General features: G+C 45.6%; 4 protein-coding genes across 8 annotated transcripts; 3 read left to right on the forward strand and 1 right to left on the reverse strand.

Annotated features, from left to right (window-relative positions):
• Window positions 1–5,159: 5,159 nt before the first annotated feature.
• On the reverse strand, window positions 5,160–20,914 carry LOC123407691 (protein DECREASED SIZE EXCLUSION LIMIT 1-like). Of its 5 annotated transcripts, XM_045100878.1 has the most exons (14): window positions 20,690–20,914; window positions 20,520–20,582; window positions 20,366–20,434; window positions 19,937–19,993; window positions 18,919–19,118; window positions 18,550–18,605; window positions 18,275–18,368; window positions 17,396–17,462; window positions 16,845–16,927; window positions 16,633–16,724; window positions 8,211–8,317; window positions 7,948–8,013; window positions 5,836–5,899; window positions 5,160–5,611 (listed from the first exon to the last, which is right to left on the reverse strand). In XM_045100878.1, exons 1-14 carry the CDS (start codon window positions 20,812–20,814, stop codon window positions 5,474–5,476), a joined length of 1,281 nt encoding a protein of 426 aa, XP_044956813.1. In that variant the 5' UTR covers window positions 20,815–20,914; the 3' UTR covers window positions 5,160–5,473. The 5 variants fall into 5 exon arrangements, with proteins under 5 accessions (XP_044956813.1, XP_044956814.1, XP_044956817.1 ...); XM_045100879.1 differs by lacking the exon at window positions 7,948–8,013; XM_045100882.1 differs by lacking the exon at window positions 7,948–8,013 and having other exon boundaries at window positions 5,575–5,611; window positions 5,836–5,919.
• A 262-nt stretch (window positions 20,915–21,176) lies between these two features.
• LOC123413076 (histone H3.3) lies at window positions 21,177–21,980 on the forward strand. The gene is made up of 2 exons (XM_045106021.1): window positions 21,177–21,333; window positions 21,460–21,980. The coding sequence occupies exons 1-2, from the start codon at window positions 21,262–21,264 to the stop codon at window positions 21,796–21,798; spliced, it is 411 nt and encodes a 136-aa protein (XP_044961956.1). The 5' UTR covers window positions 21,177–21,261; the 3' UTR covers window positions 21,799–21,980.
• A 23,881-nt stretch (window positions 21,981–45,861) lies between these two features.
• LOC123413075 (histone H3.3) lies at window positions 45,862–46,756 on the forward strand. Its single transcript, XM_045106020.1, has 2 exons — window positions 45,862–46,028; window positions 46,153–46,756. The coding sequence occupies exons 1-2, from the start codon at window positions 45,957–45,959 to the stop codon at window positions 46,489–46,491; spliced, it is 411 nt and encodes a 136-aa protein (XP_044961955.1). The 5' UTR covers window positions 45,862–45,956; the 3' UTR covers window positions 46,492–46,756.
• Window positions 46,757–48,259: 1,503 nt separating this feature from the next.
• LOC123407706 (histone H1-like) lies at window positions 48,260–49,448 on the forward strand. Its single transcript, XM_045100894.1, has 2 exons — window positions 48,260–48,707; window positions 48,795–49,448. The coding sequence occupies exons 1-2, from the start codon at window positions 48,375–48,377 to the stop codon at window positions 49,191–49,193; spliced, it is 732 nt and encodes a 243-aa protein (XP_044956829.1). The 5' UTR covers window positions 48,260–48,374; the 3' UTR covers window positions 49,194–49,448.
• Window positions 49,449–70,983: the final 21,535 nt, after the last annotated feature.

The raw sequence follows: 70,983 nt of genomic DNA on the forward strand, positions 1-70,983 counted from the left end.
AAGCCTAAGTAGGATAGCCTCGAGATAGTGCCACTCCACACGATCATAAGCTTTCATCATGTCCAGCTTTAATGCACAAGCAGTATTTCTCCCCTTCTTCCTTCGTCGCAAAGTGTGGACACTTTCGAAAGCAACCAGAACATTGTTAGTGATTAAACGGCCAGGAACAAAGGCCCTTTGTTCCTTGCTGATAATATCGTCCATGTAGCATCTCAAGCGGTTTGCAATTGCCTTAGCCGCTATTTTATACAACACTGGGCATAATGCAATGGGACGAAATTGAGATATCATCTGGGGATGTCGTACCTTTGGGATAAGAGTTATAGACGTGTCATTTAAGCCCATAGGAAGATCTCCACCATTCAAAAAACCCAACACTGCAGCTATCACGTCATTCTTCAGAAGCTGCCAATGTCGTTTAAAGAATCCCGCGGTGTATCCGTCAACTCCAGGTGCTTTGGATGGAGCCATTTGAAACAGCGCTTCATGAACATCCTTTGCATCAAAAGGACTATCGAACACCTGGTTCATCCCCGGAGTGACTTTCACTGGGACGTGATCCAACAGCTCATCCATATCAAAAACCCCTTGCGAGGTGTACAAGTTTTGGTAGAATGACTGTATTTCCGCTTTGTCTTCCTCGGGGTCAGCACAAACCGAACCGTCAGCTCGTCGAAGCCCACAAATTCTGTTCAATCGCTGACGTTGTTTAGCTTGCGCTTGAAAATACTTTGTGTTGCGATCTCCTTCGCGGAGCCAACTTACTCTGGACCGTTGTCGTAGCCAGATTTCTTCCTGTTTAAGCGCTTCTCGAAGCTTTGCAGCAGTCCTTTTCTCCTCCTCAGAGGGACCTCGTCCAATGGACTGTTCTCGGATCTTTTCCAACTTCTTCTGAAGCTGTCTCACATTGCGTGTAAGGCAGCCAAATTCCCGCGCCCCCCATGGCTCCAGCGTGCGCTGGAGTACCCCCAACGAATCCGCAATGCCTTGCAGGCCCGGGGTGCGAGTTTGTTTCAACCAAGTGTCTGTGACAAGATCCTCATAATCCCTATGGGTCTGCCAAACATTTTCATATCTGAATTGTTTCTGTCGACGTGCACCACGATCGTGCGGCTTGTCTCTGATTTCAGCAACCACGAAGCAATGATCAGACTCAACCGCACTGATATGACGCACTTGAATTGAGTCGTACCGCTGCCGGAATACTTCGTTTGCGAAAGCCCGATCCAGCCTTGCCTTAACGTTGTTATCTCCGGCTTGTCTGTTGTCCCAAGTGTAGGGTAGACCGGACCAGCCCAGGTCTTGGAAACCTACTTCTTCGACAACGTCTCTGAATGCGCGCATTTGCCAGTCTGGTCTGGCCGCCCGACTGAAATGCTCATCACCATACAGAGTCTCGTCAAAATCACCCATGCACAGCCAATCAGAATGTGGCAATGCATATAAGGTTTTGAGGAACCGCCAGCTGTGATGTCTATTCTCCGCTCTAGGCGCTCCATAGAATCCTGTAAATCTCCATTCCATGGAGTTAGTGTCTTTCATCCGCACTACCGCATCGATATGGCCGGAACTATAGTTTGTCAATTGCACATCATAATCCTTGGACCAAAAGAGGCCAATACCTCCTCTTAGTACTTCACTATCCACTACGAAGCATCCCACGAAACCCAGCTGGTGCCGCAGATCTTCCACTCGCTTCCCCTGATTTTGGTTTCCATTACGAACAACAGGGCAGGAACTTCCTGCTTCACAATGCTGCGAAGCTCGCGAACTGCCTCGGGGTTCCCAAGCCCCCGACAGTTCCAGCTCATGCAGTTCATTGAGAACGGCAGGGCTGCACCGCAGCCTCTGCCGAATTCTCAGGAGTGGGTCGATTTTTCTTTGCATCTCTTTCACTGTCATCATCAGACTCTTCTTGGCTTCCTCTTCCCATGGATGTGCCATCATGTAAGGCGCTGTTGGATCGGTTATTTCCATCGGTGAGAAGAAGTTGACGATTTACAACTGGCCGATAAACCTGTCGTGGTACCTCCTTCCGTTTTTTGGTATGAGACTTATCTTTTAAGGGAGATGTCACCTCGACATGTTCCTTGCCAGCATTGGAAGAGTTCCTGGATTCCCTCTGACTGCTCGTGCGTGTAGGATGTTCTTTAGACGAGCTCTCGCCGGAGACCGGTTTCTTCTTCTCTTCCGCGCTCTCAGTTTGGGGCCGAACTGCAACTCCCCGTTCTCGTCTCTCGGTCCCAGGTTGAGGCAGAACAACTCCGAGTGCCCTAATCGGCCACAAGAGAAGCAAAAGTGTGGCACTTGTTCATATTGTATGTCATATAGATCAGTTTTCTTTCTCTTGGCCGAGGTTATCAAGATCCACCTCCTCAGTGGCTTGTTGACCTCGATTGAAACCCTAGCACGCAGATATCCACCGACATGATCAAACTGAACAGAGGTTGCATCCTTCTCGATTTGATGCGCGATAAGTTTCCCCCATGTCGCATTGCGAAGATTATATGGAAGGTTTGGAACCCTAGCCATAGACTGAGACGATCGAACTGTACCTCATCGGGCCGCATGCAGTCCCTGAACTCTGCTAAGATCACCGCGTTTTTGTTGATATGCCACGGGGATCCATCCCACCCCCTATCCCGATCTCGACGGGATTCTCATTCTGCAACAAAGGTGTTCTCTCCCATAGATCGGAATTGGAGTCCTCTTGGGTTTCCCCAAGCCGGCCGAAGTGCATTGGTGATGGTCTGGATGTGAAGGAGATGTCGATGTAGAACCCTACCCGCCAATGGCCACTTCTCCGGATTGCCTTCATCCGTGTCATCGATCACCAACGGAGTCGCTTCCTCGTCGGTGATCCCAAGCTTCCCTAGCTGTTCTTCGAGCTGAGCCCTAGCCGTCCGAGGGGAGGCTGGGTCTGGCCCCCGACCAGCGCCGCTTGCAGATGTCGCCATCTCCTGGCGGAGTCTCCGGTGCGCTCCGCCGGAATATTCCCGCGAGCGTCGTCTATGTCGCCGAAACCCTAATCGCCAGAGCTAGTTAGGTCCGCAAAAAAAGATATCGAGAAAATTGTGATCTGACGAAGACCGATGAGGAGCCAAGCCTCGGGCAAGTATACTACGATGTTTTTGACATAGTTTTCGAGCAATGTGTGGCTGATCTGGAAGCCCACCTACAGGCTTCGGAAGAGCAAGCCCAGGCCACCCGGACTGATGCGCAGAAAGCAACTGAATTGCTCCAAAAGGAGAAAGATGCGTGCCACATAGCCCGGGGTCATTGGTTGTCATCCAGGACAACCTCAGCACGCGTACACAACAATATGCATACACTTGCTAGCTTTCGACTTTAACTTCCTTGGCCGAAAGGCAAAACAAGGAGTGCTCTATAGGACAATCCCAGCTGAGCCAATGGAACTTGGGAGGCAAACAGAGAAAAGTAGATATGTGTTTATTATCATTAAAAAAATATGTATCATTTATTAAAAAAAATATAGCCATCAAAAAAATATCCAACGTGCATTTGAATTTTTTTTACAATGAATTCGAAAAAACTCATAGCATGTTTTAAGGATAAAATGTACATCTTGTATTTTAGAAATGTAGAAAGTTTATCAAAAAAAGGTTTCACATTTACATTATAAATATACACTGTGCACTAAAAAAAAGTAGACATTTTTAAGAAAAGAACATGTATGATGATAACCAACAAGGAAACATAAAACTGAATAAAAACAGAGAAAAAAAACCGAAGTGCCAAAAAGAAAAGAAAACAGGCAAGCAATCAAAGAAGAGCAAAGGAATTTTTTTTGCTAAAACCATTGCAAAAAATAAAAATAAACAAACAAAAGAAGAATACCGAAGAAAATTTCTCAACATGTATTAAGAAAGATTCGTCATAAATAAATAAGTAATTGTACACAAAATAATTGTTTAGTGTGTATTTTTTTAAAAGGTGTCATCTTCTATAAAAATTGTCTGTGTGCATTTCAAAATCTTTCACGGTAATATTAAAAAATCATATGAAAGAAAATTTCATCGTGTATTAAATAATTGTTCAGTGTATATTTTGTAGAAACGTTCACCTTATTTAGAAAACTGTTCACTTTTTCGAAAAGTTGCTTCGAAATTTTGAATCTGTGAATATTTACTCGAATTCAAAACCTTTTGTTTTGTATTCACGAATTTTCTCAACATCAACATATAAATTAAATTAGCCGAAAAACAACATGAGAAAAACCAATAAAAAAGGGCCAGCCCCATCTTCGCGAGGGAAGTTGGCGTCGTCCTCTGATGGGGCCGGCCCACGGAGGGGAGCGCGTGAGCGATGAGCCACGATGATATCGCTCGCAAAAAATTAAGCAGCGCCGCTCCGGCTTCGTCACACTTCGCTTTCCCGCTTATTAATAACATCCGAGTCGGAGACGGCCAGGAGCCACGGCTGTGTTAGCAGGCCTATAAATACCTACGCTCACCCTGCATCCAATTCCAACCAACATCAGAAGCATTTGCCTTCGATCGATCTCGAGTTCAATCTCTCGCTGCATCAAACTAAGCCAAGCCAGAGCTAGCGCAACAGGAGCCCAACCAAGCTAAGGAGATCAGATGGCGGCCGCCGGGATGGACATGTTCGTGGCCACGATGGTCTTCTGCGAGGTGCCCTTCGACGGCACCATGGCCCCCGTCAGCCACGACGACAAGCCGGCTGACGGCGCCACAGCGGCAGAGGTGGCGTCCGCGTTGTTGGAGGCAGCGAAGGATTACTTCTCCTCCGGCCCCGCGTCGGAGCAGCAGCAGCAACATCAGGGCAGGGACAGCGTGTCGGACTTCTTCGACGCCGTCGCCCTGGAGTAGTAGCAATAGCATGCACACGAATTGGCTAGGAGGTTCTCTGTTCTGGAGTGCTAAGTTAGGCCTGTAGAAAGGTACTTATTGGATATGTCCTAATACCTGAGGCATTATGAACTTGTAATTTGCCGCTGGATTTTATGATGCAGTATTCTGCTTGAGTCGCTGGATTTTATGTCCTAATATCAAGGAATCGCAATCTTTTACTTTTCACTGGAACGAAGAGGAAACAAAATAAATAAATATACTGGCAACATAATTTTTATTCACTTCTTTAGATGATCATCCACTTTGAACTGACATTGCACCTCATTCAAACCAAAAATTATCTTGCCAGGCAATGATCATCTTATAACAGTTTAGTTCTACAAACTTGGATTTCGTGAAAAATATATGAGCAATTCGGAGGCTGGGATATAAGTTTTTGAGCAAAGCAACACTATATTACAATAACTAGGTTAAGTTACAGATGACCGATGAACGTTCCCTTTCTTCCCACACACATTTCACTGTTTACTATGTCCTCAACATGTATGGAAATTTCTTTATCAATCCATTTGAAGCCAACATATATGATTTTTCACCAAGTTACAAACATCATGACCATATGACACCATGATCACATTCTATTTCTCAGCCTCCTCGGTTGTGATGTCAATTTTGCTGGGTGTTTTCGGGGGATACAGCTCCCATAACGCAACCGTGGTGTCCGCCGAGCAAGAGGCCAACAATTTGCAGTCATGTGAGAAAGCCACCGCGGCACACTGCCAGCAAAAAAAGGAAGCATAACTTAAACTACATGTTGAGTGCAATTTGGTCAAGTGTATGTAAAGAAGTAATTGAGTCGATTATTGATATCATGGCACATATTCCAATCAAAGTAAACAAGAGAACTGAAATGGACATTACTGAATTTCGGGACTAGTCGAGGGAGGACTGATGCAAAAAGAAAAATGTGGAGATCAACTAGATGAAAGAAGCCACATACCGTAGCGCTGTGATACTTTAGAATGGCCAGAGCATTTCCTTTATTGTAGTTATACACTCGAAGCCTGCAAATGATGCAAACCACCTGAAAGATTACACAAATGCAACAATTGCAAACTCAGGTAAACAACTAGAAGCATGCTTGTCAGGTGGACATCGCCTACTCCTTGTCCAAGTTTGCTTAACTCCTCTTCTGCGCACATAATGCTACCTATTTTCTGTTCTGCGCCTATCCTATTGTCATGTGCAGGATGTGACATCTTTTCTCTGTCTTGCACTTGTGCAGTTCTGCTCTATTTTTCTTAGTTGTTTTGCCTTCTAAAAACCTAATCAAGCAGCACTAAATCAGTTTGGAAACCTGCGATGACTGGTGTTCCCGTGACATAATCAGCTTTGCCAATCAGCGGTGGTCTACATGGAGGTTGCACTCGCAGCACAGTGCCTCATCCAGCAGGATACCCTTCACAAAGCCGCTGAGTTTGGATAAGGCACTATATTTATTTATTTATTTTGTAAATTTAATAAATATATTCCATCTCATACATGTCTTTCTACTTCGCAAGATGGCTTGCACATAGACAATAAATGAAGACATTGTTTTTGCTTTGCTGTTCGTGGTGTGAAATAACCCTCCATCTAAACTAGCTTCATGGGTGATACGATATCAGGGTCAAACTAGCTTCGTGGGTGATACTACAATATCAAGGTGAAACTAGCTTCGTGGGTGATAATACGATATCACGGTGAAACTAGCTTCGTGGGTGATACTACGGTATCAGGGTGAACCTAGCTTCGTGGGTGATACTACGATTTCCAGGTAAAATCAGACAGGAGCACTCCAAATCCACGGTGTCAACAGATCTGCCATGGAATATAGGCAGGTAAAAGAAAAGATAGGCTGGTCCATGTCGTCATAGCCATGGAGGTAGGCCTAGGCATAGCATGCGGAAACAGGTGCGGCATTCCCACACCCGCATCCACACTACCCGATGGGTACATACTTTTTCCCCTTTGATAGTTGACCTTGCCTCCAAAAATCTGCATGTACCGGTCAAGATCAAGAACACACAGTAGTAGAAGAAGAGAGCCCAAGAACACAACTGATTCATCCCAACCTCAACTTGGCCTCTTCACAGCCACCAGCACCAGCCACCGGGTGTGAGTTGCTCCCATGGATCCAGAGTCCCTCAACTACATAACGTGGTATAACCCAGGTATAGAAAGGCAGTGCACGTACCTCCCGCTTGCATAGGGTTCGGTATGTAACCCTGTAATATAGACCTATGTAACCCTGTTAGTACACTATGTAACCCAGCTCGACCTATGTAACCCTGTTAGTACACTATGTAACCCAGCTCGAAACTTACGTAACCCTGTTAGTACACTATGTAACCCAGCTCGAAACTTACGTAACCCAGTGTCGGCACTATGTAACCCAGTATTGGCACTGCGAGGCTTGTTGGTTTGGTGCTAATATTTGACATGCCAATTGTTGGCTAGTCTAAAAAAATGGATACCGGTTGGTTGGCTACCAATTGATTTTCGCTCGTCTCTAAATAATTGCCAACTTTTTGTACCTTTTGGTTTTGTCCAATGTTGGCTTGCCAAATATTGGAAATGCCAAATGTTCGCACCAAACCACATTTGGCCTGTCAAATGCCTCTACGTAAGTAATTATGGAAACTACATAACCAATGGCCTGTCAAATTTACAACTAAGACCCATTTCAGCCAACGTAAGATTCGTCGACGAATCTTATAATCATATATACGAATCTTATGGCGGCTTTCATTTATCTTTTTAGAAGATACGTATATCACAGTAAGATTCATATATATGTTTATAAGATTCGTCAATGGATCTTACGACGGCTTTCATTTATCTTCAAGGATCTCGAGATATATGCCTTGACCATGGTAGCACATATTTCATCATCAAGTCATTTTCTGACATCGTAACCAAATTTCATGTTTTTTTTTGTAAGTTTAATAATTTATTGTATATCATACATGTCTTTCAACTTTGCGACATGGCTTGCATGTGTAATGTAGTATCACACGCAAAATGTAGTATCACCCATGAAGTTAGTATCACCAGGATGAAAAAAATTCACTTAGCCTCTGGCTCCATCCCCTTCCTCTCAAAGCTTGCCGGCTCCCCAGATAAAAGTTGTGATCGCCTAGTCCACCATGGAAATCATGAGACATCTATTTGATTAATTTACCTTCGATTGCATTCAAGTATATTTAGCCTACCAACAAAAGTACTATATTCAAATCAGATGCAGTTATTGACTCTGGCAATCTGATCTACTAAGCCACTAAAAATGTTATATTTCCCTGGTCAGCGATAAAAGCTAAGAGTGGGGAAACAAACCTGTGATCCCAACCAGCAGTTGCTGCAATCTTGTTGTCTGGCCGAATCGCTGTACCCGCTATACCAGGTCTCTCACTTTCTATTTCATTCCTGAGAGAAAACATGCCCTGTAATCAGAATAACTACATTTCAGTTATGAATTTCAAAAGTATTGATTCCTAAACTGAAATTGTAAGCACTCCAGCGCAAGTGATGCTTGTGATGAAACAGATGCAAAAATCACACAAGTAGTTGACATGTCAAGCTATCAAGTCTGAATTAGTATGAAGCGGATCATAAAGGGATGCTCGATTTCCCTACTGTGTAAACCAGTTAGCACTACATGTATGAATTATCACACGGACATATTGCTCCAAATCTGGGGCAATATCCAAGTATGAAAAGCTGATAAACTGACATCTCAGCGCAGCTGTCAATTTGGATATGCAAGCACTCATCAACCTTATGAAAAGAGGATATAATACATAACACCGCACCATCAATTTTTACATAGAATTGATGAATGCAAAGTCCCTAGTTGATAGTGCATTGCCCACTACTACTTCCCAGTTCCCATAGTAAGCACATATCAGTTCTTACATGTCTCCAGTGTTATTATTCATTGTCAGAAGCACTTTCTGGATGTATGATTGTGTCAGGATATACCTGTGAATATTACTAAAACTGTACTAAGAGTGACATAACATAGTGTCGTAGGTATAAGTCTGACAGTAGAAGTATGGGGTACGAAAGTATATGGGCAGAGCCTTAGCTACGACGAGGATGTATGAGTTCAGGCCCCTCTACGGTGGAGGTAAAAGCCCTACGTCTCAGTGCTCTGGGGAGCTTTGTGTCGAGTGAATTAAAGGATTACAGCAAGTGCCAACCCTTGTACCAGCGGTGAAGGGCGGCTTATATAGAGTGCGCTGCCCTTCATAATGGCCCGGTGGACAGGGGTGGAATAGTGGCGAGTAAAGGCTGGCGTTACTGGTAACGTAAGCCTTAAATGCTAGTTATGGTGTATGAAAACGTGTGACCGTTGCCCTCCTGGGAGGTTACGACGTACAGAGTGGATTCCAGTCGGTACGTTATATATGCTCCGAGTGGATCGTCGGCGACTGGATGATAGGGGCGTCCTTAGTTCAGTCGGAACTGTCTAAGGGTCTTGTCCTCTATGAAGGGTAGTCCTTGGGTAGGACCTATAGGGCAGACCTGTGACCCTACCCTAGGACTAAAACCCCATCATTAGTCCCCGAATGGATCGGGGTTGGAACGATGAAGAGAAGTCCGGAGTTTGGAGCCGACTGGTATTGAGGTGATCTTAGCGTTGTCTGCCTCGATCTATTTTATCTTTGCGGCAAGTGATCCGAGTGAAAATGCAAGCGAAACGAACCGTGAAGGACCGATTGCTTCCGCGAAATCTTTCGACGTGACCGGTCATACTGACAGCGCCGGATTTTCCGGGATCCTCAAATTTCGGTTGCCGCGCGCTCAGCGGGGATGACGACATCGCCATCGAGTAGATTTCGCCTCCTCGATTACCGCGCCGCGATCTTCTCCACTAATCTTGCAGCGGCCGGTTGGGAGGATAAGATACTGGGCCCACCTGTAGGTGACTCAGTCGGAGGCCTATTAAAGCTTTCCCGGCGGTCCTTCCTGTTGTGCTGCCCGTCTTCCTCCCATCGATCTCGCCTCCTCGCAACTCCCTGCACACCTCTAGCCACCTCCTTCCTCTCCTCCTCTGCGGATCCGTCGCCCTCGCCATGACGAAGGGGCAGACCAGCAAGCTCGAGGCGATGAAGAAAAAGAAGGGGGCGGCCTCCACTCAGTGGCGGCAGCGGGCGTTGCCGGCGGGCTGGATCCAGGGGACTTCCTCCCCTCCACGGTGACGGAGAACGACGTGCTGGAGCTGGTGGAGCACGGCATGGTCGTCAACAAGTCTTGGAGGTTGCCGGAAGGCGAGACGGAGTCGGCGCCGAAGGAGGGGGAGCGCGTTCTGCTGCTCAGCCACGTGGCCAGAGGTTTCTCCTTGCCTCCCCATCCTTTCTTCCGAGGTATCATGAATTACTTCGGGGTGCAGCTCCATCACTTTCCGCCGATGCGATAGCCCATCTTTCCGCATTCATCACCCTCTGCGAGTGCTTCATAGGATGTCCTCCCCACTGGGGGCTCTTCAAATATGTTTTCTCCGCTAGATCTCAAACTGTTAAGAAGCTTAGCCAGTCCGATGATAAGACACACATCCTCCAGCTCTGCGGGGGTTTAGGATTTCAGAAGAAAACGAAAAGTAGTTATCCCTCCCTTCAGCTATCCGAGTCGGTTAGGAACTGGCAATTGTCCTGGCTCTATTGCCAGGACATTGTCTGCCCGAATGCTTCGAGTGGGTTACCACCCTTCAGTTTAGACCGTCCGGGCCCTCCCAGGAAGCTAGCGCTCTCTAAGGGAGAAAGAACTCAGATCCAGCCTTTGGTCGACGCGCTGATAGCCGTCGTTCGGAAGGGAGTCACCGGCATGGACCTGTTGGAGACTTTTCTAGGTCGACGCATCCAGCCGCTCCAGGCCCGAGACCACGCAATGTGGCATTACACGGGGCCTTCGGATACCACTCGGTCCCATCCTGAAGACGTGAGCGAGGAGACCATGAGTGCATGGGTCCGCAGCATCACGGGCACATGTGATAACCCCGTGGGAGCTTGGCGGGTGAAGGCCTTCCGCGCCGAAAATCCTCCTCCGAATGAGGTGAGTACATGTCGTCAAGTGCTTTTAACCTTCTCAATTTTATTGCTTTTCTTGTCTCGCTGACTGACGTTGCCGACTGTGTTTTGTGCAGGAGTGGACGAACTGGCATTCTGCAGTCTCAAATGGGAATCCGGTCGAGGAAGAAGAAGGCAACATGGAGGGTAGCGCGGATAGTGCCGAGTACGTCTCTGACAGTAGGGAGACGGAGGAGGAAACAGAAGAGGAGGAGGAGGAGAGTGAAGAGCAGAGCTCGTCACCCTCACCACCAGAACACCGAACCAAGCACCGTCATGACCCCACTGTTCCGCCGGCTCCTCCCGTGGCCCCGAGTGCTCGGAGTGTGAAGAGAACCAGGGGTGCTTCTGCCGAGCCCGTGAATCAGCCGTCCAAGGTGGCTAAACCCAGCGGGTCTAAACCTCGGAAAGCTTTGCCCCGGATGAGGATCGTTGTTCCGGTCGCCTCAGCGTAAGTATCTTTGCTCTTCCATCTTCCTTCGGTATCCGATTGGACTCTTCTTTTTGGGAATTCATGTTTACCCGTCGAATGGATTTCACTCAACAGAGCTGCTACCTCCGCCACCTCTCTGCCGCGTCAGGGTGACGATCCCATGGACACTGATAACGCCGCCACGTCCCAGCAAGGTACGTTGTCATGACTCCGAGAGCTGTATTGCCGTTTCGCGAGTGCTGTCTTTGATCTTGATCTTTTTCTGTATTTTTATTTCGTTCAGTCGGGCTTCCTTCGGAGGTGATCCATCTGGACGACGACGACCAAAGGAGGTCGGAACCAGCTTTGGCGCCTGTCCCTGGGGTTATCCAACCTGCTGCCGATCCCGCCATGAACGTGCCGCCGACTGAGACGGTGGCCCTCACAACGGAACCGACTGGAGCAGAGCTCGGGATGCCCAGGGAGCTCGGGATACCTAGGGCGCCTTCTGCCACGCCGGGTCCGTCGGCTGTTCAATATGATGCCCGACGCCTCCCGGAAGATCAAGTAGGAGCCGCCAAGGACGCCATGGTACGAGTGGAGCTGATGGTGGGCGACGCCAAGGGAGCATATGACTCCATTGCGTCCCTGTACAAGAAGAGCTTGGAGCTTCGGGATGATATCCGAGTAAGTGCGCTAGTAAGTGTTTACATTCCTCTTGGTGCCCACTGGGGGTTTCAACGAGATACTCGGATACAGTAGGTTGATTTTCCAGTGGGTTCACTCCGAGTGAACCCAGTGGGTGTAGTCCCCAAGACTTCTGTCGAGTGCTTGCACCGACAGTTGTCTTTATATGTATTTTCCATAATCTCTACAGATCAGAGCTGATCTGCCTGAATGGTACCAGTGGGGGCACGCCGAGTGCACCCACTGGGTGTAGTCCCCAAGAGTAGTGTTACTCGGGTCGAGTAATAGTAATCTCATAGTGTTGTTGGTTTGCTATGGAGCTCAATGGGACCGACCTGTTCGAGCTTCATACCAGTGGGCTCACTCTCAGTGAACACACTGGGTGTAGTCCCCGAGACCGCTGTCGATTGCTTGCATCGGCAGGGGTCTGGAGAATTTTGAGTTTTGATTGTTTTGTCATATCTGTCGAGATTTTTTCCTTGTTGAATCTGGCTGATCCTCCATTTGTGTCTCTTTGACAGAAGACTTGTGAAATGGGATCGGCCTATAATGCTCTGAAGGCTGAGAAGACTCAACTTGCTACCGACTTGGAGGTAGCTGTGAATGATCTGGCTGGCATGAAGAAGGCTCTCGCTGAACGAGAAAAATCTTTGAAGGAATCTCGGGAGACTAACAAGGCACTGCTAGCCGAGGTAGAAAAAATGAAGGAGAGATCTGAATGGATGGGCCAACTGAAGTTAATGAACACTCGGTGCAGAGCGCAGGAGAACTACGTCGGCGACTGGGCGAAGAAGATGGTCGCACTGCTTGGTGGTAAGTTGCTTGCCGAGTGCTCTTTGACTTTGGAGTTCACTCCGCGCTTATTTTCTCCCTGTCTTTTCTTTGCAGATTTCTGTCGGGACGTTGAAGCCGAAACTGCCGAAATTGAACGGTCGCTTGGCAACCGAATGTTCCACTCGGTGATGAAGCTAACCGGGACATGTTCCGAGTGAATTCCCGCCTTAACAAGGTGGGTCCTTTCATTGGTCGCCTGAGAGGAGTTGTCGGCCGAATTGACAAAGAGCTGTGGCCTGAAGATGACTCCCGGAATGAGATAGAGGGGTTGATGACTCGACTGGAGGATGTTCCAAGCAGAGTGCAGGCATGGAAGAAGTCTGCCGCTCGGTGTGGCGCGGACGTGGCGCTGTCTCTGGTCCGAGTGCATTGTAAGGAAGCCCGCGAAGACAAGCTGAAGACGTTGCAGGTCGCCAACACCAAGAAGCTTCGATTTGAAGACTTTATGGAGACCTTCCTCGACACGGCCACTCGGATTGCAGATGGGATCGACCTCGACACCTTCGTGGAGCCTGCCAGCCCCGGCTATGCTTGATTGACTTTATGCTGAACGCGCATTTACCTCGGTATGCCGAGTGGAGTTTGTATTAAACTTTGGCCACTGTTGTTGGCCGGTACATTCGTGGCTCAGTGTGGATAAACTTGATTCACACCGAGCCGACTGATCGTTGAACTCAATTTGAATTCGAACCGGATCTTTTGCTCTTCTTTCGCTGAGTTTTTTTTTTGACACGATTTTGGCTCGTGGTTTTTGTTTAGGCGACTCAGCTAAGCCTCCGAGAGTAACTTGTGTGCCCACTCGGAGGAATCTTTTTACTTAGGCAACTCTGGTTCGCAGCTAAGTCCCCGAGTGTGACTTGAAATGCACACTCAGAGCAAGTTGTTTACTTAGGCGACTCTGAGTCACAGCTAAGTCTCTGAGTGTGACTTTAGGTGCACACTCGGAGTTAGTTTTTACTTAGACGACTCTAGGTCGCAGCTAAGTCCCCGAGTGTGACTTTTGGTGCACACTCGGAGCAAGTTGTTACTTAGGTGACTCTGGGTCGCAGCTACGTCTCCGAGTGTGACTTTTGGTGCACACTCGGAGCAAATTTTTACTTAGGCGACTCTGGGTCGCAGCTAAGTCCCCGAGTGTGACTTTTGGTGCACACTCGGAGCGAGTTTTTACTTAGGCGACTCTGGGTCGCAGCTAAGTCTCCAAGTGTGACTTTTCGTGCACACTCGGAGCGAGTTGTTTACTTAGGCGACTCTGGGTCGCAGCTAAGTCCCCGAGTGTGACTTTTAGTGCACACTCGGAGCGAGTTGTTTACTTAGGCGACTCTGGGTCGCAGCTAAGTCCCCGAGTGTGACTTTTAGTGCACACTCGGAGCGAGTTGTTTACTTAGGCGACTCTGGGTCGCAGCTAAGTCTCCGAGTGTGACTTTTAGTGCACACTCGGAGCGAGTTGTTTACTTAGGCGACTCTGGGTCGCAGCTAAGTCCCCGAGTGTGACTTTTAGTGCACACTCGGAGCGAGTTGTTTACTTAGGCGACTCTGGGTCGCAGCTAAGTCCCCGAGTGTGACTTTTGGTGCACACTCGGAGTTAGTTTTTTAGACCGGAGTCTGCAAACGCGGAAGAATTTTGAATCGGCAAGAAATTAATCTGCTTTGTATTACTTCGATGACATTTGTTCTTTACATTGTCTCTGTCGGCGGTTATGTGTAGAAGCGCTTCAGTAGATCTCCATTCCATGCTCGCGGCACGTCCGTCTCCCTGTCGAGGTTGTAGAGTCGATACGCTCCATTGTTCAGCACCTTAGAAATGATGAACGGTCCTTCCCAGGCGGGAGCCAACTTGTGTGGTCTCTGTTGATCCACTCGGAGCACCAGGTCGCCTGCTTGGAACATGCGGCTCCTGACGTGCCGCGCATGAAATTGCCGCAGATCTTGTTGATAAATTGTTGAAGTCACACTCGGAAGTTGGGAGGGATGTCAGCCGAGCGGATGGCCCGACTGAAGCACTCGGGACCAGAAACAACGGTCCTGCTTCCACTCGGACGGTCTCTATCGTGACCATCACGGTGGGCTCGACTTCTATCGACCTTCTTCTGAGTGATATACCCTCTTGCATCAGGCCTTGGATCATGCGCGCCACCGCCCGAACGATGATCATCGTAATGCCGGGGTCCGTAAGGCCCACTCCGCGGAGGAGTACGCGAACGGCGACGATCTTCGGGATGAGACCGAATGGAAAGCGGATTCCGACTCGGGTCCCTGGAACGGCTGCCCCCTCTGCGTCGCTGGTGAGAGTCTGGACTGAAAACCGACCGATGTGTATTCGCTTGAACGGAACTGTTGTGGATCTTGTTGTGCGACTGGGAGACCGCCGAGTTTTGCTGCTGCGCCGTATGTAACAAGGCACAGATCTGCTCGATTCCTCTACCAGCCTCCGAATCAGTCGGCTGGAGAGAATCAGCTATCCTGGCGGCTGCAGCCAAGTTGAGGATGGGTGTGCGGAACACCTCGACGTTGCTCTGGCGAGTGCGTCGACTGGAAGAACGAAGGTGCTGAGGACGAGCGCCGGATGATTCTCCGAACTCACGCTCGTTCCGACCAGTCCCGAGGGGACTTTCGTGGGAATCGGCCATGAGTACTTCGGCTGTAGGCCCGTGACCCTGATACTCAGAAGGTAGTTCCGTCGGAACTGACTCCAAGCACTGGGATGACGGCAGGACCACAACCGATTCGAGCACCGCCACTTGAGAGGACATGTTTTGTCGCGCTAGGGCGTGTCGCACCCAACGCTGGAGCCGCGAACGACCGGATCGCTCGTTGCGGCGCGTGACGAGGACGAAGATCGACACCGGGGTCGATGGCTGGAGAAGAAAAACGCCGCAGGAACTGGCACGGAAGTGCGTACCACCGCGACTCGGAAGCGTCTCGATGTCGAGGGGCGCATCCTGAAGCCATGCCGAATCATCGGCGATGAAGGAGAGTGCACCGAAGAGGATCTCATGACCCATGCACAGATCTCCGCCGGATGACATGACGAAAAGATGAAATCGCAAACTCGCCGGAAGTCGCTTAGACGCCTGCCCCACGGTGGGCGCCAACTGTCGTGGGTATAAGTCTGACAGTAGAAGTATGGGATATGAAAGTATATGGGCAGAGCCTTAGCTACGACGAGGATGTATGAGTTCAGGCCCCTCTATGGTGGAGGTAAAAGCCCTACGTCTCAGTGCTCTGGGGAGCTTTGTGTCGAGTGAATTAAGGGATTACAGTAAGTGCCAACCCTTGTACCAGTGGTGAAGGGCGGCTTATATAGAGTGCGCTGCCCTTCATAATGGCCCGGTGGACAGGGGTGGAATAGTGGCGAGTAAAGGTTGACGTTACTGGTAACGTAAGCCTTAAATGCTAGTTATGGTGTATGAAAACGTGTGACCGTTGCCCTCCTGAAAGGTTACGACGTACAGAGTGGATTCCAGTCGGTACGTTATATATGCTCCGAGTGGATCGTCGCCGACTGGATGATGGGGGCGTCCTTAGTTCAGTCAGAACTGTCTAAAGGCCTTGTCATCTATGAAGGGTAGTCCTTGGGTAGGACCTATAGGGCAGACCTATGACCCTACCCCGGGACTATAATCCCATCACATAGAATATGCAAAGAATACAGATTACAAGGTGAACTCGGGTTTGTAGGGTACTACTCACAGCATGCATTTTCATGAAAAGGAGCTTATATGGCAGGAAACAGAACATAGAACGGTTGATGTCACACCTTCTGATGATCAAGGGAAAACATGGCTATTTTATTATCAGCACCTCCTGAGATCCCACCGGTGCATAAACCGTCAATAGCAATGGATAAAGCTGCACACCTGCATCTCATTAGATCATACGGTGTTTCATTCCATCAAAGGAAGATAAAGACAACTGCTCTTGAAAATGGTAAGTTACACAATGGAGTTAAAACTGGGTGTAGCATGAGACCTGATTCCGAATGATATTTCACTGAAGATAAGGGTGACCCAGGCTTTCGTACATCCCACCAAAGAGTGCTTCCATCTTCATAACTGGTAGCCGTAAAAGCGATGTTTATTAATAAAATGAAAACGTAAAGTTTTCAAACTTGACCCTAGAACTGGTTTTTTTAAACTTGAACTGTTGAATCAGTTTAATTCACCCCCTTGGAATTATGAACTTTTTAAAAGGTCGGAAATAGTCAAAACTCAATATGAAAAAGAGGATTCAATACTCCACAGATGACATGTAGCTAAACTTTTTAGTAGTCGATATGACTCCCAAATAAAGGACAGAGGCCAGAGGATAAAACGAGAGCATGGGTCCTGGACACCGATAGAAGGACCAGATTCACATTTAAGCCATTTGCCAGAATTGACCTAAGAGTGAGCTCAATTGATTTTAAACTGAAGATAGGTTAATACTTTTTGTTCGGATAGGACACTAGGCCATGGCACATGAAAAATCTGTTGAAAAATAGTTACAAACATATCGGTCCTGTAAAATATTGATCTGGGTACCTTGATAAAATATTAACATAGCCTCCAGATTCACATGGGATGAAAGCTTGCACAGCCATGCATAGACCTACAAGCAACAGAATTAGCATAAATAGTGAAGACAAACAAATGGCACCGAACAATAAAAACGGAGTTTTATGATTGTCCTGCAGATGCAGACTATTATTCTAATTCAATATAGTTTGTAAACAAACTCACACATTATACCTTGTAATAACAAGAACACTACAACAGCACAGGAAACATAAATAAACAGGATGCAAGAGAGTTTCATGCCATGGAAGAAGGATTGATCCTACATCACATATATACATCCTTCTTGATGGATGGTTAGAGAGGTCAGTCAAATTGCAACGCGTACATATCTTCGATGCAGGGTTTTCGAGTCACGACTCATGCGAGTCGCTCAGGGGTAACGACTCGGAAAGAGTCGAGCCTGTAGTTGCGACTAGTCGCGACTCGCTTTTTGAGTCGACACTAAGTTGAGTCGACCTTGCTGTTGCGACTCATAGACTAGTCGACGACTAGTCGAGCGACTCGAAATCCCTGCTTCGATGTGTGTTTATAACTTCCTTCAGTGAAAACTGAACAATTAATCAACGGACCATGTAGGGGGAGCTACATGGATGGTCAGACAGGCTTATGTCAGGTCAATAAAGCCGAGGCGAACAATTCTCAAACCGAACAATTCTGGATTTTTGGTAGACATTAAAACAACAAAAAGGGTGGAGGCTACTCTGATCAAGTCTAAATACTTCATGGTTCTACTACGCGAGAAATTACCACCAGATACAAGTACTGCGTACAACCCACATTGGTATTTTGTTGAAGAACAAAGACAAACAACTATAGCTGGAGAGCTGAAGAGTGAGGACAAACCTTTTTGCTTGGTAGGGTGACCTGTCATATTAGCACTGCATCTTTTGGGCAAACACATTATCTTTGTTGAATTTTTAATGTCCCATAGTTCAACCTGTAGATTTTATTATGAAGTTACAACATGAAAGCAGTGAGAACAAAAGAAGTAGCAACATAAACACACACGTAAACACAAAAGCTCAGCCAGGCTTGCTTAATTGCATTATATTAAGTCAATAATTTATATATTGATCACTAAGTTAGAGAAAATATTGCATAGTTTGAAACTAACTAACCTCAGACGATTCTTGACCAGCGATTGTCAATATATTTTGTCCATCCAAGGAACTGCCTAGTAAATACATAAGAAAGTCAATAATGCAGAAACAGCTTCCTTTTCTAAAAGAAAAGTTAACAGCCACCATTTTATTTACACTATGGTCTTCTTCTAAATGATGTCACATTTGGGAGTCAACAAAGTGTTATATCATGTCATTTGCTCTGCAGTCTTTCCTCTACATAAATAAACGAAAATGATATGTATTTGTCCATTATCGAAAAGCTTACACTTCCATAATAAGTCAATAGTTAATAAATTCATGTAGGATTCAGAGGCTATCGCTGCTATTAAAATGTGAAGGGATTCACAAATGGTCACACATTACCTTGATCATATTCTTGTGTTCCTTCTGCAGGATTTAAAACATCTGATCCTGTATTATCTTCAATAGGTACTCTTTGCGGCTCAGGGCCAATATTTGAGCCATTCAACTTAGTTTGTGTGCCATGTGCAGAACATGGAACCTTAACCAGTGACATCTTACAGAAATGGTATGTACTTGTTTTAATTGTAAATATGGGCCTCCTGCAAGAGCACAAATAATGGATTTATAAATTCCACAGAAATTCATAGAACAAGGATGGGCCACAAAGCCTGCTAAAAGGTGTGTATCCTACCAGATTTCCACTTGAACACTGTACATATTATCTTATCTCCTAAAATGCTTCACAAGTGTCCACATGTTTAGGCCAATCATAGTTGACTCAAGATATATTTTTATATAGGAAAAAGAGAACTCTTGGTTCGATAGATCACCTGGTTATTATAGAAGTTCTTCAAAAGGTTGCCACTACAGTTTTATGGATGAGGGCCATTGTTATACATTTGGACTTAAAAGTACTCCCTCCGTAAACTAATATAAGAGCTTTTAGATTACTAAAGTAGTGTTCTAAGTGCTCTTATATTAGTTTACGGATGGAGTATCATATTACAACAAACAGGACATCCTTAAGAAAATAGTAAAACACCATAAGGGTTGTGCCTACCCTACAAACTATTGTCAGGACGAAATATTGTCAGATAACATGAATAACTTAATTCTTATGAAATAGTACTGAGAATGATATCCAGATTTTGCTCATTGCTAACTGCTACCATGGGTGCTTGAACTGAGTTTGACCAAAAAATCGGTAGCACCACTGATAATCTGACCTTGGCAGAATAATATAATAATGTAATTGTAAAGACATATTTTCAATTCTTCATGGGATGCGTGATTTGAAATAATATGTGCATGTGTGTTTCCTTGCATTTAAGTAAGCATGAGCCTATTCCTGGGTCCTGACTAATCATGCACCAGCTTATGGCTGATGTTAAGTTGTAGCATGTGAATAAAATCATACCTTGAGAGCCCAGCTTCTTCAATCACCCAGCCTTTGCACAAACCATCCCTGCCCTGGCTGTGTCAAAATCGAAAGCACATAAACAAACATGCTCAAAATAAGCCTCAAAGGAAATCTGTACCATACACATTCCACAAAGCAATAATGGTGTCGAAGTTAAACTGCACTTAGAATTTCCCCAAAGCCATGTCCAGCAACTGTAACTTAATCCTGAAGTGCTACACTGGTTCAACAACAGTGTTCCAAATATTAGCTCTGACATGGTTATCCCAGTTAGGGATACAGGAAATTCCTCCGTCGTGGTTATACTAGTTAAGTGCTCCAAGAGTGTTCAGCAACAGTGTTCCAAATATAGCTCTGACATGGTAAGCTAAGTTTGAGAAATACAGTAACCAGCATTCCTCACAGATTTCACGGGAATTCGCTCACCTAATGATCGCGTTCCCAAGTCCGGAGCCTGCAGCGATGGAATACACCCCAGCCGCGCCGCCGTGAGCCCTGCATTGGAATGGCACGCCATCACACCCAACCTGACGAAACTGAATCGCCCGTCGTTGCAGTCGGCAGAGAAAAGCAGGCTTACCAGATGGAGGAGACGGTACGGTGGCTCGCTGTGTCCCAGACCCTGAGCTCCCCGTCGGCCGCGCTGGTGGAGAAAAACCAGAGACCAAGCGTAAGCGCACAGCAGGGTCACGTTCAGCAGGGTTCATCGTAAGCGGAGTACAGCTCAGGGCTTAGGAGGAGGAGGAGTACCCGGAGAAGAGGAGCGGGAGGTCGGGGTGGAAGCAGGCGTCGCTGACGGCTGCGCGGTGCCCCCGCAGCACCGCCACGGGGTCCGGCGACGGGCGGCGGCGCTGGCTCTCCCGGTCGCTGGCCATGTCGCCCGGCGAAGTGGAGAAAGGCGAGGTCCCCAGATGCAACTTGGCCCAGGAAGAAGAAGCGCGCCAAGAGGGCCAGGCCCGAAGCCGAGCCCGCCCAAAACCAAACTACCCCTACCTTCCCCGGAAAATAAACGGACGCCACGTCACCGATCCGTGGCTCTCGCCCGCTCGACCAACCAACGGAGAGCGCGCGGATCGTGTGCTTTCTCGGGGCGGATCGCAGCCGCCGACCGGATCGACATCCCGAGGCCTTTTCCCAAACGGTAACTGCCAGGCACCCTCGGTCCATGCGTCCCCGGCCTCGCGCTCCCACCCAGTGCCTCTACAAATACCCCCCCCCCCTGCCTCCCTTCACCTACCCTACCACTGCCTTTCCGCATCGACTTTGGTCGCCCTCCGATTCAAACCTCCCCCCCCCCCCCCCCCCAATCCGCACCAGTCGCCATGGCCCGTACCAAGCAGACCGCCCGCAAGTCCACCGGCGGCAAGGCGCCCCGCAAGCAGCTCGCCACCAAGGTTCGTCTCGTCCCCTCTCTCCTCCCTTATCCTTCCCCTCTTTTGATTTCGATACGTTCGTCGTCGGGAGTTGATCCGGGAGTTGTTGACTGACGCTTCGGATTCGTTTCATCGTTGTGTTTTCAGGCGGCGAGGAAGTCGGCGCCGACCACCGGCGGGGTGAAGAAGCCCCACAGGTACAGGCCCGGGACCGTGGCCCTCCGTGAGATCCGCAAGTACCAGAAGAGCACGGAGTTGCTGATCCGCAAGCTGCCCTTCCAGCGCCTGGTGAGGGAGATCGCGCAGGACTTCAAGACCGACCTCCGCTTCCAGTCCCACGCCGTGCTGGCCCTCCAGGAGGCGGCGGAGGCGTACCTCGTGGGGCTGTTCGAGGACACCAACCTGTGCGCCATCCACGCCAAGCGCGTCACCATCATGCCCAAGGACATCCAGCTCGCCCGCCGCATCCGTGGCGAGAGGGCGTAAGCCATCCTCTCCGTCGACGCCGTTAGTGGACCGGAATGCGCTTCCGGTCGTAGTTGGTTACCGATTCCCGTGCTAGGTCTCTCTTCTGTTGTGTAGAAGAAATATGGTTGTTGGTACGAGTAAGACAAGACTTGATATGTGATGATCCTTTTGGTTTGCGATTGAGCAAACTTATGTTGGAAGTCCTCGGAACTACTCCCTCCGTTCCTAAATATATCTCTTTCTAGAGGTTCAACTAGGGAACTACATATAGATGTATATTGACATATTTTAGAGTATACATTCATTTTGCTCCGTATGTACACCCAGTGAAATATCTTAAAAGACTTATATTTAGGTACGGAGTGAGTATTATTGTTAGCAGTAACTCAACTGTTATTCCTGTCCTTTCTTATCGGTATGCGATCTTAATTCGTGGCGTGACCATTGCTATTTTGCTGGGATGTTCGACTTGGTTTGTGCTGCTGATTGGCTGCTGTGTGTTTAAAAGGTACTGTCGTGGGCGGCTGCAGACGAAGCCGTCGATTCACGGAGACGTCGACACGTTAGTCGTACTCGTCTTTTGTTTTTATGCGTCGACCTACCGAGAGTTTGGATTTTGTACTAGCAAGATTTTGATTAATTTGCGGTGGTCGCTGGTGAGCTGTCTCGTGCAACACAGTTGCACACCCTTGTGACGTGGTGTGCAAATTCTCAATAGTCTGCTGTTGGCAGCTTGAGAAGTTACCAAACTATGTTCTGCATGTGACATTCAAAAGGACTGCTGTATATTTTTCTTTTGCGAAACAACACAGATCGAGTAGTTGAAATCATGTACTCCCTCCTTCGTAGTGACCTTCACAAGGACTGCTGTGTATTTTTATTTTGCGGAACAATGGAGATTGTATATTTTTCTTTTGCGAAACAATACAGATTGTATGTTTGAAACAATACAGATCGAGTTGTTGAAATCATGTACTCCCTCCAAGACATTTGCGTGGTTCTAAATCATTCATTTGACTAACTAAATATATGCTTTTTCTAGTTTAAAAGTAGTGTTTATAAATTCTCTGTAACTTAAGTAGTTATTGATTCAGAAAAATAACACTCACACTATGTATACATATACAAATAGTACAACGTAGTATTAATTAGTTGCTAGGGTTAAATACAATACGCATTAAATTTTGTTTATTGTGTAAATGCATATAAAATTTGAACGTTCCTGTCGAAGAGAGTATTATAGTCACAAAAGGACGTTGATTTGACTAACTAAATATGCATTATATGTCATAAAAATTATACCATTAGATTAGATTGTCAAGCTGACATAGTTTTTAAACATATATTTTTCATTATATATATATATATATTATATTTAAATATTTAACTAGTTAAATTAGCAATCTAGAACTACGTGTATGCACTGGAAATTGAGACGGAGGAAATAATTGCCATATACTTCTAATTTTAAAAATAGTCAGTCTTTTAGTACTATTTTTAAGAATGATGATTCATGAATCATACATGAAGATTTTCCTTTAAAATGTATTTATATGAATTTATTATAGTACAAACTAGTACTGTAATTTTCAAGGTTATCTTTGCAATATGGTGCCGATATCCAAAGTAACATTTAATGCGGTATTCCTTTGTAGCATTTAATTCTATAGAATAGTCTTTTCATTCCAGAATAAATGTCTTAACTTTTTATTAATTTTAATATAAAGTTGTATTAAGCTTAAGACAATTATTTTGAGACTGCGAGAGTAATAATTTATGACAAAAGTTGATATACTCAATGCATCTGAAGCTTTCATAATCAAATTTGGAGCTATGATTTTTGAGGGGTTCTACATATAACGTAGATGTGTGTTGTCAAATTTATTCTTAATATTTTTTGCACAAAATTTAATTTTTGAAAAAGTACTTGAAATGTACTTCTAAACTCTTCCCAAGTGAGATAAAGAATCTTGAAGTACTTTGGTATAGCGGGTGCTTGCCTCTCAATTAATGGGCACATCGATAAAAGAACTGCATGAAGAGGGGTAGTGTGAGGGAAAGAGGAAAAAGGGGAAACATAAGTTTTTGTTTCGTTATGAGGAATAGCCTTGAAGGGTAAGCTTTATAAAACCCAAAAAAACGTTCAAGGGTAACCTATATAAAACACAAAACTAGGACATATCATTTAGAATTAATTGCCATTATAGACGAAATGGGCTTGGAGCATGAATCCTGGTTAAACTTGTAAGCTCATGAGGTCACACGATTCGATCGTTTCACTTGCAGAGTGTCCAAAATCAATTTTATCGAACTGCCAGCCAATATGAAAGGAGCGGGAGATGCACCTAACGAATATCCTAATTCACCGTTCATGCACTCGCTAAGTTAAGAACGACATGAAAAAAATCAATTGAGGACTTATAATTTAGAATTAATTGCCATTATAGACAAAATGAGGTTGGAGCAGGAATCCTGGTTAAACTTGTAAGCTTATGAGGTCACACGATTTGATCGTTTCACTTGCAGAGTGTCGAAAATCAATTTTATCGAACTGCCAGCCAATGTGAAAGGAGCGGGAGTTGCACCAAACGAATATCCTAAATTCACGGTTCATTCACTCGCTAAGTTATGAACGACATGAAAGATCCAATAGATATTGTATTCCCATGCCTCGCATGTGTGTCAATCCCCGTCTCAATGCAAAAGTTTCCCTTGCAGGTACATTTACATTAGGCCTATGAGGAAGTACTCTGCAACAAGAGTCCTCGCGGATCACCATACCGGACAAGCCGAGGAAAAATATCACCCTTAGGTGAGGTACTTAGGTGATACCTCTAGTACAAAACACGACTTTGGTCCAAGTGAGAAAAGGTTTTAATCCTGATTCAGTTATGAACCGTAATCAATGGATGCATCAGTCCCAGTTCGTGAGGCCATGGCGTCGGTCGGGCTAGGGTCCCGGTTCGTCTGATCCCTTTAGTCCCGGTTTCAGACACGAACCGGGACCAATGATTCTCGCTCCTCGCGCATCACCTTTAGGTCAGGTTGGTGGTTGGAACCGGGACTAACGGTGTGTCTTCTGTCCCGGTTCTGTTGGAAATATGTCCTAGATGGAATGGTAAAATAGTTATTATTATATTTCCTGTTTCAAGATAATCGTTTATTATCCATGCTATAAGAGCAAGTACAATAGTATAGTCAACTGCTGGCTATAAGCTATTGCCATGTCATCTTAGCCCATCTTATAGCCAACATGTACAATAGTTCATTGCAAAAGTGTACTACTTCTTCATTATATGGTCCACCTTTTATACTCACAAAATGCCTAGGAGCACGTGCTAGAGCTGGCTCTTAGCTAAGAGCCCGCTTACCTTCTCTCTCCTCTTCTCTTTCCTCCAACTAAACAAAAATATATTAGTTTATTCCTTATAGCCAGCTTACTCACCTCTATTGTACTTGCTCTAATTGTATTGAATGAAAATATAGACACATATGTGGATACATAGACAAAACAATGTCCCTAGCAAGCCTCTAGTTGGCTAGTGATACGTCTCCATCGTATCTACTTTTCCAAACTCTTTTGTCCTTGTTTTGGACTATAATTTGCATGATTTGAATGGAACTAACCTCGACTGACGCTGTTTTCAGCAGAATTGCCTTGGTGTTATTTTTGTGCAGAAATCAAAGTTCTTCAAACGTCGTGAAAATTTACGAGGAGCGGTTTTGCAAAATATCAAAAATATGTGCGCCAAGTTCCACCTCACGGGGTGGGCCACTGGGCCACAAGCCCCTGCTCCGCCACCACCCCCCTGGTGGTTGTGGGCAGGCTTGTGGGGCCCACAGGCACCTGCCGCCCCCAACTCCAGCTCTATAAGTTGTCTTTCGTCCCAGAAAAAATAAAAAGAGAAGTTTTTGTCGCGTTTTCGATACGGAGGCGCCGCCGCCACCTGTTCTTCATCTGGAGGGCAGATCTGGAGTCCGTCTTGGGCTCCGGAGAGGGGAAATCGTCGCCATCATCATCATCAACCTTCTTCCCTCTCTAATTCCATTAAGCTCTTCGTCGTTCGTGAGTAATCTATTCGTAGGCTCGCTGGGCGGTGATGAGTAGGATGAGATCTATCATGTAATCGATTTAGTTTTGATGGGGATTGATCCCTAGTATCCACTATGTTCTCAGATTTGATGTTGCTACTACTTTGACATGCTTAATGCTTGTCACTAGGGCCCGAGTGCCATGATTTCAGATCTGAAATTATTATGTTGTCGCCAATATATGTGTGTTTTAGATCCAATCTTGCAAGTTGTAGTTACCTACTATGTGTTATGATCCGACAACCCCGGAGTGACAATAACCGGAACCACTCCCGGTGATGACCATAGTTTGAGGAGTTCATGTGTTCACCAAGTGCTAATGCGTTGGTCCGGTTCTTTATTAAAAGAAGAACCTTAATATCCCATAGTTTCCTTTTGGACCCCGCTGCCACGGGAGAGATGGACAATAGATGTCATGCAAGTTCTTTTCCCTAAGCACGTATGACGACACACGGAATGCATGCCTACATCACATTGACGAACGGGAGCTAGCCACATATCTCTCCATGATATAGCTATTGCATGATGAATATCATCCAAACAAATCACGGACCCATTGCCTACGAGTTTGTCCTACTGTTACTACTGTTGTTACTTGTCTTGCTCTGCTGCTGCTACTACTGTTGCTACTGTTGTTACTTGTCTTGCTCTGCTGCTGCTACTACTGTTGCTACTGTTGTTACTTGTCTTGCTCTGCTGCTCTTATTACTACTGTTGCTACTGTTGTTACTTGTCTTGCTGTGCTGCTGCTGCTACTACTGTTGCTATTGTTGTTACTTGTCTTGCTCTGCTACTAGTGTTGCTACTACTGTCGCTTGCTACTATTGCTACTTGCTACTGCTGTCACTGTTGCAGTTCCTTGCCACTGCTATTGCTCGTTACACTGCTACTACCTGCTACACTGTTGATTCGCTTGACCGTTGACGTGTGACAACCCGATGCCGACGTTCCAGAAGATTCCCTTTCCTTTCTGTTTTCGTCGTGTGTCTCCTTTATTCTGTCGCATCATCATTGCATCATGCGCATCATCTGCATTGCATCGGCATCTCCGTTGCCGCCAATTTTAAAACTTGCATCCGTTGTTAGTTGTCGGTTCTCGTCGTTGTCCGTTCTGAGCCCAACCGCACTCGCACGCGCCCGCGGCATCGTTCGTAACCCTATTTTAAAAGTGTGCGTAAAACTTTCTCTGATCGGGGTGAAACTTGGCATGCGGTCTTAATTAGTTATAGCCAGGCCGCCTGTCGAATTTCGTCGCGATCGGAGTCCGTCTGGTACCCGAACGGTCGCCCGTAGCGGCACCGTATTCGGTCTACCGTCGGACGTTTGTCGGTGTTTTAAAACTCGTTGCCGCGCCGCCCGTTCTCCCTCTCTTCCCCGGATATCCCCTCTACACGGTCACGTATCCATTCCCACCTCTGTGGGCATCCATTCACGAACCCATGGTCGAAATCGGATCCCGATTCGGATAAACCTAGCCCCATTTGCTATAAATAGACCCCTAAAAACCTGCCTACTCTAGCTAACCCTAGTCCCACCCAGGGATCCGCGCCGCCCCACCTCTCCTCCTCTCAACGCAGCACTCTCTCCCCCACCAATCGCCACGAGCCCGCCGAGCCCAGATCGGGCCCGGGCAGGCCCATCCGGCCGCCGCCGCCGCCCGTTCGGTTCCCCCGTACCCGCGCCGCCCCAAGCTCCCCGAGCCCCGCCTTCCTCGCGCCGCGCGCCGCACCGCCTCCTGCAAGACGTCGGCCGCCGCCTGCCCAGCTCGCCGCAGCTCGCCGCGCCAGGAACCAGCTACCGTCGGTCACGTTTCCTCGTCGCGCTAGCCTTGTAAGCGCCGCCGTTCGCAGCCTCCCCGCTGCACCCCGTCGGCCGCCGCATGCACCAGGTCCAGGAGCCTCGCCGCCGCCCTCGATCCAGGCCGGATCCAGCGCTCCTCGACCTCCCTCGCCCGCCAGAGATCGGCCGCCCCAAGCCCTGTCGGCGGCAGCTGCCTGCGCGCAGCTCCTACGGGAGGAGGACGAGGGTTGCGCCACCAACCGCTCCTGGGCCGCGTTGACCGCCTCGTGGGCCTCGCCCAGGCAGGCCAGCACCCAGCCTCGGCCCAGGTCCGCGCCTCCCTGCCTCAGGCCCCGAGTCAGGCCTCGGCCCGCCTCCTCCTTTGGCCCAAGGTGAGCCTCCCTTGCCCTTGTTCCCTTTTCCTCACCCGTGGCGTGAGTTGCTAAATTGCGCCCTAGTTTCGGCCCGTGTAGGGTAAATTCGACCCAGTAGTTAATTTAGGATTTAATCCGAATTTATTCTTTTTCAGAAAATAGGCAATATTTTCAATGACCGTAGATTCTAAACCATATATCGGATCGCGACGAGTAGCATATGAATCTCGTGTAACTTTTCGCGTAGAATCTGATTTTATAACGTGCACATTTGTTTGACGTCGTTTAGCGTGCTGTTTGCCTAGATAAGCGTGTTGTCCTAATAGGTTTCGACCCGTATTTATTTTTCGTGCAAGACCGGGTTGCTCGAATGCCTTAGATATGCCCGTGTTCTAGGGACACCTTTGCCGTGAATTTTAGAGCGGTCACTTGTATTTTTGCATGTATGGATTGTCGGTAGTTTATTTTCCCGTATATAGGTTATTTTCCCGCATTTATGTGTGGCTTTAATTTGTGTTGCAACCCCACATGTTTTATATGTTTCCGGGGTAGAAAAAATCCATTTGACTTTTCTGTGCAATTAGTTTTAGCATTGGAGTAAATTAGTTCACGCGATATTTTGCCGTGATGCCCTTTTGTTTATTTCGTAGGATTTATTACGTGCTCCATTTGATTAAGTTGTCAACTAGAGATTTGATCTTGGATGTTTTGGCTAGCCCCTGTTATTTTTAGTTTCAATAGAAATGCATGTTTAGGTGTGGTTTGCTTGCTCTCAAGTTGCTAGAAATAGTGCTGATTTGGAGGAGCTGAAATATTTCTAAGTCTGGAATCTGTTATATTTTGTTGCTGTCTTGTCTTGCTTCTATCTTGTGATGTGTAGCTCTTTTGGGGTTGGTCCAATGGAGTTAGTTGTACCCCTTGTGTTTCTCTAGCATGCTGTAAAGTTTCATGCCATTTGGAGTCCTGTAGCTTAGGATTTTGCTGCTGTCAATATTGCTTCAGATCGAAAACTGCACTTTCATGAGGTGTAATTTTCACTAAGTCTGAAATAGTGTGTGAGATGCCATTTTGTGTCTTCTTTTCCTAGTGCTCCTTGCTGCCATGCTAGTTGTTGTTAGTTGTTTGTAGTAGTGCGTATTGCCCTCTTTCATGCCATGCCTTGCTTGAGTTTATCGGAGTTGTGTAGCTCGTAGTTGTGGGGCGTAGAAGATGTTATGTGGCTGATTTTGGCAGATTGTAGTGATTTCTTGTTTTGCTCGTAGTTGTTGAACCGTAGCTTCGATTTGATCGTGTCCTACATGAAACTTGCTTAGAATCTTGTGTAGTTTCATTTTCTCTTGCTGTTTATATGTTTTGAAGTGCTCGTGACCGTCGTTGCACACATTTTGCATTCATGCCATCATATCTTGCGGTGCTTGTATCTTTTGATCTGTAGCTCCGTTCGAGATGATCTCTATGTGTAGATTGCTTGCCATGACGCGTAGAATCAAGTGAACCTATTTGTTTTGCTACTTAACAACCAATTAAATGCATTAGTTCAGATCTGGACAGAATCGTAAATTAACATGTGAGGTCATCTCGGAGGTGCTATATGTCATTTCCGATCTCATTTAAAATGCCTAGATAAGTAGTTTAATTACGCTTCACCTCTTGCATGTTTGAAAACATTAATATTGCCGTGTAAATAAGCGGAGTGAACTAAATAATTAACGTGGAGTTTCGTCAATATGCAACGAGTGTAGTGTTTGATTGTGTGGATTGTCATGCTGAGTCTTGCATGTATTCAGCTGCTCATGCATCATATGTGTTGTGCATCGTGTGGTGAATATCGTGTGTTGATGCTTGTTTCCGTTTCCCTTCGTCTCCATAGAGTTCCACAAGCGTGTCAGAATGTGAGGACCCGTTCGTCCACGTTGGTTCGTCTGCTTCACCGAGTTGTTCTTCTTCCAAGCGAGATCTCAGGCAAGATGACCATTTTCCCAGATACCATTACTATCATTGCCATGCTAGTTTATCGCTTCTATCGTTTATGTCTCGTTGCCTACCACCTGTTAAATTCAGCCTCTCAACAATGCCATGAAAACCTTCAACCTGTTCAACCTAGCAAACCACTGATTGGCTATGTTACCGCTTGCTTAACCCTGTGTTAGCGTTGCTAGTTGCAGGTGCAGATGCTTCCATGCGAAAGCATGGGTTCCTTGTTATATCACCATATCAATTGCTATCTAATTTAATGCACCTATATATTTGGTAAAAGGTGGAAGCCTCGGCCTTTCTAGCCTGGTGTTTTGTTCCACCTTTGCCCCCTTAGTTTCCGGCTACCGGTGTTATGTTCCATAATTGAGCGCTCCTAACATGATCGAGGTTGTTATGGGAACCCCCTTGATAATTCGTTTTAGATTAAAGTTGGTCTTGCAAGGCCCAACTTTGGTACTACATTTGCCTAAACACCTAATAAAATTGCATAGGGACTTTCCGGACCCAGAGGATAATTTAATCAACCCCCGGGCCAGTGCTCCTCATGAGTGTTGGTCCCACCTGAGCGATGTCCGGCGCCCCTCTGGTCACCCAGAGGTTTAGCGATCCCGATGTCTAGCTCATCCGCCGTGTCCTGAGAACGAGGTACGCGACTCCTATCGGGATCGTCGACACGTCGGGCGGCCTTGCTGGATTAGTTTTACCTTTGACGAGATATCTTGTGCATCGGGATTCCGGTGATGCTTTGGGTAATCTCAGAGTTGAGGTTTTCCACTAGGGAATCCGACGAGATCGCGAGCTTCGTGATTGAGGATTTCTATGCGGCTTGTGGTAATTTGTGATGGACTAGTTGGAGCACCCCTGCAGGGTTAAATCTTTCGGAAAGCCGTGCCCGCGGTTATGTGGCAACCTGGAAACTTTGTTTAACACTGGTTCTAGATAACTTGAAGTTAACTTAATTAAAATATCCCAACTGTGTGCGTAACCGTGATTGTCTCTTTCGTGAGTTCCTTCTTCGATCGAGGACACGGTGGGGTTATGTCTGACATAGGTAGGTGTTCAGGATCATTCATTTGATCATTCGTAGTCACGTCCGTTATGCGTAGATCTTCCCCCTCTTATTTCTTGTACTCGTAAGTTTAGCCACCAAATATATGCTTAGCCGCTGCTGCAACCTCACCACTTAACCTTGCCTCACCCATTAAGCTTTGCTACTCTTGATACCTTTGGAAATGAGATTGGTGAGTCCCCTGTGGCTCACAGATTACTACAACACCAGTTGCAGGTACAGGTAAAGGTTACTCGACGCGAGCGCGTTGTTTGTTCATTTGGAGTTGCCTCTTCTTTTTCTTCTTCATCGATCTAGGATGGGTTCCAGGCCGGCAGCCTGGGATAGCAAGGATGGACGTCGTTCTTATTTTTCTCGTTTGTTTTCATCCGTAGTCGGACCCTGCTCTTACTCTTGATGTTTATGTAATGTACTGATGTGACTCTGATGTAGTTTGTGGCGAGTGTAAGCCAATTCTATATATCTCTTCTTTTCAGTACATGTACTTGTAACGATATCCATTCTTGCGACACGACGAGATGCGCTTCTATCCCTGACGAGGCCCTCGTGCCAGATTGAGGATAGGGTCGCATCTTGGGCGTGACATGACGGGAATTGACAACTTCCGTCAACGCGGCAACGGAAGCGCCATTGATACAATCGTTAGGAATCATATTACTTTGTTGTTACTACTGTGCTTGTAGATACTAATCTTTCAGGTGTGGTTGAATCTGACAAATTCAGCTGCTAATACTTGAGAGTATACTCTCACCTCCTGAGGCGATCTACAAATTTGGGTTGAATATTCTACCTCGAAAACTGCTGCGAACCCACGCGCTGGTGGGCCATCAACAACATTCTTCCAGTTTCATTGTCGGGGAGTGCTATCAGCATTCTTCTGGTGCCGTTGCACGAAAAGGTTTGTTGTTATAAGCATTCGTCTAGTTAACGCCAGAGATTGCGCGATCAACATTTTTCTGGCGCCGTTGCCGGGGAGGTATTGCTATATTCTCTGAGTTACTTGGGATTTATATTTGCTGATCACTATGAAGAATCTGAAGGATCCGAAGACCAAAGTCTTGCCCTCAACTACGAGGGGAGGTAAGGAATTGCCATCTAACTCTGCACTTGATTCACCTTCAGTTATGAGTAAGTTTGCGACATCACCTCCTGCTATAAAATCTTAATATGTCGCATGTGCTTGATGATGCTTGTGATACTACTGCTAGAGATGCTATGCTTGATACTATTCCTGATGATACTATGCTTGATACTGTTAGAGATGCTATGCTTGATACTATGCTTGATACTGCTAGAGATGCCATGCCTGATACTGCTTTGCCTGATGATGCTAGAGATGCTATTTTGCCTGATGATGCTATGCCTGATACTGCTAGAGATACTCCCTTGCCTGATGTTCCACTAGGAGTGTTCCTTGATGCTCATATTGCTAGAGTTACTGCCAATGCTCGTGATGCTTCTGATACTGCCGATACTATTGAGATAGAACCTGCTTCTGCTCCTGCTAGATCTAGCTCTCCTAGATATGAATTGCCTCATATACCTGAGGGTTACGTTATGGAGGGGGAGATAGCTGAGGATTTTTTCTTGCGTGTAAGGATGCCTATGACGCTGAGAAATTAATTCTCAAGTGGAAGGAAAAATCTCGGGAAGCTAGGATGAAAAATGACCCGAAGTTTGCCACTTCGCCTATCTTTGTCACCGATAAGGATTATGAATTCTCTGTCGATCCTGAGATAATCTTTCTAGTCGAATCTGATCCTTTTAACGTTATGAGTCTGAGACAGTCATATCCCATCTTGCCAAACTATCCTAAATAGCCAAGCTAGCTTTTCACTAATGAGGAGAAGATCCGCCACTACTATATCCTTAAGTTGTTTCCTTTCTCTCCAAATGATGATGCTAAAGCCTGGTTCACCTCTCTTGCTCCCGGATGTGTGCGTAGTCCCCAGGAGATGGTCTATTACTTCTTTAAGAAATATTTCCCTGCCCATAAGAAGCAAGCTGCCTTGCAGGAAATATACAACTTTGCTCAACTCCAAGAAGTGAGTCTTCCACAAGCTTGGGGGAGGCTCGTCCAGCTACAGAATGCTTTGCCTGGTCACCCTCTTAAGAAGAACGAGATACTTGATATCCTCTATAACGGACTTACCGATGCCTCTAGAGACTACCTAGATAGTTGTGTCGGTTGTGTTTTTAGGGAACGAACTGTAGAATAAGCTGAGACTCTACTGAATAACCTCTTGATCAACGTTAATGCTTGGACTATTCCCGAACCACCTCCTAAGCCAACTCCTAAGAAAAGAGGTATTCTATTCCTCAGTCCCGAAGATATGCAAGAAGCCAAGAAATCTATGCAAGAGAAAGGCATTAGATCTAAAGATGTCAAAAATCTACCACCTATCGAAGAGATCCATGGTCTCGATAACCCGGTAAAGGTAGTAGAAGTGAATTCTCTGCGTAGGTTTGATGAGAGTGATATTCCTTTTGATAAACCTGCTAGCCTATACTTTGATGAATTTGACAACTTTGTTGCCAAACAACAGAGTTTCAATGATTATGTTAGCAGACATTTGGAACAAAGTACTCGTATGCTTAGCCATTTAAGTGCTTGTGTAGACAGAAATGTCAATGCTCTGAAGCTTCTGAGTAAACATGCCTCTATGATTACTACTTAGGTAGAACAAGTACTTAAAGCTCAGAATGACCTGCTCAATGAATTAAATGACAACTCTGTGAGAGTCATTACTAGAGGAGGCAAAATGACTCAGGAACCTTTGTATCCTGAAGGTCGTCCTAAGAGAATTGATCAAGATTCTCAAGGAATCAATGCCGATACACCCAGTCATCCTAAGGAGAAGAAGAAGGATGATAGAAACCTGCACGCCAGCTCACCAAATACTGTCACACCTGAAGAACCTAATGATATTTCTGCGTCTGATGCAGAAACACAATTTGGTGATGAACATGAACCTGGTGACAATGTGGACAGCGATGTTCATAATAATGCTCAACCTAGCAATGATGAGGATGTGGAGATTGAACCTACGGTTAATCCTGCTAATCCACAACCTAAGAAGTACGATAAGAATGACTTCACTGCTAGGAAGCATGGTAAAGAAAGAGAGTCATGGGTTTAGAGACCTATGCCCTTCCCTCCTAAGCCATCCAATAAAAAGGATGATGAGGATTTTGAGCGCTTCATTGAGATGATAAGACCCGTCTTTCTGCATATGCGGTTAACTGATATGCTCAAGATGCCTCTGTATGCCAAGTACATGAAAGATATCGTGACTAATAAATGGAAGATACCAGATCTGGAGATCTCCACCATGCTTGCCAACTACACTTTCAAAGGTGGAACTCCTAAGAAACTTGGTGATCCCGGAGTGCCCACTATATCTTGCTCCATTAAAGGAAACTACGTAAGAATTGCCTTATGTGATCTTGGAGCCGGTGTTGGTGTTATGCCGCTTTCTCTTTATCGTAGACTTGAGTTGGATAAGTTGACACCCACTCAAATTTCTCTGCAAATGGCCGACAAATCAACTGCTTTCCCTATCGGCGTTTGCGAGGATGTGCCTCTTGTGGTTGCTAATACCACTATCTTAACAGACTTTGTTATCTTGGATATCCCCGAGGACGATGCCATGGCTATCATCCTCGAAAGACCCTTTTTAAACACTGCAGGGGCTATTATAGATTGCAAAAAAGGCAATGTCACTTTCCATGTCAATGGTAATGAGCACACAGTGCACTTTCCGAAGAAACGATATCCAGTACATTGCATCAATGCTATCAAAAAGACTTCATCGATTCTCATTGGGAGCTTTGAATGCCCTATTCCTCGTGCCAAGATGAAGTATGATTTGCTTGTTGGGGAGATACATATCCCCATTGATGTGACTTAGTGGCTATTCGAAAATTCTCCGTTCTCTCTTGCGATTCGAGAAGGTTTTGTCATAAGGACTTGATCAATCCCACTGACAAATTTCTTTCGATGACCATGAAACGGATGAATCAAAGAGTCACATACCTCTGTTTTGAGCTTTCCTTTTCTGTTGCTTAGAAGAAAAATGAGAATTAGTTTAGTTTTTCCTGTTTTCTGTTTTAGCGTCCCGGAGAAAAATACCTCGAAAATAAAAGTTCTCCGATGGTCCTGAAAATTTAGTATGATTTTTTCTGGAATTTTTGAAAATTTCTGGGCCTGAGAGCTGGTCAGGGGGCCTGACCAGTGGGCCACAAGCCCCCCCCCACCGCCACCTACCCCCCTCGTGGCGGGGTGCAAGCTTGTGGGGCCCACAGGCACCCCCTCCACTCATTCCAGCTCCCGGCCTCTGCTTCCACCTCCAGAAAAAATTGTTTCGCGGCTCAAACTCGTGTTCTTGCTCTTTTGGCTATGATTTTCGATCTCCTTGCTCAAAGCACCATTATCCGAACTGTTTTGGGGAAATTGCTCCTTGGTAAGTGACTCCTCCATTGGTCCAATTAGTTTTTGCTCTAGTGCTTTATCCTTCGCAAATTCTTGCTACCTTGGTGACCCTGTTCTTGAGCTAGAAATGTTGATTTTAGCTGGTTCCAAGTAGTTTTAGCGCGTGATACGGTCTCTAGGCACTAGTAGGAGTAGTTGCTACAAGTTGGGTTGATCCTTGTTCACTTTTCTTTCGAAGTCTCTAAAAATTTCAGAATTTTTCAGAGCTAGAAAAAGGAAAAGATGAGGAGGTTCTTGAGAGGCTCGTCAAGCCGTAACCACAAGGAGGCTGAATAAAAATGCCAGTGAGGGAGATTTCTTTGGTGGAGTTTATGCTACGCGCGTAGCAAATTTTCTTGGAGTAACCATCCGTCCAGAAGACCCTCCTCTCCGTACAGCCTACCTTGATCGTGTCGCTCTAACACGCTACCAGTTCCTTGAGAGAGATCATGGATCCCTCCTATACCGCTTGATATTTAACCGGCAGCGTGTTTTCCATATTACCCTTCATGCTCCTGCTTTCTTTGACTTTCAGGTTAAACGAAGATACTACATAACCATAGGAGAGGCAGGGGAGTATGAGAGGGAGGTGACTGTTGCTCGACTTCGTGAGGCAGCTATTCAGGCAGTGGCTGCAGCACTCCCGTATAACACCCATTATGACTTTGGGTTTCGCCAGGATCATCCATGGGAGTAGACCAAGCTAGGCCAAAAGCCTAAGCTTGGGGGAGTACGTGTTCTCACCGACTTTATATTCATGCTTATGCTTTCACTTTGTTAGCTGGTGTTTACACTTTGCCATTGTATTATTCATGCTAGTTTCTTTTCGTTTTCTTGTTTTCTTGTTTTGTGTCCTTTTGAGAAAAACCAAAAATATTTTTCTTTCTTCTTTTGCTTGTTGGGATCTTTCCCGTGTAAATAGTTTTCTTTTTCTCTGTGTCAAGGTAGAAGATATTGGTTACAATGTTTAGTGGTTCTTACATGCTTACCTGTTTAGCTTTTAAAGAGCCATATTATTTTGTCTTCTCCTTTGTGTTTGCCTGCAGATTCAGCTTAGTCCAATGCGCTTATTATCGTTTTCATCGTTCGATTGTGCAAATGAAAGGCAACAATGATGGTATATGATGAAGTGACTGAGACTAAAAAGCTGGTGTGAACTCTATCTATTTTGTTTTTGTAAATATGACTAGCTTGTCGACCCAGATTTAGCTTTGTTGTGAGAGAACCATGTTTGCAATGACAACTTAGAGATCATAGTTTCTGATGCCATGGTTATTTAGCTGAGAGCTTATAATGGTTTGTCTTGAATGCCAACATAGATTTTGAGATGACTATGATGTAGTATGATAGGATGGTATTCTCCTTTGAATGTTTCAAGTGGCTTGACTTGGCGCATGTTCATGCATGTAGTTGAAACAAAATCAACATAGCCTCTATGATGTTCGTGTTCATGGTGATTTATATCATGTTCATGATTGCATTCAATGTTAGTCAAACTCATTGCATCTTGATGACCATTGTCGCTCTCTAGTTGGTCGCTTCCCAGTCTTTTGCTAGCCTTCACTTGTACTAAGCGGGAATACTGCTTGTGCATCCACTCCCATAAACCCAAAAGTTTTTCCATGAGAGTTCACCATACCTACCTATTTGCGGTATCTACCTGCCATTCCAAGTAAATTTGCATGTACCACTCTCTAAACCTTCAAGAAATAAATCTGTTTTGCGTGCCCGAACCGCTCATGTGGTGACAGAGGGCTATTGGTATCTTCCATGCTAGGAGTGTTATCCTCGGCATGTGTTTATTCACAGTCATTCACGAGAAAGGGGACGGTATTTGGGATGCCCAGTTCCATGCTTAAATCGAAAACATAACTGTAAAACAAGACTCCCCCCGGATTGATGTTAGTATGGACGGTACCCGAGGATTCGGCTAGCCGTGGAGTCTGATTGATTGGTGGTGGGGGAGTTAAAACTTTACTTTTCTGTTTGGGAACCGCCTATAGCATGAGTAGCACGGAAGATATTGAGAACTCTTGGTCATTGCGTTGACAATGAAAGCATGCCACCCAAAATTATTATCTCTGTTTTGAAAGCTTGAGCTCTGGCACCTCTGCAAATCAATGCTTCCCTCTGCGAAGGGCATGTCTATTTATTTTCCTGTCGAGTCATCCTCCTCTTATATAAGCACCAATTAGGGAGCACCTCTGTCATTTTTATGCTTTGCTTTTGATTGATAGTGAGTATGACTATGACTGGATCTTCGTTGCTATGAATTACAATGTTTAGTCAGCCCTTGATCTTTGAAAGTGCTTTGCATTTATGTTTTGCGGTCTTAGAAAGAGCTAGCGAGATACCACCTATTCATATTGTTTCATGCTTGTTTTGATTGAAGTTTTGGTATTTGAAACTCATTATTATTTGCTCGTTAGCTCATTATGCCATTGATATTAGTTTACCGTGAGACCTTTGTGTCATTTGCTTATGTGGTTAACTTGTGATCTTGCTGAAGTTCTGGTTATGAGTTAGTCATAGTTGCAACAACAAGATAAAACAGAGTTTGTCAAAGTTTTTCTTTCTCTCTCAGTTTGTCAACTGAGTTGCTTGAGGACAAGCAAGGTTTTAAGCTTGGGGGGGGGGGGGGTTGATACGTCTCCATCGTAGCTACTTTTCCAAACTCTTTTGCCCTTGTTTTGGACTATAATTTGCATGATTTGAATGGAACTAACCTGGACTTACGCTGTTTTCAGCAGGATTGCCTTGGTGTTATTTTTGTGCAGAAATCAAAGTTCTTCAAACGTCCTGAAAATTTACGGGGAGCAGTTTTGGAAAATATCAAAAATATGTGCGCCAAGTTCCACCTCAGGGGGTGGGCCAGTGGGCCACAAGCCCCTGCTCCGCCACCCCCCTGGTGGCGGTGGGCAGGCTTGTGGGCCCACAGGCACCTGCCGCCCCCAACTCCAGCTCTATAAGTTGTCTTTCGTCCGAGAAAAAATAAAAAGAGAAGTTTTCGTCGCGTTTTCGATACGGAGGCGCCGCCACCACTTGTTCTTCATCTGGAGGGCAGATCTGGAGTCCGTCTTGGGCTCCCGAGAGGGGAAATCGTCGCCATCGTCACCATCAACCTTCTTCCCTCTCCAATTCCATGAAGCTCTTCGTCGTTCGTGAGTAATCTATTCGTAGGCTCGCTGGGCGGTGATGAGTAGGATGAGCTCTATCATGTAATCGAGTTAGTTTTGACGGGGATTGATCCCTAGTATCCACTATGTTCTGAGATTTGATGTTGCTACTTCTTTGCCATGCTTAATGCTTGTCACTAGGGCCTGAGTGCCATGATTTCAGATCTGAAATTATTATGTTGTCACCAATATATGTGTGTTTTAGATCCGATCTTGCAAGTTGTAGTTACCTACTATGTGTTATGATCCGGCAACCCCGTAGTGACAATAACCGGAACCACTCCCGATGATGACCATAGTTTGAGGAGTTCATGTGTTCACCAAGTGCTAATGCGTTGGTTCGGTTCTTTATTAAAAGGAGAACCTTAATATCCTGTAGTTTCCTTTTGGACCCCGCTGCCACGGGAGGGATGGACAATAGATGTCATGCAAGTTCTTTTCCCTAAGCACATATGACGACACACGGAATGCATACCTACATCACATTGACGAATGGGAGCTAGCCAATTATCTCTCCGTGATATAGCTGTTGCATGATGAATATCATCCAAACAAATCACCGACCCATTGCCTACGAGTTTGTCCTACTGTTGCTACTGCTGTTACTTGTCTTGCTCTGCTGCTACTACTGTTGCTACTGTTGTTACTTGTCTTGATCTGCTGCTGCTATTACTGTTGCTACTGCTGTTTTACTTGTCTTGCTATGCTGCTGCTACTACTACTGTTGTTACTTGTCTTGCTCTGCTGCTGCTGCTACTACGGTTGCTGCTGCTGTTACTTGTCTTGCTCTGCTACTACTGTTGCTACTACTGTCGCTTGCTACTGTTGCTACTTGCTACTGCTGTCACTACTGTTGTTCCTTGCCACTGCTATTGCTCGTTACACTGCTATTACGTGCTACACTGTTGATTCGCCTGACCGTTGATGGGAATTGACAACTTCCGTCAACGCGGCAACGGAAGCGCCATTGATACAATCGTTAGGAATAGTGTGCCGTCAACATATCGTTTCTGACACCGTTGTTATCATATTACTTTGTTGTTACTACTGTGCTTGTAGATACTAATCTTTCAGGTGTGGTTGAATCTGACAAATTCAGCTGCTAATACTTGAGAGTATACTCTCACCTCCTGAGGCGATCTACAAATTTGGGTCGAATAATATACCCTCGAAAAATGCTGCAAACCCACGCGTTGGTGGGCCATCAACAACATTCTTCCAGTTTCATTTTCGGGGAGTGCTATCAGCATTCTTCTCGTGCAGTTGCAGGAAAAGGTTTGTTGTTATAAGCATTCATCTAGTTAACGCCAAAGATTGCGCGATCAGCTAGCCATTTGATCAAGGATGGTTAAGGTTTTCTGACCATACACAAGTGTTGTCACTTGATAACTGGATCACATCATTAGGAGAATCATGTGATGGGCTAGATCCAAACTATGAATGTAGCATGTGATCGTGTCATTTTGTTGCTATTGTTTTCTGCGTGTCAAGTATTTATTCTTATGACCATGAGATCATATAACTCACTCACACCGGAGGAATACCTTGTGTGTATCAAACGTCGCAACGTAACTGGGTGACTATAAAGGTGCTCTACAGGTATCTCCTAAGGTGTTCGTTGAGTTAGTATGGATCAAGACTGGGATTTGTCACTCTGTGTGACGGAGAGGTACCTCGGGGCCCACTCGGTAATACAACATCACACACAAGCCTTGCAAGCAATGTGACTCAAGTGTGAGTCACGAGATCTTGTATTACGGAATGAGTAAAGAGACTTGCCGGTAACATGATTGAAATAGGTATATGGATACCGACGATCGAATCTCGGGCAAGTAACATACCGAAGGACAAAGGGAATGACATACAGGATTATATGAATCCTTGGCACAGAGCTTCAACCGATAAGATCTTCGTGGAATATGTAGGATCCAAGATGGACATCCAGGTCTCGCTATTGGATATTGACCGAGGAGTGTCTCGGCTCATGTCTACATAGTTCTCGAACTCGCGGGGTCTGCACACTTAAGGTTCGATGATGTTTTAGTATAGTTGAGTTATATGTGTGGTTACTGAATGTTGTTCGGAGTCCCGGATGAGATCAGGATGTCACGAGGGTTTCCGGAATGGTCTGGAAACGAAGATTGATATACAGGATGGTTTTATTTGGTCACCGGAAAATTTCAAGCATTACCGGGAGTGACGAATGGGTTCCGGGTATTCATCGGGGGGGGGGGGGCTACCCACCCGGGAGTGAGCCCAGTTACCCTAGGGTGGCGCACCAGCCCTTAGTGGGCTGGTGAGGCCAGCCCAATACGACCATGGCGCCACAAGGGGAAAATACCAAAGGAAATAAAGAAAGGAAAGACGGAGGTGGGAAGTAAGGAGTGGACTCCTTCCCTCAAACCGAATTGGGGTGGGAGTCCACCTCTCCCTTCGTCCGGCGCCCTTGGGGCTCCCTTGAGCCCCAAGGCTAGCCCCTCCCCTCCTCCTATATATACTGGTGGTTTTAGGGCTTTTGAGACACAACTTTGCCACGTGCAACTCAAACCTATACCACGTAGTTCTTCCTCTAGATCGGATTTCTGCGGAGCTCGGACGGAGCCCTGCAGGAGTAGATCATCACCACCACCGAAGCGTCGTCACGCTGCCGGAGAACTGATCCAGCTTTTGGTAGGCATTGGTCTGCCGGTGCTAGCTTTTGGCCGGTCCAGCATGCGTTGTACGATGCAACTTTTTGTAATCGTCTGATCCAGCTTTGCCCCCGACTCGCTCATATCTTCTTCCTTCATGTGTCTTCCCCACGAGTCATGAATCCCACCTCTCCACTGCATCTCCGTTCCTCAAATACTCCCTATGTACCTAAATTACTAAATACTTATAGTTGGAGAAAACTAGTTTAGTTCTTTCCAACTACAGGTATTTAGGTACAAAGGGAGTACAACATATGTTCTCTCGATTCACAACAGCCCAATGACGGAAAATCGACATCAGCGGTTGTCTGCTACAGTAGACAATGGTGGAAAGGCTCATGGTCCATGGCTGCCAAACTAAAAACAAAGGGCAACTTTTATATTTGTTCATGTTTTCCAATGAGTCACAAGAAACACACAAGTGTTTCAGTTCTTCAAAATTTCAATTTGACAAAACAACCAACTAGACAACCCTCGGACAAAACTATATTTTTAAGAGAAACAAAAAAGATACAAATTACAGTGTCTAGAGATTGAGATAAGGAACTCAATTCTAATATTCATCTTACAAGTCATGCAACACATGAACTTCATGTGCCGCATCAAAATAAGCATTGGAGCTACAACAATTATACAATTTGTGAACGAAGAGGTATTTTGAAGTTTTAACAATCTTACGGTTCCTGAAGAGAGAGGTACTTTGGAGATTCAAGAATCATGCAAATGAAGCTAAAGAATCCTGAAATTGGTTAGTCTATTAAATCTTGAGATCATTGAGCCCATGGAAGCTTAGCTGATTCCCCTCCCCTCCCGCATTGCTCCCGCGGGCGACTGGGAGGGCAAACCCTAGCACCGTGTTCTTCCCGGGTGGACTTGGTCCCCTTTTCGGTGGGTGGCTATTCTTCCACGATGGCCTCGGGACCTCCCTATCGAGGTCGAGGTGGAGACTTGTGGCTGTTTAGGGAGGCGGCCACGTGTTATGGCATCGGTGTTGAGTTGTGAGAGGAAGCCGGGGCGGCGGCCCTAGTGTTGAGAAACGTCGCATGGGAAACAAAAAAATTCCTACGCGCACAAAGACCTATCATGGTGATGTCCATCTACGAGAGGGGATTTCCGATCTACGTACCCTCGTAGATCGCACAACATAAGCGTTAGTGAACGCGGTTGATGTAGTGGAACGTCCTCACGTCCCTCGATCCGCCACGCGAACCATCCCACGAACCGTCCCGCGATCCGTCCCACGATCCGCTCCGATCTAGTGCCGAACGGACGGCACCTCCGCGTTCAGCACACGTACAACTCGACGATGATCTCGGCCTTCTTGATCCAGCAAGAGATACGGAGAGGTAGATGAGTTCTCCGGCAGCGTGACGGCGCTCCGGAGGTTGGTGGTGATCTAATCTCAGCAGGGCTCCGCCCGAGCTCCGCAGAAACGCGATCTAGAGGAAAAACCGTGGAGGTATGTGGTCGGGCTGCCGTGGCAAAAGTTGTCTCAAGTCAGCCCTAATACCTCAGTATATATAGGAGGGAGGGGGAGGGAAGAGGCAGCCTCAAACCCTCAAGGTTTGGCTGAAATTGGAGGTGGAGGAGTCCTACTCCAATCCTACTTGGAGTAGGATTCCACCTTCCCACTTGGAAACTCTTTCCACCTTGTGTTTTTTCCTTCTCAAACTTTATGGGCCTTAGTGGGAACTTATTCCAGCCCATTAGGGTCTGGTTTATCTCTTCCCATAGCCCATGGGACCCCTTGGGGCGTGACACCCCTCTCGATGGTCCCCGTCACCCCTCCCGGCACTCCCGGTACACTACCGATGAGCCCAAAACTTTTCCGGTAATGCCCGGAAACTTTCCGGTAACCAAATGAGGTCATCCTATATATCAATCTTCGTCTCCAGACCATTCCGGAAACCCTCGTGACGTCCGTGATCCCATCCGGGACTCCGCACAACATTCGGTAACCAACCATATAACTCAAATACGCATAAAACATCGTCGAACCTTAAGTGTACAGACCCTGCGGGTTCGAGAACTATGTAGACATGATCCGAGAGACTCCTCGGTCAATATCCAATAGCGGGACCTGGATGCCCATATTGGATCCTACATATTCTACGAAGATCTTATCGTTTGAACCTCAGTGCCAAGGATTCATATAATCCCGTATGTCATTCCCTTTGTCCTTCGGTATGTTACTTGCCCGAGATTCGATCGTCAGTATCCGCATACCTATTTCAATCTCGTTTACCGGCAAGTCTCTTTACTCGTTCCGTAATACAAGATCCCGCAACTTACACTAAGTCACATTGCTTGCAAGGCTTGTGTGTGATGTTGTATTACCGAGTGGGCCCCGAGATACCTCTCCGTCACACGGAGTGACAAATCCCAGTCTCGATCCATACTAACTCAACTAACACCTTCGGAGATACCTGTAGATTATCTTTATAGTCACCCAGTTACGTTGCGACGTTTGATACACACAAAGCATTCCTCCCGTGTCAGTGAGTTATATGATCTCATGGTCATAGGAACAAATACTTGACACGCAGAAAACAGTAGCAACAAAATGACACGATCAATATGCTACGTCTATTAGTTTGGGTCTAGTCCATCACATGATTCTCCTAATGATGTGATCCCATTATCAAGTGACAACACTTGCCTATGGTCAGGAAACCTTGACCATCTTTGATCAACGAGCTAGTCAACTAGAGACTTACTAGGGACAGTGTTTTGTCTATATATCCACACATGCACTGTGTTTCCAATCAATACAATTATAGCATGAATAATAAACGATTATCATGAACTAAGAAATATAATAATAACTAATTTATTATTGCCTCTAGGGCATATTTCCAACACCTAGATGGGGGGCTTCACGATGGGCTTTCCGGCACGCGTCGTGGTGGCGGTGGTGCCTACACCTCTTGGCTGTGCGGGCGGCAATGATGTTGGGATGGGAGGCTCTAGCATGCTCTAGTGGTCCCGGATCTCGGTTGGTTGGCATGCCTCTCGCTATGGTGTCTCCTGGTGGTAATGGCGGGTTCCCGAGTGATAGCTCAGCGCTTGGCTCCGGCGACAGCTGTGCTCGTGGGTGCCGTTTTCTTCATGAAGGAGTAGCTTTGGGTTCCGTTTATGTTCGAGGGCTCCGGGTGAAAACCCTAATATGATCTCAGGCTCGGCAGCGGTGACGTGTTGCGTCGTCACCCTCCTAGGGTCGTTGCTAATGGAGTTGTGCCGTGGCCGGTCGGTCCTTTGCGAGGTGGTAGGCTAGCTATATGATTTTTGTTGTATCTTTTGATCCGTTGTTTGAGAGTGTGCTTTCCACTTTGTATCGTTCGGTCGTGTATTGTTCGGTATTGTTGTTTTATCTATAAAGTGATACGAAAGCCTTTTTCAAGAATTCTGAAATTGTACGAGAATATCTTAAAGGCATCAAACTGAATTTACATTCCAAGTGAGGTGGATTTCTCTGTCTTCTCTATACATGAGGAAATTAACATACATTATACCTGTACTCCTTCTATAAACTAATATAAAAACGTTTAGATTATTAAAGTAGTGTTTTAAATGCTCTTATGTTAGTTTACGGAGGAAGTACTTCCTTTGTGTGAAAATATTGATCAAAGAGAATAAATATATCTTGACGTACATTAATTCTAAATACAACTATATGTATCCATGTATCCCACAATAGTTTTTGAACGAAGGAAGGGATCATGTAACATCAGAAAATGATTTTCAAATAACGGTGACAACGACACATGCATTGTAAGTACGATTCGTGAAAAAGAAAAGTGAGCGTAGAAGCCATTGATGAGCTTAGGGCATCTTCAATAGTTGTAAGATAGTTGTTGATAAACTTTGCCACCTAGGATATATGATGATGTGGCAACAAATAAATGAGGAGAGAGAGGAAAGTTGTATGTAGATTAACCAATAGCTCTTGCATAAGCTCCGAGGTTAAATAGAGAGCGATTGTATTTATTCTCTCTTCTCCTATTGGATATTTTAGATGTAATCATTGGGGTAGTTGTATAATTCCTTTGTTCGTTGATGACATGAATAATTTTACCAACAATACTACATGAACGTTTTTATCAACAATTAATATCTAAACAAATTTAAAATAAGAATTTTGGGAGGGAGAGAGTACAAACTACGAGTAGTTGAGATGGAGAAGCCGACCGGCTGGCGGCGATTCAAAAGCGGCCGTCGGCCCGGATACCAGCCGACGACGGACAGGGTGCGCGTACACGAGACCGCCACGTCACCGATCCGCGCCCCTTCGCTCCTCCACCAAGCAGCGCCGATCTCGCGGATCGCGTGCTTCCTCGACACCACCCCCAGCCGTCAGATCTGGACGCAGTCCCAAATCCTTTTCCCCAACGGTAACAAGAAACCGCCTCGGCCCACCCCCACTTATAAATTCCCCACCCACCTCCCGATCTCTTCTCCCACTACCAAATTCGATTTCACCGCCCGCAGCAGCCGCCCAAGCCGACTTCACCAAGCAGCAGCCGCCGACGAGCAGCAGAAGCAGGCGCGATGGCCCGTACCAAGCAGACCGCCCGCAAGTCCACCGGCGGCAAGGCCCCCCGCAAGCAGCTCGCCACCAAGGTCCGTCCCCTCCCCTCCCCTCGCCAGTCCCCTTCTCCCCCATCCTCCTCTTCTTCACCCTTGTCCCGATCTGTTCGATGTTGTTTCGCTGACGTTCGGATTTGAAACGCCGTGTTCCCATCAGGCGGCGAGGAAGTCGGCGCCGACCACCGGTGGCGTGAAGAAGCCTCACCGCTACAGGCCCGGGACCGTGGCGCTCCGCGAGATCCGCAAGTACCAGAAGAGCACCGAGCTGCTGATCCGCAAGCTCCCGTTCCAGCGCCTGGTGAGGGAGATCGCGCAGGACTTCAAGACCGACCTCAGGTTCCAGTCCCACGCCGTGCTGGCCCTCCAGGAGGCCGCCGAGGCGTACCTCGTCGGGCTGTTCGAGGACACCAACCTGTGCGCCATCCACGCCAAGCGCGTCACCATCATGCCCAAGGACATCCAGCTCGCCCGCCGCATCCGCGGGGAGCGCGCCTAAGCCACCCAGAGCGCTGCATTCGGGAGCGATGACACCGTTCGCCAGCATTAGTATTAGTGTAGTTGATTGGCTTTCCTTGTCCAGATATGCGTCTTGTGGTTCGTTGTAGAAACCCTGGTTGGTTGGTTCCCGTAGTTACAGAGACTTTTCTGCTTAAGTGGTTTTGGTTTGCGGTGTTGCAAACCGATGCTTACTGTGATGCAAATTGTTGGTTAATGTAGTGTTGGTTGACAATTATCGATGGATGAACTTGTGGTGTTGCGTAGTTGTTGCTTCCTGCTCTCTGAATCCTCTTGTGATTTCCTCTTCTGTTCGGCGGTGGGGAATTTTAATGTGTGCGCGCTTGCTTTGGTGATCAATCTTTGTAAGCAAGGAAAAAAAAACACGGATAGCGTGGGGTGTAAAGTTGAACCCGTGCAGTACGAGCTGTAGTGCAGTGTCGATGTCATACCCATTGGGGCAATTTTTTCATCATTTCGCGACTCTACGAGACTCTCCAAATGAGAATCAAGATAAACGTTTATTTCACCTTGGGAGCTGCTTCGTCCAGTATATGAAAGAAACACACCCCGGCTCCCCTGTGAAAAACAAAATTTGCTTTAGGCCTTCCGTAATGCATTGTCTCTTAGCGCCGTTAGATACAACCATCCTAATGTATTGTATGTTAAGTGTCGTATCTTAGTAAGCATGTATTTAATGATTTTAGCCTCATACTAATATGTGATTGGTCTAACAAGTTATTTTGCCTGTGATACCGTGCAAGAGCCGTATCCTAAATAAGATACAACAACCTCCTCTTTCTCAATAAATATAGTGCCACGTCAGCATTTTGCCTATGATATTGTGATACTACCATTACGAAAGGCCTTATATAATCTTCATCTTCCTAGTGGGAGTAATAATAACTACCATCTTTTTCATTCATGGCATTTCTATAGTGCGGGAATAGAGAAGGAACACGACAATAAAGTGTCACGGTGTATAAAATGTATACATATCTTTTAGTCTGGATATTAATTTTGTCTAAAACCAATATATCTTTAATTTGATCAAACTTATAAAGAAAATATCAACAGTTACAATATCAAATCAATATCATTAGATTTTTCCTCCTCTGCTTCACACGGGATGATCCTTAGTTAATGGATCAGACTTTGACGACTGGTCGAAGTCCCCAGTTAATGGATCAGACTTTGACGACTGGTCGAAGTCGGATTCGTTGAAGCCATGTCGGAGAAGGACGGAGATCGTCGGAGGTGAGCTTGGATGGCGAATGAAAGTGGAGGAGTTGGCTAGAGTTTGTTCCCGTCAACGAATGAGGATGAATATATGTAGTGTTGATGTGGACCAGTGTGGTTCAGGCGGATGTGTCCGAACGCATCTGTCCTTCCTATATTCGTCTCATATTTGATTGGAAATAAGGGATGCCGATCTGTTCGAGTGTTTTGTCTGTTTGAGAACGGTTCGAGATGTCCGGAGGTAGATGTTATTATACGAGCGTTTATCTTTATACTGTGTTAAAAGAAAATCTGGAACGTGTCAGCCGAACCGGGTGGCACGATCTTGCCCACGGCACACAAACGGACGGTGTGGCACGCGCACACGCACCGAACTCACCGGAAAACACAGAAGCACAAGCCCGGCGACGAACGCCCGAGAAAACACACGCGTACGCCCGCGATCTCTCTCCCCACGGATCGCGATCCGGCCGCGGGTCCGCCCGGCCAATGGCAGCGCCCCGCCCGCCGGTATAAAGCGCGGGCCTCAGACCCGCACCTCGCCACAGCTCTGAGTTCCGCTCCACCAGTCACCACTCACACTCACTAGAAGCTCCTCTGTTTCTCTCCAAGAAAAGATCGGGGGGAGGTGCTCTGTTTTGTCCGATGGCGACCGTGGCACAGGAGGCTACTGCTCCGGCGATGGCCGGAGCCGGCGAAAAGGCGGTGGCGGAGAAAGTTGCAGCGCCGGTGGAGGCGGGCGCTGGCGAGGAGGTTGCTGTGCCGGAGCGGGAGAAGGTGGATGACGTGAAGGATGCGGGTGAGGGCGAGGAGGTGGCTATGGATGTCGCCGGCGGTGAGGCGAAGAAGACGGAGGACGAAGGGGACGAGGCGGAGAAGCCGGAGGTGGAGCTGGATGAGCAGGGGAAGGGGAAGGAGAAGAAGCCGAGGAGCAGGAAGCCCCGTCCGGCGGGGCCGCACCACCCGCCATACTTCCAGGTGAGCGCGCCGGTCCGGCGTGGTACGGCACGGGGATTCCGATTGAGTTCGTATTGAGTTCTGAGCAGGGACGATCTTTGTGTGCAGATGATCAAGGAGGCGATCATGGCGGCGGGCGGCGGCAAGGCGGGGGCGAGCGCGCACGCGATCGCGAAGCGCGTCGGGGAGCGGCACGGGGACGCGCTCCCGGGCAACTACCGCAAGGTGCTGGCCGCGCAGCTCCGGAGCTTCGCCGCCAAGGGCCGGCTCGTCCGGGTTAAGGCCTCCTTCCGCCTCGCCCCCGCCGAGGAGAAGAAGGCCCTGCCGGCCAAGAAGACGACCGCCACCACCAACGCCACCGAGAAGGCCGCGTCGAAGAAGGCGGCCCCCCCGGCGCCGGCGCGCGCGAAGAGGGCGAGGAAGAAGGCGGGGCCGCCGACGGCGAAGCCGAAGCCGAAGCAGCCCAAGTCGATCCGCGCCCGGAAGGCCAACAAGGCCAGCGCCTGATTCCGATCGCCGCCGCCGATGCCGATGCCGTGTCCCTGTCCCCTGTACATATCTCGGTAGTGGTAGAGACAGTAGTCGTATGGAGTGCTGGCACGTTCGATCGAGCGCCCTGTTCTGTAAATACGGCCCGTGTGCGCGCGTGTGTGTTCCCGGAAATAATGGCGCTCTCTGTGTTCCGGCGTCGATGTGTGGAAGGAAGGAGAAGATGGTGAATGTGGCTGTGACTGCAAATCTGTGAGACTGATGTTTGTATCACTCGTCTCTGTGCTGTGATCATGCTCTGCTCCTCCGCTCTCCGGCTTTCGGCTTCGATTGATATCGCTGGTCATGACAGAAGAAAAATAAGACCCAAACATCTTTTCCTTGGGCAACTTACAATTGACATACATATCAGAATGTGGAACTCCAAAGAGTGTATTATTTAGGATGCACAACAATCATAAAAAAATCACAATACGTTAGATCATGTACTGTATAAACTCCCAAAACTTAAATGCATGTATAACCAGGCCAAAAACATAAATACCGTGGACCGAGCATCACACACGCGCAGGACACAAAACTCCCAGGCTGAAATCACAAACTGGACCCGAGACTGTTCTAACTAACCTTTTCAGCGAAGACCCTCAGAAGTATTTGTTCTAACCTTGTCAGTGAAGACCCTCATAAACTGAACCGAAGACTGAAGTATTTGTTCTAACCTTATCAACGAAGACCCTCACAAACTGAACCCGACACTGAAGTATTTGTTCTAACCTTATCAACAAAAACACACAAACTGAATCCGAATCAGAGACTATCGTGACCCTTATCAACGAAGACCCTCCGTCTTGACCCATTGCCAGGCCGAGCACGTGTTCCTCCTTGACGTGGCAGACCAAAAATGTTATGTTTTTGGAAACGTGAGGGTCTTTGGCGTTTCCAACCTGGATTAAGTCAGCCGTAGACGCCCAGCCACGAACTGCTCTCCGCCCCTCTCTCCTTCTCCATCAAATTCAACCTTAGTCCTTCATTTTTGCCATAAAAAAGTGTAGATCGGACCTTCCCGGTATTTTCCTTTTGTTCCTTCATTTTTTTCAGTAAGGATTGATTATTGTAGATGCATTTTTTGAAACATGATGAAATTCTAAAATTGGTTGTTTGTGATATGTTTGTTGCTAAACTTATTATGTTAAACCTAAGATTATTCTTCACGGTGAAATATGGTGAATCTTTAGAAATGTATTATGTTGATTACTAATATTATTTATGATCTGTTTGTGGTTTGTTTGTTGCTAAAATTCTTATGTTAATTCCTAAATTTATTATATAGGATGTTCGAACTGGATGAATATCTCGGCCTTGATGATTATTACAAGAAGAAGCATCGTGTTGTGCTAGTGGAAGGAGGGGAGATAATTATGTATCTGTGTTGTTTGATTTTTATATTATCACAAGTTGAGAGAAGTAACAAAATTTTGCTTTTGTCTTTTAGGGCTCCACCAGTTCTTCGATTGAGGGGCCACAACCTGCGTGAATCTCTCATATATGACCGTCGCTACGAACCTTATTTTAGAACAATGGATCTTCTTCAGTTTGCGCTCAACTTTAAAGGGACGCCACCATGGATGAACTCGACAGACATTACCGCCCTTACAGACCGTTGGAGGCCGGAGACACACTCTTTTCACCTTGATCTTGGTGAGATGACCATCACTTTGGAGGATATTGTGATAATCTTCGGGTTACCAATCGAGGGCAGGGCTCTTACCGGAAAGGTAAAGTCTGAGGGGTGGCGACAATGGGTTGCAGGACTGGTTGGTGTTGAACCACCACTGTGGACTCATGAAACCAAGAAGGATCCTACGCCATCCGGTGTGTTGTACTCGTGGCTACCACAACATTTTTACGACTGCCCAAAGGATGTTAGTCCGGCTGTTGTGGAGAGGTACGCCAAGGCTTACTTATGGAATCTTTTGAACCAAGTCATGTTTTCGGATGGCATGGGGACACAACCTCATGGATGTTCTTAGACCCTTTCCGTAACTGGGATGTTAAGTGGAGTTCGGGGTCGACGGAACTAGCCTTCTTGTACCGACAGGTAATGCTTATTACGATGCATTTTCATTATATGAAATATATGTTTGCATGTGATCATATAACACGTGTACAAATGTGCACGTGGACGGAGCATGTATGGGGAGTAAGCCTACATCTAGTCTTGGTGGTTTCGTTTGGGCCCTACATATTTGGATGTGGGAGCGTATCCCTATGAGACGTAACCTCATCGTTGCTCCGAAAGAACCTTGGGAGTGGCCTTTTGATAGGGATGAGGAGTGGTACCCCACTATCGCACACACATGGGCAAATGTCCAAGTGTCAATTACCATTGTCATGGGGTGATACAATGTATACATAAGCGAGCTTGACATGCTGAGTTATAACGAGGTAATTATCCAAATGCTTTGCCATAATTCCTGATTTTTTTGTGCATGAGCGAGTACCTGTTCTGATGTAGGTCAACTGGAGGCCGTACATGGTACTTAGGCAGTTCCCTTTGAGCAATATGTGCTTGCGTGACCAACATCTTTGGTGTGCGCGGTGTCCCTTGATATGCTTTTTCGTAGTCGAGTGGCATCTTCCACATCGTGTTTCAAAGCAATTTGGAGTACAACAACCCCACCGGACTATGTTGAGACAAGTGTGCGGCTATATAGGTGAGCGTGTTTTTGTAACACATGTTGATCAATATGTAACACGAAAAAATTAAAACTGATGTATCCTTCTCACGCTTTGTAGGACGAGCCGACAAAACAACAAGAATGTCACAAATTGGGAGGATCACCACCTTATGTGGGTGGACATATGGAATGCCAAGAGGAATGCTCGAGTGGAAAATGAACACACACCCGACAACAACGAGGGGGCATATTTAAGGCATTTAGAGTGGCTTCGCAAAGAGTACAGAGTTATCACAAGGGTATGTAGACTCGTGCCGATTGCTTGGACCTAATGCCAAGCGAGGATGTTGATGATGCATTCAACAACTCTATTAGGGAGACCATTGGAGAACACTTAGATTATGGCCCTCTACATGGCCGAGTGGTATGTTTCTCTTGCGTCTCTCTTTTAAAATATGAGCATGTGTCATTTCTTCGTGCATGGTGTGCCACATATGTTTTGTTCAGGGTATAGAGCTATGGAGACGTAGCAATGATAGTAATGTGGTGCTTGGTCGTGCCCCTGGTCCAGAAACGAACGGGCTTGTTAGGAGTACTCTGCAGGTTAGTGGCCTAGTTAATATGAACTTGTTATTTCTTTCATTATAACTCTTTTGCATATTAACATGTCAATGTATTTCGTTGTGCAGAAGGTCGTGAATCGTTGTCGCACCCTAGCCACTTTACTTTCTTGCCATGGTGCTTCATCCACGGATGCGCGGACACATGCTTAGTATAGAATGGATGTGCTTTCTTCTGCTCGTGCATCTTCGAGCGGAGCTCGTGCATTACCGAGCGGAGCTCAGGCTATCAAGAGTCGAGCACAACTTGATGAATATGAAGAGGAGACAGACAACAAAGCGGATCCAGATTATGTGGAGCTCAGGGCTTCGCAGATGGAAGAAGCTCCACAACCAAGTCAACCTTCTCAGCCGTGAGAGCAAGCACGACGAACTAGTTCAAGAACTTGTCGACGCCCATCATGGCAGGGCACTCCAGAGGGATACAACAACAAGGGGAAGTCGCCTTCAAAAAGAGGGAGGAAATGAATTTGTGAACTTGTTATGTTTTATGTTTTCTAAACTTGTCACATAACTTTGTGTCTCCCTGCCAAAAGAGGGAAGAATTCCATGTGTGAACTTGTTATGTTTTATGTCTCGTGGATTTGTTAGTACTATGTTTTGTTGTGAAAATATGTGCTATGTGCCATTCTGCAATGGACTTGGCATTTTTGTGATTGCCATTGTTGGCCGGCAATGCCATTGGTAAAGGCGTTTGCAGGTATGCTTGCAACACCATAGACCCTGGCGTTTCGAGCCCACACGGAAACGGAAACGTTCCTACCACATGGCTCTCGCAGCCTCTGTCTTAAGGAAACGCCACGGTATCCTTTAGCATTTCCATGTGGGCTTCAAACGCCAACTGTATGTTGGATTTATGCCCTAGAGGCAATAATAAATATAGTTATTATTATAATTCCTGTATCAAGATAATCGTTTATTATCCATGCTATAATTGTATTGAATGAAGACTCATTTACATGTGTGGATACATAGACAAAACACTGTCCCTAGCAAGCCTCTAGTTGGCTAGCCAGTTGATCAAAGATAGTCAGTGTCTTCTGATTATGAACAAGGTGTTGTTGCTTGATAACTGGATCACATCATTAGGAGAATCACGTGATGGACTAGACCCAAACTAATAGACGTAGCATGTTGATCGTGTCATTTTGTTGCTACTGTTTTCTGCGTGTCAAGTATTTATTCCTATGACCATGAGATCATATAACTCACTGACACCGGAGGAATACTTTGTGTGTATCAAACGTCGCAACGTAACTGGGTGACTATAAAGATGCTCTACAGGTATCTCCGAAGGTGTTAGTTGAGTTAGTATGGATCAAGACTGGGATTTGTCACTCCGTGTGACGAAGAGGTATCTCGGGGCCCACTCGGTAATACAACATCACATACAAGCCTTGCAAGCAATGTAACTTAGTGTAAGTTGCGGGATCTTGTATTACGGAACGAGTAAAGAGACTTGCCGGTAAACGAGATTGAAATAGGTATGGGGATACTGACGATCGAATCTCGGGCAAGTAACATACCGAAGGACAAAGGGAATGACATACGGGATTATATGAATCCTTGGCACTGAGGTTCAAACGATAAGATCTTCGTAGAATATGTAGGATCCAATATGGGCATCCAGGTCCCGCTATTGGATATTGACCGAGAAGTCTCTCGGGTCATGTCTACATAGTTCTCGAACCCGCAGGGTCTGCACACTTAAGGTTCGACGTTGTTTTATGCGTATTTGAGTTATATGGTTGGTTACCGAATGTTGTTCGGAGTCCCGGATGAGATCACGGACGTCACGAGGCTTTCCGGAATGGTTCGGAAACGAAGATTGATATATAGGATGACCTCATTTGATTACCGGAAGGTTTTCGGAGTTACCGGGAATGTACCGGGAATGACGAATGGGTTCCGGGAGTTCACCGGGGGGGGGGGGGGGGCAACCCACCCCGGGGAAGCCCATAAGCCTTGAGGGTGGCGCACCAGCCCTTAGTGGGCTGGTGGGACAGCCCAAAAGGGCCCTATGTGTTGGAAATATGCCCTAGAGGCAATAATAATTTAGTTATTATTATATTTCTTAGTTCATGATAATCGTTTATTATCCATGCTATAATTGTATTGATTGGAAACACAATACTTGTGTGGATACATAGACAAAACACTGTCCCTAGTAAGCCTCTAGTTGACTAGCTCGTTGATCAAAGATGGTCAAGGTTTCCTGGCCATAGGCAAGTGTTGTCACTTGATAACGGGATCACATCATTAGGAGAATCATGTGATGGACTAGACCCAAACTAATAGACATAGCATGTTGATCGTGTCATTTTGTTGCTACTGTTTTCTGCGTGTCAAGTATTTGTTCCTATGACCATGAGATCATATAACTCACGGACACCGGAGGAATGCTTTGTGTGTATCAAACGTCGCAACGTAACTGGGTGACTATAAAGATGCTCTACAGGTATCTCCGAAGGTGTTCGTTGAGTTAGTATGGATCAAGACTGGGATTTGTCACTCCGTGTGACGGAGAGGTATCTCGGGGCCCACTCGGTAATACAACATCACACACAAGCCTTGCAAGCAAAGTGACTTAGTGTAAGTTGCGGGATCTTGTATTACGGAACGAGTAAAGAGACTTGCCGGTAAACGAGATTGAAATAGGTATGCGGATACTGACGATCGAATCTCGGGTAAGTAACATACCGAAGGACAAAGGGAATGACATACGGGATTATATGAATCCTTGGCACTGAGGTTCAAACGATAAGATCTTCGTAGAATATGTAGGATCCAATATGGGCATCCAGGTCCCGCTATTGGATATTGACCGAGGAGTCACTCGGGTCATGTCTACATAGTTCTCGAACCCGCAGGGTCTGCACACTTAAGGTTCGACGTTGTTTTATGCGTATTTGAGTTATATGGTTGGTTACCGAATGTTGTTCGGAGTCCCGGATGAGATCCAGGACGTCACGAGGAGCTCCGGAATGGTCCGGAGGTAAAGATTGATATATAGGAAGTCCTGTTTTGGTCACCGGAAAAGTTTCGGGCTCATCGGTAGTATACCGGGAGTGCCGGGAGGGGTGCCGGGGACCATCGGGAGGGGTGTCACGCCCCAAGGGGTCTCATGGGCTATGGGAAGAGATAAACCAGCCCCTAGTGGGCTGGAATAAGTTCCCACTAAGGCCCATAAGGTTTGAGAAGGAAAAAACACAAGGTGGAAAGAGTTTCCAAGTGGGAAGGTGGAATCCTACTCCAAGTAGGATTGGAGCAGGACTCCTCCACCTCCAATTTCGGCCAAACCTTGAGGGTTTGAGGCTGCCTCTTCCCTCCCCCTCCCTCCTATATATACTGAGGTATTAGGGCTGATTTGAGACGACTTTTCCACGGCAGCCCGACCACATACCTCCACGGTTTTTCCTCTAGATCGCGTTTCTGCGGAGCTCGGGCGGAGCCCTGCTGAGACAAGGTCATCACCAACCTCCGGAGCGCCGTCACGCTGCCGGAGAACTCTTCTACCTCTCCGTCTCTCTTGCTGGATCAAGAAGGCCGAGATCATCGTCGAGCTGTACGTGTGCTGAACGCGGAGGTGCCGTCCGTTCGGTACTAGATCGTGGGACTGATCGCGAGATTGTTCGCGGGGCGGATCGAGGGACGTGAGGACGTTCCACTACATCAACCGCGTTCACTAACGCTTCTGCTGTACGATCTACAAGGGTACGTAGATCACTCATCCCCTCTCGTAGATGGACATCACCATGATAGGTCTTCGTGCGCGTAGGAAATTTTTTGTTTCCCATGCGACGTTCCCCAACAGTGGCATCATGAGCTAGGTTCATGCGTAGATGTAATCTCGAGTAGAACACAAAAGTTTTTGTGGGCGGTGATGTGCGTTTTGCTGCCCTCCTTAGTCTTTTCTTGATTCCGCGGTATTGTTGGATTGAAGCGGCTTGGACCGACATTACTCGTACGCTTACGAGAGACTGGTTTCATCGCTACGAGTAACCCCGTTGCTCAAAGATGACTCGCAAGTGTCAGTTTCTCCAACTTTAGTTGAATCGGAATTGACCGAGGAGGTCCTTGGATGAGGTTAAATAGCAACTCATATATCTCCGTTGTGGTGTTTGCGTAAGTAAGATGCGATCCTACTAGATACCCATGGTCACCACGTAAAACATGCAACAACAAAATTAGAGGACGTCTAACTTGTTTTTGCAGGGTATGCTTGTGATGTGATATGGACAACGATGTGATGTGATATATTGGATGTATGAGATGATCATGTTGTAATAGTTAATATCGACTTGCACGTCGATGGTACGACAACCGGCAGGAGCCATAGGGTTGTCTTTAAACTAACGTTTGTGCTTGCAGATGCGTTTACTATTTTGCTAGGATGTAGCTTTAGTAGTAATAGCATGAGTAGCACGACAACCCCGATGGCGACCCGTTTATGGAGATCATGATGATGGAGATCATGGTGTGATGCCGGTGACAAGAAGATCGTGCCGGTGCTTTGGTGATGGAGATCAAGAAGCGCGTGATGATGGCCATATCATGTCACTTATGAATTGCATGTGATGTTAATCCTTTTATGCACCTTATTTTGCTTAGAACGACGGTAGCATTATGAGGTGATCTCTCACTAAAATTTCAAGACGAAATTGTGTTCTCCCCGACTGTGCACCGTTGCTACAGTTCGTCGTTTCGAGACACCACGTGATGATCGGGTGTGATAGACTCAACGTTCACATACAACGGGTGCAAAACAGTTGCGCACGCGGAACACTCGGGTTAAGCTTGACGAGCCTAGCATGTGCAGACATGGCCTCGGAACACATGAGGCCGAAAGGTCGAGCATGAATCGTATAGTTGATATGATTAGCATAGAGATGCTTACCACTGAAACTATTCTCGACTCACGTGATGATCGGACTTGAGATAGTGGATTTGGATCATGTACCACTCAAATGACTAGAGAGATGTACTTTTTGAGTGGGAGTTCTTAAGTAATATGATTAATTGAACTAATTGTCATGAACATAGTCTAATGGTCTTTGCGAATTACGATGTAGCTTGCACTATAGCTCTACTGTTTTTATATGTTCCTAGAGAAAATTTAGTTGAAAATTGATAGTAGCAAACTTTGCAGACTAAGTCTGTAAAACCGAGGATTGTCCTCGTTGCTGCGCAAAAGGCTTATGTCCTTAATGCACCACTCGGTGTGCTGCACCTCGAGCGTCATCTGTGGATGCTGTGAACATCCGACATATACGTTTCTGATGACTACACGATAGTTCAGTGCAAAATACTTAATGGCTTAGAACCAAGGCACCGAAAACGTTTTGAAACGTCGGGGAACATAAGTGATGTTCTAAAGAGATGAAATTGTGATTTCATGCTTGTGCCCTTGTTAAGAGGTACAAGACCTCCAACAATATTCTTTGTCCACAAAGTAAAGGAGAAAGGCTCAATCGTTGAGCGTGTGCTCAGATTATCTGAGTACGACAATCACTTGAATCAAGTGGGAGTTAATCTTCCAGATGAGATAGTGATGGTTCTCCAAAGTCACTGCCACCAAGCTGTGAGAGCTTCGTGATGAACTATAACATATCAAGGATAGATACAATGATCCTTTAGCGATTCGCGATGTTTGACACTGCGAAAGTAGAAATCAAGAAGGAGCATCAATAGTTGATGGTTGGTAAAACCACTAAGTTTCAAGAAAGGCGAGGGCTAGAAGGGATACTTCGTGAAACGGCAAAACAGTTGCTGCGCTAATGAAGAGACCCAAGATTAAACCCGAACCTGAGACTAAGTGCTTCTGTAATGAGGGGAACAGTCACTGAGGCGGAGCAACTCTAGATACTTGGTAGATAAGAAGGCTGGCAAAAGTCGAAAGAAGTGTATTTGATATACATGATGTTGATGTGTACTTTACTAGTACTCCTAGTAGCATGAGGGTATTGGATACCGGTTCGGTTGCTAAGTGATTAGTAACACGAAATGTAAGCTACGGCATAAACGGAGACTAGCTAAAGGCGAGGTGACGATACGTGTTGGAAGTGTTTCCAAAGGTTGATATGATCAAACGTCACACGCTCCCTCTACCATCGGGATTGGTGTTAAACCTAAATAATCATTATTTGGTGCTTGCGTTAAGCATGAACATGATTGGATCGTGTTTATTGCAATACGATTATTCATCCAAAGAGAATAATGCTTACTCTATTTGCTTGAATAATCACCTTCAATGGTTTATTGAATCTCGATCGTAGTGTTACACATGTTCATGATATTGGTGCCAAAAGATACGAGTTAATGATGATAGTACCACTTACTTGTGGCACTGCCGCTTGAGTCATGTTAGTATAAACTGCATGAAGAGGCTCCATGCTGATGGATCTTTGTACTCACCTAATTTCGAATCACTAGTGACATGCAAATCATACCACATGAGCAAGGCCTTGTTTTCATTGAGATGAAATAAGAAAGTAACTTGTTGGAAGTGATACATTTTGATGTATGCAGTCCAATGGGTGCTGAGGCACGCAGTGGATATCATTATGTTCTTACTTCACTGACGATTTGAGTAGATACTGGAGTATTTACTTAATGAATCACAAGTGTGAAATGTTGAAAAGTTCAATTCTGTTTCAGAGTGAAGTTCGTCGTAACAAGAGGATAAACTGTCTACGATATGATCATGGAAATGAATATCTGAGTTACGAGTTTTGGTACGCAGTTAAGACAATGTGGAAATTGTTTCGCAGTTCATGCCACCTGGAACATCATAGTGTGATGATGTGTCTGAACGTCATAGCCACGCACTATTTGGTATGGTGCATACTATGATGTCACTTATCGAATTACCACTATCGTTTATGGGTTATGCATTAGAGACAACCGCACTCACTTTAAATAGGGCACCGCGTATTTCCGTTGAGATGACACAGTATAGACTGAGGTTTAGAGAAATCTAAACTGTCGTTTCTTAAAAGTATGGGGCTTCGACACTTATGTGAAAAAGTTTCAGTCTGATAAGCTCGAACCCAAAGCGGATAAATGCATCTTCATAGGATATCCAAAACAGTTGGGTACATCTCCTATCTCAGATCCGAAAGCAAAGTGTTTGTTTCTAGAAACGGATCCTTTCTCGAGGAAAGGTTTCTCTCGAAAGAATTGAGTGGGAGAGTGGTAGAACTTGATGAGGTTATTAAACCATCACTTCAACCAGTGTGTAGCAGGGCGCAGGAAGTTGTTCCTGTGGCGCCTACACCAATTGAAGTGGAAGCTGATGATGGTGATCATCGAGCATCAGATCAAGTTACTACAAGCCTCGTAGGTTGACAAGGTCGCGTACTACTGCAGAGTAGTACGGTAACCCTGTCTTGGAGGTCATGTTGTTGAGCAACAGTGAACCTACGAGTTATGGAGAAAGCGATGGTGGGCCCAGATTCCGACAAATGGCTGGAAGCCATGAAATCCGAGAGGGGATCCATGTATGAAAACAAAGTGTAGACTTTGGAAGAACTGCATGATGCTCATAAAACTATTGAGTAAAGATGGATCTTTGAAAGGAAGACAGTCAATGATGGTGACAAGTCACTATTAAGAAAAGCTCGACTTGTCGCAAAGATGTTTTCGACAAGATCAAACAGTTGACTATGATGAGACTTTCTCACTCGTAGCGATGCTAAAGGTCTGTTAGAATTATGTTAGTTGTTGATGCATTATTTATGAAATATTGCATGTAGGATGTCAAAACATTGTTTCCTCGACGGTTTCCTTGAGCAAACATTGTATGTGATACAACCAGAAGGTTTTGTCGATCCTAAAGATACTAGCAAGTATGCAAGCTCCAGTGATCCTTCAATGGACTGGTGCAAGCATCTCGGAGTTGGAATATACACTTTGATGAGATGATCAAAGATTTGGGTTTGCACAAGGTTTATGAGAAACTTGTATTTCCAAAGAAGTGAGTGGGAGCACTATAGAATTTCTGATAGGTATATGTGGTTGACATATTGTGGATCAGAAGTAATGTAGATTTTCTGTAAAGCATACAAGGTTGTTTGAAAGAAGTTTTCAAAGGAGTACCTGGATTACGCTACTTGAACATTGAGCATCAAAGATCTATGGAGATAGATCAAAAGCGCTTAATAGAAGTTTCAACAAGATGCATGCCTTGACAAGTTTTTGAAAGAGTTCAAAATAGATCAGCAAAGAAGGAGTTCTTGGTTGCGTTGTAAGGTGTGAATTTGAGTAAGACTCAAAACCCGACCACGGCAGAATAAAGAGAATAGACGAAGGTCGTCTTCTATGCCTTAGCCGTAGACTCTAAAGTATGCCATGCTGAGTACCGCACTTGATGTGTGCCTTGCAGCAAGTCTGTACAGAGAGTGATCCATGATTGAATCACTAGCAGCGGTCAAAATTTATCCTTAGTAACAAATGGACTAAGGAATTTTTCTTGATTATGGAGGTGGTTAAAGAGTTCGTCGTAAAGGGTTACGTCGATGCAAGCTTTGGCACTAATCCGAATAACTATGAGTAGTGAAACGGATTCGTATAGTAGAGTAGATATTTGGAGCATTTCCGAATAGCATGTAGTAGCAGCATCTATAAGATGACATAAAGATTTGTAAAGAACGCACGGGTCTGAAAGTTTCAGAACCGTTGACTAAAACCTCTCTCACGAGCAAGACGTGACCAGACCCCAGAACTATATGGGTGTTGGATTCGTTGAAATCACATGGTGATGTGAACTAGATTATTGACTCTAGTGCAAGTGGGAGACTGTTGGAAATATGCCCTAGAGGCAATAATAAATTAGTTATTATTATATTTCTTAGTTCATGATAATCGTTTATTATCCATGCTATAATTGTATTGATTGGAAACACAATACTTGTGTGGATACATAGACAAAACACTGTCCCTAGTAAGCCTCTAGTTGACTAGCTCGTTGATCAAAGATGGTCAAGGTTTCCTGGCCATAGGCAAGTGTTGTCACTTGATAATGGGATCACATCATTAGGATAATCATGTGATGGACTAGACCCAAACTAATAGACATAGCATGTTGATCGTGTCATTTTGTTGCTACTGTTTTCTGCGTGTCAAGTATTTGTTCCTATGACCATGAGATCATATAACTCACGGACACCGGAGGAATGCTTTGTGTGTATCAAACATCGCAACGTAACTGGGTGACTATAAAGATGCTCTACAGGTATCTCCGAAGGTGTTCGTTGAGTTAGTATGGATCAAGACTGGGATTTGTCACTCCGTGTGACGGAGAGGTATCTCGGGGCCCACTCGGTAATACAACATCACACACAAGCCTTGCAAGCAAAGTGACTTAGTGTAAGTTGCGGGATCTTGTATTACGGAACGAGTAAAGAGACTTGCCGGTAAACGAGATTGAAATAGGTATGCGGATACTGACGATCGAATCTCGGGTAAGTAACATACCGAAGGACAAAGGGAATGACATACGGGATTATATGAATCCTTGGCACTGAGGTTCAAACGATAAGATCTTTGTAGAATATGTAGGATCCAATATGGGCATCCAGGTCCCGCTATTGGATATTGACCGAGGAGTCACTCGGGTCATGTCTACATAGTTCTCGAACCCGCAGGGTCTGCACACTTAAGGTTCGACGTTGTTTTATGCGTATTTGAGTTATATGGTTGGTTACCGAATGTTGTTCGGAGTCCCGGATGAGATCCAGGACGTCACGAGGAGCTCCGGAATGGTCCGGAGGTAAAGATTGATATATAGGAAGTCCTGTTTTGGTCACCGGAAAAGTTTCGGGCTCATCGGTAGTATACCGGGAGTGCCGGGAGGGGTGCCGGGGACCATCGGGAGGGGTGTCACGCCCCAAGGGGTCTCATGGGCTATGGGAAGAGATAAACCAGCCCCTAGTGGGCTGGAATAAGTTCCCACTAAGGCCCATAAGGTTTGAGAAGGAAAAAACACAAGGTGGAAAGAGTTTCCAAGTGGGAAGGTGGAATCCTACTCCAAGTAGGATTGGAGCAGGACTCCTCCACCTCCAATTTCGGCCAAACCTTGAGGGTTTGAGGCTGCCTCTTCCCTCCCCCTCCCTCCTATATATACTGAGGTATTAGGGCTGATTTGAGACGACTTTTCCACGGCAGCCCGACCACATACCTCCACGGTTTTTCCTCTAGATCGCGTTTCTGCGGAGCTCAGGCGGAGCCCTGCTGAGACAAGGTCATCACCAACCTCCGGAGCGCCGTCACGCTGCCGGAGAACTCTTCTACCTCTCCGTCTCTCTTGCTGGATCAAGAAGGCCGAGATCATCGTCGAGCTGTACGTGTGCTGAACGCGGAGGTGCCGTCCGTTCGGTACTAGATCGTGGGACTGATCGCGGGATTGTTCGCGGGGCGGATCGAGGGACGTGAGGACGTTCCACTACATCAACCGCGTTCACTAACGCTTCTGCTGTACGATCTACAAGGGTACGTAGATCACTCATCCCCTCTCGTAGATGGACATCACCATGATAGGTCTTCGTGCGCGTAGGAAAATTTTTGTTTCCCATGCGACGTTCCCCAACACTATGTGCATTGGAAGAAAAATCAAAGAGAAAGAAAAGAAAAAAGGAGGAGGTGGGAAGGAAGGGGGACTCCCTCCCACCGAACCTAGTCCAACTCGGTTTGGGGGGGGGGGAGAGTCCTCCCCCTTGGCTCGGCCGACACCCTTGAGGGTCCTTGGACCCCAAGGCAAGGCCCCCTCCCTCCCACCTATATATACGGAGGTTTTAGGGCTGATTTGAGACGACTTTTCCACGGCAGCCCGACCACATACCTCCACGGTTTTTCCTCTAGATCGCGTTTCTGCGGAGCTCGGGCGGAGCCCTGCTGAGACAAGGTCATCACCAACCTCCGGAGCGCCATCACGCTGCCGGAGAACTCTTCTACCTCTCCGTCTCTCTTGCTGGATCAAGAAGGCCGAGATCATCGTCGAGCTGTACGTGTGCTGAACGCGGAGGTGCCGTCCGTTCGGTACTAGATCGTGGGACTGATCGTGGGATTGTTCGCGGGGCGGATCGAGGGACGTGAGGACGTTCCACTACATCAACCGCGTTCACTAACGCTTCTGCTGTGCGGTCTACAAGGGTACGTAGATCACTCATCCCCTCTCGTAGATGGACATCACCATGATAGGTCTTCGTGTGCGTAGGAAATTTTTTGTTTCCCATGCGACGTTCCCCAACACTGTACTGGCGCTTCGAGGAAACATGGCAACGCCAAGTCCTTTGGCGTTTTGCTTCAAACAGAAAATGTCCAAGTGATGGTGTACTATCACATTTTGTGGTACACTTCAAATATGACATAACACTTAACAGAATTGGAAAAACACATAGCACTTAAGAGTTCACATAGAGGAGTCCGTAGCAATTTAGAGTTCACATAGAGGAGTTCATAGCAATTTAAAGTTCACACGGAGGAGCCCATAGCAATTTAGAGTTCACATGAAAGAGTCCATAGCAATTCAAAGTTCAAAGATGATAATCTAGGCAACGACAAGGTCCAAAATAAAATGCATATTGAGAACCACATTCCTCTATTGTGTAGAGCAAGGCCCATTTCCCTTTTTGTTCTTCCTTTCTTCTTCTTCCTCCTCCTCCCATTTTCCTTATGAGATGAGCCTCATGAACCACCCTCTCTATGAATAGCTCATTGTCCCTCTCTTTCTTTGCCTTGTTAATAGCAAAAAGTTTCTTCCAGTTCCCTTCAAAATCTTTTTGCCGTCGCGCAGCTGCCTTCTTACTTGCAATTTCCATCTTGTTCCTCATAGCGAGAGCCTGAAAATTATGTCTTGTTCCTTCTTTGATTCTTTGAACTCCCCTTGCTTCTTCCTTTCTAGTGCGGCTGCATCCTCCTCTATCACCTTCCTCGCAGGCTCGCAGCCTTCTCCCACCACCCCGACATCTCACCTTCCGCATCCTTCTCCTTCACCCCTTCAGTGTTGCCTTGTTGGCTCGAGAAGCCGCCATATATAGCAAAAAAATGAGCGACATTAGTTAGTAAGGACAAAAAACAACATGAAAAATAATATTAAAAATTTACGCATGTACGGAAATGGTCCATCTAGGTATCCAAACATTCCTTTAGCAATACCACGGCCTCTGCCCATGAAACCTCCTCTACCACCACCCGAACCTCTACCTCTAGCACGAGCACGGCCACCGGTAACTCGGCCTCTACCACGACCACCAACACTTATACCACGACCACCAACACTTATACCACCGGAACCATGACCGCCAACACTTATACCACTGGAACCTCGGTCACCAAGAGGATCGCCACCGGAACCTCGGCCACCAAGGGGATCGCCATCGGAACGTCGGCAATCAAGAGGATCGCCACCGGAACCTCGGCCACCAAGAGTATAGCCATCGACATCACTAGTAGAAGCATTGTTCCCTTTTGAAGTTTTGTTTGTTTTGCAAGTCCTTTTGTTGTGTGACGTTTCATTGCTACCACTTTATTGGTTGCTATCACGTGGCTCCATGACATGTCCACTACCAAACTCTGTGCTCATGAGTCCATCCATATCATTCATGTATCGCTTTGTTCTCCTTCAACCCCTGGGTTGTACTATCATCTCCAGATCTGGCCTAGTGTTAGGGCCGTGATACTCTAGCCACTCTCATGCATCGAGAAAAGGGTGGAATCTAGATGCCCATGTTAACTTACGGTTTTGCAAGTTGAATTCATGCAACCTAACAACTACTCCATCAGATGCGGGCAAATTCCTCTTGCGGGCCGCTGTCATCATGTGCAACCATGGCTAGTGGTACTTGCTAGGCCGCTCACAAGTGCAATGTCGTGTCCGAAGATCCACCTCAAATGAGCGACCACCATATGATTGTCCATCTCTCATTGTCCCACCTGGCTCATCCACTTGGTATTTCATTTCAACATTATCAAAACAAGTGGCTCGCTGTATGGCTCACTTGTCTTTCTGAAACTCTAGCTACTCGACAACCTTCTTCAGATAAATCTCATTGGGAGGCTTCTCACTGTCAGCAATCAACTTGTCGATTTCATCGGGGTGCTTCAGAAAATACCCGTTTAGCTTGTAAAAAGTATATTCTGGTATTGCCATCACAAGAAACTAACGGGCACCCTTCAAGATAAAGTTGAACCACTCAACAAGATTGCTTGTCATGTCACCATATCTCATGCCTCATTCGTCACATGTCCGTGACCACTTGTGTCTCTCATCAATATTCCTTTCTAGGAAATCTTTCCCACCTTCGTTAGCCTTCTCATAGATTTTGTCCAACCATGTAGTGAACAACTTAATAGAGAAGGCTACACATGCGGAGTTAAGATCCTTGTTCTTACAAGCCCTGTAAAATTTTGTAACGAAGTGCCTCATGCACCATTTGTGGTGAAGCCTCGCATGCCCTCAAATGTGAATATCCATGGCCTTTAGTATGCCTTGGTGTCGATCGGATATAATACATACCTCTCTATTTGGAGGAATGACCGTGATCCTCACAAGTCTCATGAACCATTCCGGGTTGTCTTGGTTCTCCACGCACACCAAAGCAAATGCCACAGGCAAAACCTGATCATTAGAATCATGTACCATTGCTATCATAATTGTGCCCTTGTATTTTCTTGTCAAGAATGCTCCATCTATAGACAAAATCGGACGACAATGCTCAAAAGCTACAATGCATGGGCCAAACGTCCAGAAGGCATGATGAAACACTCCTTCAATATCTTGTACATAGCGGTACATTCCTGGATTTCTATAGGAAATCGCTCCCAACAACAGGGGTAGCATGTTGTACACCTCTTTCCATCCACCATACAACATTCTAAGAGCGACTCGCTTGTCCTTCCATGTCTTCCCATACTTGACCTTATATACAAACTTATCGTTAACCCAACTCATCAAGAACTTCACTTTAATGGTTGGATCCTCGGCTATATGTCTCTGTTATTTATAACCGATGAATTCTGAGGTTAGCTGACGGTGCGTCTTCCGTGTTTCTATGGTCGATGGTGTGCATTGGTGAGTGGTTGTGCAACTTGTTATCTTCCACCAGTTATCCTTCATGATTCTTCCATTGACTTTCCATTTGCATCTTTCTACCTCACATTTCATGGTGTATCGCTTGTTGTAGTCTGACTGAACAACTATGAAAGGCCTGTGGTGTTTGACAACGTACTCACACAACCACATCTTGAATTCTAACATGCGCTCAAACATCAAACCTTTCTTAGGTAAGACATCAAAATATCATTTGGTGTACTACTTGGGAACTGTCTAGCCTCAATTGTCTTTCTCATGCCACCGTCGACTATAGCCTTATTTGCAAGGCTAACATCACAAAACAAGGGAACATTGTGATCCCTACCGGTGATTTTTGTGTACCACTCTGCTTCTTTCTCAGTGAAGCCATCCTCGTCCAACTCATTCACCAGGCCTTCATCATCCGAGCCATCCACACAAGCACGCTGATAATGTTAGGATCCATGTCTTTATGCCTTACTTGAGCCTCTACGTCACCAACATTGTTGTGCTGCCTCTCATACTCTTCCTCGGAGTCATGATCATCATCATTAATTGGTGCACTACCTCGGAACTCATATTGGAAATACTCAATGGCTTGCGCTTCAATTTTATGCTCAACATCATCTACCAAGGTTTGGTTCAAGTCAACTTGAAAACGAGGAGCCTTCACCACCTTACTTGCAAACAATTCGAGTGAATTGATTATCCACGATGCAACAACCTCCTTATATGCAACACAATGCAAATTGGACCTGATCGGCATTGTCTTCATTCAACACTTGTGTGCCGAACCAACATCGTATCTTCCTACTAATTCAACTTGGTCACTTGCATCAACCCACTTTAATCTTGTCTGTGTTTCTTCCATAACCTCATCATAACTAGGACTCTCAAGAAATATCAACACTTCCTCATACTTATCAACATTCATGAATGCCTCTTTGTCAACATAATGAATATTCACAATATTTGTCATCTAAAAAAGACAAACATAAGGATAATAAATATACCACATTGCTAATGAAATCACTTTGTCCATCCAAATCAAGCATTACCCAAACCCTAACCCTAACCCTAAATCTTAACATTAGGGATAACCCAAACAATAAGGTTTGTTCACCAACATCACAATGCAACACTATTGAAACAAAAATACCCAACCACATCATGTTCAAAACTAGGGTTAGGAACCACATGAACAAAATAATCCAAATAGACAAATCCAACCAATAAAATTTAGTGAGATGAAGGAGATTACCTCAAGGAACGAAAATGACACCGGATCCACGGACCAATCCAATCAATTAGCAAGGATTTGAGAGGGGCCAAGTGAGGGAAACAAAGGGAAAAAGGGGAAAGAGCTCGAGAAAGGCTAATGGAGGAGAAGAGAATGAGTGGTGAGTGACTAGTGAGAGCAGCCGACCAATAAAAATATATGGATAAAAAACGCCAACAGCCCTGGCATTTCCAGAACCGCACCATGGGTCAGCTTTTCTAGCCTGCCACGTCAGCGAGTAACGCTTGCTCGGCCTGGTAGTGGGCAAAGGCAGAAACACGAACTACCATGACGTTTCTATGTTGGGCTCAGATGCCACGGTGTTTGGCGTTGCGAGAAGGGTTAGATTGTGAAATACTTCTGTCTCGGGTTCAGTTTATGAGGGCCTTCGCTGACAAGGTGAGAACAGTGATTTCGTCCAGACTCACACACATCAACCACAACACATGGTGCGCCCTCTGCCTTTAGCCACCGTCTCGCTGGTACCCTCAATCATAAACTTGCGCGCCCCTCCGACGACTAGGCTCTCGTACACACCCTTCTCAAGGCCTAATTGTCGTGCTCATCATCTGCAAAGACTCGTCGCCGCTCGCGGTCTTTGATGAAAAAACAGAAAAACCGGAGACAGGGAGGACTTTGTTGGGGAAGGGGTTGGGTATCAACGACGAATACATATTGATTGTCATTTAATAATAGACATTTGATTGTTAAAAAGGACCCATGTATTAGTAAAGTTAGGATTCAAAATTGATTGCCACACAATTGGAATTTATTGTTTGGTAACGTATTATTGGTTCCCGCCATTTGTAACATGGCTGGTTAGGAAAACTTGTAAAGGTTAGGGAAGTTTTTATTGGAAGGTGAAAAAAATTCAATGTGAAGGGATGGTGGTGCGAGGTGAGATGAAAAAAAATCCCGGATCAATACATATCAATTGTCATTTAATAATAGACATTTGATTGTTAGAAAGGACTCATGTATTAGAAAAGTTAGGATTCAAAATTGATTGCCACACAATTGGATTTTATTGTTTGGTAACGTATTATTGGTTCCTGCCATTTGTAACATGGCTGGTTAGGAAAACTTGGAAAGGTTAGGAAAGTTTTTATTGTAAGGTGAAAATTTCAATGTGAAGGGATGGTGGTGCGAGGTGAGATGAAAAAAAAATCCCGGATCAATACATATCAATTGTCATTTAATAATAAAGATTTAATTGTTAGAAATCATATATGTGTTAGTAAAGTTAGGATTCAAAATTGATTGCCACATAATTGGATTTTATTGTTTGGTAACGTACTATTAGTTCGTGTCATTTGTAACATGGCTGGTTAGGAAAACTTGGAAAGGTTAGACAAGTTTCTATTGGAAGGTGAAAAAAATTCAATGCGAAGGGATGATGGTGGGAGATGAGAAGAAGAAATCCCGGACCAATACATGTTGATTGTCATTTAATAATAAAGATTTGATTGTTAGAAATCATATATATGTTAGTAAAGTTAGGATTCAAAATTGATTGCCACACAATTGGATTTTATTGTTTGATAACGTACTATTGGTTCGTGTCATTTGTAACATGGCTGGTTAGGAAAACTTGGAAAGGTTAGACAAGTTTCTATTGGAAGGTGAAAAAAATTCAATGCGAAGGGATGATGGTGGGAGATGAGAAGAAGAAATCCCGGACCAATACATGTTGATTGTCATTTAATAATAAAGATTTGATTGTTAGAAATCATATATGTGTTAGTAAAGTTAGGATTCAAAATTGATTGCCACATAATTGGATTTTATTGTTTGATAACGTACTATTGGTTCGTGTCATTTGTAACATGGCTGGTTAGGAAACTTGGAAAGGTTAGACAAGTTTCTATTGGAAGGTGAAAAAATTCAATGCGAAGGGATGATGGTGGGAGATGAGAAGAAGAAATCCCGGACCAATACATGTTGATTGTCATTTAATAATAAAGATTTGATTGTTAGAAATCATATATGTGTTAGTAAAGTTAGGATTCAAAATTGATTGCCACATAATTGGATTTTATTGTTTGGTAACGTACTATTAGTTCGTGTCATTTGTAACATGGCTGGTTAGGAAAACTTGGAAAGGTTAGACAAGTTTCTATTGGAAGGTGAAAAAAATTCAATGCGAAGGGATGATGGTGGGAGATGAGAAGAAGAAATCCCGGACCAATACATGTTGATTGTCATTTAATAATAAAGATTTGATTGTTAGAAATCATATATATGTTAGTAAAGTTAGGATTCAAAATTGATTGCCACACAATTGGATTTTATTGTTTGATAACGTACTATTGGTTCGTGTCATTTGTAACATGGCTGGTTAGGAAAACTTGGAAAGGTTAGACAAGTTTCTATTGGAAGGTGAAAAAAATTCAATGCGAAGGGATGATGGTGGGAGATGAGAAGAAGAAATCCCGGACCAATACATGTTGATTGTCATTTAATAATAAAGATTTGATTGTTAGAAATCATATATGTGTTAGTAAAGTTAGGATTCAAAATTGATTGCCACATAATTGGATTTTATTGTTTGGTAACGTACTATTAGTTCGTGTCATTTGTAACATGGCTGGTTAGGAAAACTTGGAAAGGTTAGACAAGTTTCTATTGGAAGGTGAAAAAAATTCAATGCGAAGGGATGATGGTGGGAGATGAGAAGAAGAAATCCCGGACCAATACATGTTGATTGTCATTTAATAATAAAGATTTGATTGTTAGAAATCATATATATGTTAGTAAAGTTAGGATTCAAAATTGATTGCCACATAATTGGATTTTATTGTTTGATAACGTACTATTGGTTCGTGTCATTTGTAACATGGCTGGTTAGGAAACTTGGAAAGGTTAGACAAGTTTCTATTGGAAGGTGAAAAAATTCAATGCGAAGGGATGATGGTGGGAGATGAGAAGAAGAAATCCCGGACCAATACATGTTGATTGTCATTTAATAATAAAGATTTGATTGTTAGAAAGCATCCACGTGTTAGTAAAGTTATGATTTAAAATTGGTTGCCACATAATTATATTTCATTGTTCGGTAACGTATTATTGGTCCCGATCATATCTAACATGGCTGGTGAGGAAAACCTGAAAAAAAATAGATTTTTTTTATTAAAAAGTGAAAAAATCAATGTGAAGGGATGGT

Source organism: Hordeum vulgare, chromosome 7H, assembly GCF_904849725.1.
Source record: "Hordeum vulgare subsp. vulgare chromosome 7H, MorexV3_pseudomolecules_assembly, whole genome shotgun sequence".
Classification (NCBI taxonomy): Eukaryota; Viridiplantae; Streptophyta; class Magnoliopsida; order Poales; family Poaceae; genus Hordeum; species Hordeum vulgare.

What these genes read in the sequence shown, in the direction of transcription:
- LOC123407691 (XM_045100878.1), bottom strand. Translation starts at nt 20,814, where the DNA reads ATGGCCAGCGACCGGGAGAGCCAGCGCCGCCGCCCGTCGCCGGACCCC. An exon ending in CGTACCGTCTCCTCCATCTG is followed by an intron (nt 20,435 to 20,519) that starts GTAAGCCTGCTT and finishes ATTCCAATGCAG; the next exon opens with GGCTCACGGCGGCGCGGCTG. An exon ending in TCACCCTACCAAGCAAAAAG is followed by an intron (nt 17,463 to 18,274) that starts GTTTGTCCTCAC and finishes TGTTGCTTGTAG; the next exon opens with GTCTATGCATGGCTGTGCAA.
- LOC123413076 (XM_045106021.1), top strand. Translation starts at nt 21,262, where the DNA reads ATGGCCCGTACCAAGCAGACCGCCCGCAAGTCCACCGGCGGCAAGGCG. An exon ending in GCAAGCAGCTCGCCACCAAG is followed by an intron (nt 21,334 to 21,459) that starts GTTCGTCTCGTC and finishes TTGTGTTTTCAG; the next exon opens with GCGGCGAGGAAGTCGGCGCC.
- LOC123413075 (XM_045106020.1), top strand. Translation starts at nt 45,957, where the DNA reads ATGGCCCGTACCAAGCAGACCGCCCGCAAGTCCACCGGCGGCAAGGCC. An exon ending in GCAAGCAGCTCGCCACCAAG is followed by an intron (nt 46,029 to 46,152) that starts GTCCGTCCCCTC and finishes TGTTCCCATCAG; the next exon opens with GCGGCGAGGAAGTCGGCGCC.
- LOC123407706 (XM_045100894.1), top strand. Translation starts at nt 48,375, where the DNA reads ATGGCGACCGTGGCACAGGAGGCTACTGCTCCGGCGATGGCCGGAGCC. An exon ending in ACCACCCGCCATACTTCCAG is followed by an intron (nt 48,708 to 48,794) that starts GTGAGCGCGCCG and finishes CTTTGTGTGCAG; the next exon opens with ATGATCAAGGAGGCGATCAT.